Source organism: Rissa tridactyla, chromosome 1, assembly GCF_028500815.1.
Source record: "Rissa tridactyla isolate bRisTri1 chromosome 1, bRisTri1.patW.cur.20221130, whole genome shotgun sequence".
Classification (NCBI taxonomy): domain Eukaryota; kingdom Metazoa; phylum Chordata; class Aves; order Charadriiformes; family Laridae; genus Rissa; species Rissa tridactyla.
In genome coordinates this window covers 34,401,102-34,462,049 of record NC_071466.1, presented here as the reverse complement: position 1 = coordinate 34,462,049, position 60,948 = coordinate 34,401,102, and the positions used below count along the sequence as shown (strand labels likewise).

Here is a 60,948-nt window from a genome sequence, read left to right as displayed (position 1 = left end):
CAGCAGTGTCTCAGAGTGGCACACACAGAAATGACCTAGGAAATAATTCTTCGCCCTTTCTGCAATCTATGGTTTCAATAACAATATGGAAGACACATCCTTAGCGAGCCTGCTGTTGTTTTTTTTTACAATCTGTCCCTATTTCAGCTGTATGACACACATATCCCCATTAGCACATGCATTACTAAAAACAAAGATAACACATTTGGCTTTATAGAGCATTTTATTTGGAGAGGCTTCTGACGTCACTGAATATTGGTTCTTTATTAAGGCAATTCTGAAGGGGATGGAGGGGAGGGAGGGGAAGAGGGAGGGAACTGACTGTGTCAACGGGATTGCATTAAGGCAAAATTCCCTCCTTCCACATTTCACCACAGTAAAATCCATGTAAAGGCCAAAACAGTAAATGACTCAAGCCAAGGAAGAGATTTGGTGCAAATATATCCCACTGACTATCTGCAGACAGGGCTACTAGGTCCTCAACTGAGGCAAAGTGACAGCGCCTTGTTAGCCGCAAAGCTATGCTGATTTAGCTCCATTGAGGATCCCAACCTGGGTTCAGGGAAGCATTTTAGTATGTGTTTCATATGCAAGCACACATTTAAATGCTCTCCTGAATGAGGGCCACAGCCCTTGGAGTGCAAGTTAACAGAGTTTAATTTTTATTCACTACATAAATATGTTATTCTGCGTCCCTTTGGTTCACTTCTTATCTTATTGCTGCTAACTGAGTGTGTCCCCTTAGTTTCTTTAACATGGTTTTCATTTCTATCATGCGTTGCAATCTGCTTATGGTTTAGGTGTATTGTGACATAAAAATGAATTATCCTTTGGAGAGCATTTCTTGGAAAGGTTCCAGAGTTCGGGTGTTCTTAGAGGACCGGGTTACGGCCTGTTTTTTAGAGTGAGTAGTAATGTACTCTGTGAGTAATGCCACTGACAGCAGAGGCATAACTTGCAGGGAAAAGTACTGCTCAGTTCATATACCAGCAACACATAGCAGATTCCAAACCCTTCTTTCCACAAGAATTTCCTAAGAGGATCCTACTGTTCCAAAAATATAGTCACTAATACTTGCATTGGCTTGGGGAAACCCCTTCTGTTATCCCAGGTGCAAACTGAAGGAAAGTATGGCAGAAATGCTACTAGAAGCATGAAGACATTTTCAGGCAGAAGCAGTATATAACATTTCATAATCCTAAAAGCTCTCTGTACCTCCCAAGACAAAGGTGTCTGGGACATTCTCTGACAGAAAACTCTGGTATCCGTTAATAGAAAGATATGTATAGGCCTCATTATTGAAAACTTACTCAGGAATATGAAATGGTTATATCTAGCAAAGTGGAAAATAAGGCGAAGAAATCAAGCACACATTACTGTTCAAAACAAAACATTTCCTGGATACACAACTTCTATATGATGTGGAACCGTGTATAACATTCATGCCTTAAAAACATGAGCACCCTGCATATTTCCTTGATACGGAGAAGAGCATCCAGTTTGAGGGAATCAAAAGGGTGAATACCAGGCATCAGTACAAGTCTTTTGTGCTTTAAACTTTCTTCATGCCTTTTCCCATAAGGCAAGCAAACACTGTCATGACCATTTTGGGTTTTACTTCAACCAGGTCTTCTGGAAGGGCATAGACTCTTGCTCCAATTTTTCTCGCCATAGAGATGGCATATCTGCATTGCAAGGGTGAAAAAAACAAAAACAAAAACAAAACAAAGAAATAAATTAGTGCAGTAGCATTGATTTTCCCTCTGTTAAGACGTTTTTTACATGATCGGTAACAGAGTGGGTTGGGAACTTTCTTATTCATTCAACAAAATTAAACTTTTCTATAGGAATGTATGAGACAGGTTCATAAAGAACTAATTTCTAGTGAAAGGTAGAGCGTATTCCCTGATGGTTAGAGCACTGATTACCTGCAGCACAGGAGACTGTGGGTCAAAATCTGGTATGAAACATTTAGTCTCCCACCCCCTGAAAGATTATCCTAAGAAGCAGCCATTCTGGTCTTGTTCCCCCTCAACCTCTGCTGCTCAGTCTTCGCACATAAACAAACTCATGAGGATGGAAAGCAGAAGGCTGGTGTTGGTGGAGATCTGTGTTGTTGGAAAATCAACATTCAGGGACTTCTCTTCTGCTTGTAGTCGTACCCAGAATCTGTGAGCTGACCTTCCCATCTCCCTCCTCAGAGTGCACTGTTGCACGGCTACTGGGTGTTCTCCAGTGGGTATGTCCCTTCTCTCTACTTTTTCATGAAAAAGCTAGAAAATCCCAGGTTCTTCCTACTGCAGAGCACACACATTTGTGAAATTATCCACAAAATGCAGAGCAACACGTTGAGTGGGATGGGGAAAGAAAGGGGCGGGGGGGGAAGAGGAAAACATCAGCTGAGAGATGACGAAATTAAGTATGGAGAGAAGCACATGCAGGATTGCAAGGAAAGAAAGAGAATGGATGGTAGGAAATGAAAGGGGAAGAAAACAGTGGGAAAAGCCTTTATAAAAATGTTGGCAGCTCTGGTTGCCTTACAGTCATCCTTTTTTCTTTTGTAGTTGCCACATAACAAAGGAGAAGCTAGACTGATGATCAGACCGGGACGTGATCTGTATAACTCTGAAAGGAAAGGGAGGTGCCCCCAGGATTCGCTCTCCGCTAGGAAATGGCTTGTGCTCAGGAAAAAAAAAATCAATATCCACATCCATAAAACCTGTTTTTCAGGCATGAATCCTGTCCTCCCCCTTCTCTCTTAAATATGCCCTTGTTCCCCCTGTATGTGACTAACGAGGTATCATGTCCTCTAATCGCTGGTTTCCACGGCTCAGTATTGCTGGCGTTGTTCCCTGATCTCTGAAAGAATTTTAAAATTAACAAGAGAAAATAGGAGCTTGTGAAGCCAAGTGATTTTGATACCTTCGAGGGAATTTTAAAGCAGGAATTATAACATTACACACTTCATTTCCATTGATAGTCTTTTTTACTGCCTAGCTCCTAGCCTTCATGCTTCGAACTCTGGAGGTATTTCACAGTTGAGGTTGTGCCAGATGAGAATGATAGCAGAGCAGTTTTCAAAGACAGAGTCGGGCAAGCCTGAGCAGGTAACGCGTGTTAAGCGTCGCTTGGCATGAACGTACTTAGCATTATTTAGTTTCTCCTCATCATTCAGGTCCTCTGTTTTCAAGAGGTCATATTTGATTGATCCTGGTTGAATGGCATCAATGAGATCCAGGACTGGCATGCTGGTGCTGATTTTGCTATCCTGCATAGATGAAAAATACAATTAAATGCAAGAACAGGATGACAGATCTCCCACAAAGCCAGAGTCTAGGCTCAAGAGCAATGGACAGCTCAGTCAAATACCATTTAGATCTTCACAAAGGGCTGCTTAGCATCATTTTTCACCTAAGGCAGACTAAGAACCCTTTCAAGGTTTATTGTTTTTTTTTCCCAATGGATGAGACATCATTAAATCAAACGATGGGTTGCCGGGCTAGTGAATTTGCTTCCTGTGGGGAGATGACATTGATACAGGTCTACTGATGGGAGGTGCGAGGGGGACCAGCTGTATGACTTCTGAGCTCATTATGTGAAGTCTGATGGATCTGTCCTCACCTGGTGCAAACCGCTGATTTACATCCACTGAATGTTCCCCAGCTTGGGAAGTGTCTCACATGTGTTAGCAAAATTGGAAGCTCTCTGGAATTGGACCGTCTCTGTGTTTATAAGGTGCCTTGCAAAACAGGGCACCAGCCCTCAATGGTACTACCATACTATTAAAGTATTGCTGTTGTTCTTTTTGTAATTGCTGTCATTTAATAATCAACAGCACAGCCATTCTTGCTTAATTCCAGTCATCATTCCTGGCTCCATACTTCAATTTGCTGTGTCAAACTGGCGTTCAGGGTGTTTCCTGTTACATTCATATCGTGTTTCTGTTACCTTTTCATAATAAAGCCCCTTGAATAAAATCTCTATATCTGAACATGCCTTTAAAAGGGAATGAAAAAATAACCAAGCTATATAGTTAATTATATCATATTGTGCGTGCATATATATATATATGCTTATCTATATCTATATATAGGCAATGTATATAACATACACACAAACACACTGAACAAGAGATTCCTAAGCAGAGACTTCCAACAAAAAACTGTACCTTGAAACTGGAGATGGTTGAATCCTTCCCGGCTGCAGTCAGTGTTTCATTGACCCAGCTGACAATGATCTCATCGTTGACCTTCTCTCCACCACCAATGTCTTCAAGGATATTCAGGGTGTACCTTCAGAGGGAAGCCAGGATACCTGCATTTGCTCAAAGTCTACCGTAACCTCAGAACCATCCTGTACGTGCTTAACTGGGATCACCCCAATAGTCCTCTTAGACCTGATATTCCCCTGCTTCCCACACGCTCACAGTACATATGAATTATATTATAACATGCTAATTCATCTATTGCGTCTAATTCACCCCCAGTTCCCTAATCACTGTTTTGGGAGTGTCAAAAGGTTTTGATATTCGAAACTCCCACAAGGTCCTTCTTATTGGATCTCAGTATAAATGACTCATTCTCACAGTGCTTAAAAAATAATCACTGAATTCAAGGCCAGAAGGGAATTGTTATGCTCACCTTCCGCATAAACACAAGCCTGGAATATTTTGCTTATATATCAGCGTACACCTTGGAAAGACCTCCCAAACTGACGGTGAGTAATCACCACATCCCTAGATTAACTACCTGCCTGATAAACCTATACCTTGCTTTATAGACTGAATTTAGTCTGTATTCAGTTCCTAACCACTGGGTCTCTTTACACCCAATTATGGAGCTTTTAAACACACACAAAAACACACACACACAGACAGAATTACATTGAAGTGGGGACAGCTACTGAGTTGCATCCGCTTCAAGTAGCAGATTACAAAACTTCTGCATCGGTTCCTTGTTTCCAGTACATTCTCCCCATTCCCTGACACAGAGACCTTTCAACTTCTTTTTCTCTCTTCCATGCAATGAACATTTATCCATGCTATACAGATAGTGACAGTAATAACCTTCTGCATGAGCTGACTGTAATGGCCTTGCCCACAAGACAACGTGCTTCCTGATCGCATCTCTAACTAGGAGTAAGCAAAAGGTTAATCTGTCTTTGCATATAAGTGCAAACAGAGGAGTGAGAAAGCTGTAGCCCGTAGAGGCTTCTCGGGGATAGCATCAGGAAACTATTACAATGCAAACTGAGTATACAGAAACACTCTGGAGTTTGTGTCTGGCTGCCATACCTTCTCATCAACTGCCAGATTAAGGCCAGCGTGAGCGTACGGTTTCCTTCGTTCAGATCTTGCCCAGCGATGCCAACAAGGGAAAATTTGGCTTGATTCTTTCCCAGCTCCACTGCATAGTTGCAGTTTTCAAGCTGTTAATGACAGGATGAATTAGTGTGGTTCAAAAATACAGAAAAAAAAGGAAGACAAGACACCATTACTTTAAACTCTTTGGATCGCTTCGCCCAGGTCCTCCTGGGCAAACAGGAGCTTTGGGGCTCTGTGATAATAACAGCAGCCAGTTCCATCCGAAAAATACCATGGTAAATAGTTAATATAGAAGGAAATGTTATACTTCATCATCAGAGCCTGAAAAACAGATTATGCTGGAATATACGAATCTATGGCTCGTGGCTACCGCCAGCATCACGGTGTTGGACTGAGACAAAGGATAAGTGTCCCAGTCAATATTTTAGGTCAGTTAATCACTCTGGCCTAACTGGATGGAATCACTCATCCAGATAGCTGGGAGAAAGCTTTGTATTTAGCAGCAACTCTGTGATCGGTTCTTGAGGCATCTGGTCAAGAACGCTTATCATCACTGTCTTCGTTTGATGTGGAGGGCAGTGATCCAGACAGTTGCAATTAAGCTGGTGCCATATGACTCACGGTGAAGATGCAATATAATTGGAGATGAAAACGGTAGCAAAAGTGGTCTGCAAATACAGTTTTTAAATATTGACACAAAAGGTGTCAAGTCTTTTTACTTCACAAATATTGTTCACCTGCCAACAGAGCCAGTGAGTCGAATGCATGTTTCTTTTTCAGGATGAAAAATTATTCACTGACTAGACAAAAAAATCATTTGATGTGCTGTACTTGGGACTTGAGAGCAACACGAGTGCCCACATTGCTGTTTGAAATGATATGGACATCCTTTGAGGATAAGGCATTGCTACTGGAGCTATTCCAGCTTTTTGTACCTTCTTCATGTTGCCACCCAATTTAGGATATGGTGGTTTGTTCACTCTGTTCCAGTCTACTGGCACTTTGATCTTTTCATAGAGCTGGAAGATAACCAAGGCATCTGACAGGTCACTGAAAACAATAAAAAAGATATATCATTGTCCAAAGAACAGAAGGAAGGAACCCAACTGAACTATTAGTAGAGGTAAACTTAGTTTCCTAAAAAAAACCAAAAAGAATCATATATTCCTGTAGTGTCCAAAAGTTTTTATGTTTTTGTAAACAATTTGCTGGCTGTATTTATCATCCAAAGGAAGTGTAATACCTCCTCTTACCTATATAAGTGATTTACACGTGGATTAACACCCAGGGAGTTCATCCAGTTCCTGAATGTCCTCTCTTCCCTTGTCTCACCTAAAACAACAGATACATCAATCAAGAGGCCTGTGAAACACAACACTCCAGTAAAATAAATGTCTTGTGATTAAACCATAACTCAGAATTTACAGTGCACTGACCCATAAATAGAAGGAGACACTGGTTGACATGCGAAATAAGAGAGCACAGTGCAGCATGTAATATTTCTTCATGGCCTATATATTATAGTATTTAGGCAGATTGGCCTTGAAATGCCTTCAAGAATTCAAGAACAGCCTGTGCCCTAGAATGAGCAGTTTTACTATAAGGCTGAGAAAGAAGGACCCGAAGCTCAGCAAATGATCCATACAAAGGTGGTCCTGACGCCAACCCAGAGCAAGCAGACAGCAGGTTTATGTAAGATCTGATTTTTAAATTATATTCTCAATTCAGGGGCTGCCAGAGCAACTCTAATTTCAACTAACAAGCACGCTCAATAGTCCATACGGGTTCAGACACATGCTATCTGCAGAACAGACACCCAAAATACCAGAAGCTACATGCATGTAACGAGCAGCCCCTCTTCCTCAAGGCTGCCCGTGCTAATGGTGCAGGACCTCTGAAGGACGTGAGGTTAGGTTCACGTATCATCAACTCGGAGCTGGGGATACTGTGGCACGGGTGACCAGAAACATCCTTTATTTGCATTTTCCTTACCTTCAATAGAGCTCCAGTCAATGTCCTGGTTCTCCGGCTTGTGGAGGGCAGGGTATTTGTTGAACAAGTTGGCGATGAAGGCCAAGTTTAACTTTGGATTCCCCCGGACAACGTCGGTGGCCGTGACAAACTGCCGGCAGCCCAGCCGCTCCGCCTGCTGCAGCATGCACTCCGCTCGCTGGACATCGTCCTTCTCCTGCGCCGGCACAAAACGGGGCCATCAGCCTCACCCCACCGCCCGGCACTGCACGCAAGACCCGCTCGGGGTCTCCACGTGTGGACCTTGGTGTGGGGCCATCAAAGCAGGTCCTTGTTGGATTTATAGCTATTTCCTTTCCCACTTTTACTATCATCAGGTCTGCGTTTTCAAATGGGCTTTACCTACAATCCAGCCATCTCACCGTATTGCTTATACAGTTATATTCCATATAAAAGGGAATGGTTTGATGACAGTCCCAAATAAATATATTTAAATATACTTGTTGCATGTCAGTAGTTCATCAGTGTGGTTCAATGGTTAAAGTTTCAGCGATAATATGTAACAAAAGGCAAAACACATCACTTAATTCTTTGAAAGCTTTGATTTCTGAAACACAAGATCATGTTGCAATGCTAAAAAGAGTTTACTTGCTCTGGCATCCTGGTGCAAGTCTTTGTTGGCCAGCAATGCAAGTAACAGACAGAAAATATTGGCATTTACTCTAAACTTATCTCATCTTACCCTTAATCCTGACATGTCAATAGTAATAGCCGGAATGCCTTCTTCATCTCCCTTGGGGGCAACTTGGTTCAGCAAATGGTAATAGGCTCTTGAGTCCTGTGACAGACAGAGAAATTACAGGGAGGAAAAATTACATCTAAAGCTCAGTTTTTGCATGCCAGTGCTCCCCTGAACAGTGTGCCTGCATGCTTCGTTTTTATTACATCAATCATTGGGCTACATAATTAAATTAATTAAGCTGGAAGCACTTAGCGATTCCTACTTTATGCTGTATTTGCCAGATCTATTTCTTCCCTAAGCCAATACATATATGCTGCAGAACGCTCAATGCACGAGACAAAACGCTATGTATTGCATTTAGAAAAAGGACAGCAACAACAAAGAGATATTAAAATTGACTTAATCCGAACATTAAATTAGAAATAAGAAAATGCATACCTTTATAATGCTGTAGAAGTCAGGCTGCTGAGCGTTTAATAAAAGAAAATGCAGAAGGAGAAAGCAGATGTTTAAAGCGGATTTCAAAGCAACGCTGGAACAGTTATGGAAGAGAAAGCATAGTTTTCAAGGACAAAAGTTAAAACTGACAACAGTATCAGCATTTTTCAGGCAAAAGGGCAGGAACAAGACAAGGATTTAACATGTTGTGTCTTTAATCTTTTCTGAAATGTAATGTTACTCAAAGAACTGAAAATCAAGCTATATGTTAGTGTCTAGGGACTTGATTAACTAACCCAGCTAATGCTCTTCAAAATATACAGCATATTACCTGAATTATTTTAAATCTTATACATCTGCATTACTACCCAACATATCTAGAAAGTGGTTATTTATAACAGAAGCGAGGTGAGGAGACACACTTAATTAGAGAATGGCTGTAAAGGCTGGAGTCTTGGTCTCTGAGACGTAAATGTGTGCCTTATTTTCCAACTGTAAATATGGTAAGTGCGATTTATCTTTCAATTGCAGATAGGATTTAATCAGTTGCATTACAGTCCTCTGGGCCAGCCTACATAAAGACGGGAAGGACTCCATTCCCTTCCCTTTCCATGGATATTCTCCAGTCACCTCCACCCAGTGAACCAAAAACTTGTTACAATAAAAATTGTGTTGTCCAATATGACTCTCAGACTCTCCTGTTGTCTTCCCTGGTGTTTTTTTTCTGTATGTCAAGCAAGTCATGGTAAATGACTTTTCATGCTTCAGTCCCTGGTGAAGCCTACAACCAGGCATCTCTGGAGCGGGGCTTTTCCCCATGCTATGCTGGGAGGGGGCAGGTTGGGTCGTGGCTGGTGAGGTTGGTGTGCCGGCCAGCCCCTGGGTTGCCTGGAAGACAGCTCAGACACCCTCCCTGGAATATCTGCTACAGCCCTGGGATGCTGGCTGGGCCTCACACTGTAGCTTTAGTGTCTGAAACTCATCAGTGTGCACCACTGAGGTTCAAATACATCCGTCTAGGAAGAATGAAGGTCCTACAGAGAAAGCTCTGCTGAAATCTGCACCCAGAAGTCCATGAAGTCCCAAGTACGTGAAATATGCTTTACGGACTAGAGACCCATCCTTGCAAGTGCTTCCCCATCTAGCTGTATTACTTTGAATAGTCCCACTGAATTAAAACTTGCAGGTGGGTGCTTTCGGGATTATAGCAAAGGTTGGGACAGAGGAGCACATAACCCAGGTGTTGTACTGGAGGAAAGATCAAGTGGGGGAGTTGGAAGAGCCCCATCCTCTTCCCCTACACCTAGTTACGTGTCTGGGTAAGGTCTACCCTTTTCCAAACCACAGCCAGGCCAAGAGGCATTTAAGGACATTTAGGAAGCAGGAGAGCAATAGAAGCAGGGAACTGAAAATACAGTGGTAGAATCCATAATGCCCCGTCCAGAATCAGCAGCCATTCTCTTCCCAGGCATTTGGTGTGCTGGGGCTGGCAGTGATGACTGGGAGGTCAGGAGGAGGAGGAATACTACTGAGCAGGAAGGTAAACCCCACTAAAATGATTTTTTTGTACACAGCCCCACGTGTTCAGCAGAGCAGTCTCAGCTGCTTGGGTTGTCTCAGTGCACAATCCCTGTTTGGAGGATAGGAATTCGGGTGTGGAGCTGCTGTTTGGCTGTTGTTGATCAGTGTTTCTCATACCTTGATGTCTGAGCTGAAGTTGTTGACTTTGTTGCATCCCGCGTTCTCCAGGTGATAGTTTGCCCACCTCAGCAGCAGTTCCTCTGGAGACAACTTCATCAGATCCTCCAGGCTCTCTCCTTCTCTCAGAAGAGCGATCAAGGCTAAGCAGGGAAAAAAAGAAAAAAATAATGATGTTGTGAATACTTGTAGAGGAGAATGTGTAACTATTTTCTCTCTTACACATTTTGCTACCCTAATTTCTAAAAGTGAGTGACCGAAGTGTTGCCAAAATTCAAGCTGGTTTAGCATGACAGAGGACATAAACAGAAAAAGGGTCTCATCAATAAAATGAGGACAAGGCTTTTAGTTGTGGACCTAGTAGTGGATCATATAGAAATGCAAGACAATTTCAGTGTGGTCTAAGAACTACCCGATTTCCTTGCCTCAGATCTTAACAAAAAGATGATGACGATGAACAAAGGGGCAAGATGGGAATCAGAAAAATGGACACCGTCTTTCTGCAGCTTAGGTGAAAGAAATCTCAGTGACCTTCGCACTGAAACTGGATCCACACAGGTATTCTGAAGAACTTGCACATGACTTCATGAGCTCATGGGCCAGCAGGGTTAACTCATCTGTCAACTGAAGATATCCTATTTATATAGAAAAATTAACATAATAGTTCTGTTCATAAAAGGAGGAAGAGGCAGGAGGGAAGGATCGACCCTTGCAACTGCAGGATGTTCAGCTGATCTCTGGAGCATGAAAGGCTTTAGAACAAGTTTTGACAAGAACGATTAATAACATGGAAATAACACTGTCAATGAGATAAAAAGGGAGAGTGTATCACACTACCCTGATCTCCTTCCAATATCTTTTGTCATTCCTTGAAAGAAATATGGATTTGCTACGTAAAGGAAACAGCGGAGACTTACTACATCTGGAGTTCCATGGACAACTCGATATAGGGTGCTATGAGGTTAAACAGAACCAGAAGGAGATAACAGAAGCATTTGAAAGTAGACAGCGGATTTTATGAAGAGAACAATGTTAGCACTGAGAGAAGTAGGCTGGAAGAAAGATTCTTGTGGAGCTGATCATGGACTGATTTTTGGATTAATGATTTCATTTTTTTGGCATCAATTATCTTGGCACAAATACTAGCAACGTGCTAAGAATTTGATGACGATGATATTCACTAGGTGGCATAGTCAATACAGAGGATGATCAGGAAATCAGACAGAAAGAACCAGATGACAGTAATAAAAATGGAATGTAATTTAATAGTACTATGTTCAAAGATATTCACTAGGTAATTAATATGAATAACTGCTATTAGCTAAAAGCTTATACAAACAGAGGATGAGAACAACTCGAGTGTATTAGATGTCTTCTGAGCTACTCTGAGCCACCATATGATATGACCAGGGGAAAACCAAACATGATATTAGTGCATCTCAGGCATTTCCCATAGGGGTTGGGATGTATTCCTGCCTTGATACCATGTGCTCATGAGAGCTCATTGTAAACAGCGTCCCATATTCAAGAAAGGGGAATTTCAGCTGAAACAGCTGCAGAGAAGGGCTATCAGGGAAAGAGAGAACCTGAAAAGAAATCAAAATGATCTTGACTGGCCTATCCTGACAAACTGAAGTCTGAGATGGGAAGTGAAGGAGAAAATACCAGTAATGGAAAAATAGCTATTAAGCAAGGTAAGGCTGCCAGCAAAGGAATGGGAACTGGGGACTCTGGAAACTGGTGGCTCTGGCAATGAAAGACAGAAATATGCAAGGCGTGAAGCAATGAAAGTAATACCCACGTGGTAAGTGGAGGCAAGAAGTTGGATGAGTGGACTATCCATAGATGCACGGAACAAAGCAGCAAGATGAGGTGCCATGTGGACTGCATGTACGCACCCACAGCCTCATGCTGAAGCTATTTCATGGAGAATTTTGGCATTGGTGAGACACATCTGGAGTGCTGTATCCAGTTTGGGGCTCTCCAGTACAAGAGAGACATTGAACAAACTGCAGCGAGTTTAATGGAGGGAGACCAAGATGGTTGGGTTGAAGTATGCGATATATGAGAAGAGGGTGAGAAAACTGTTTTTTTCTAGCCTGGAAAGAGGTCTGAGAGGGAAACAAGTATTGTCTTCAACATTTACAGAGGGACCAGAGTTGTATTTTCTCTTGCAAAAATCCTTTTCACAGCAAAAGGATGAGAAGTTGTGACCAGCAGAAGTAGGGAGGTGATTGTCCCCCTGTACTCAGCACTGGTGAGGCCACACCTTGAGTATTGTGTCCAGTTCTGGGCACCTCAATACAAGAGAGATATCGAGGTGCTGGAGCGAGTGCAGAGGAGGGCAACGAAGCTGGTGAAGGGCCTGGAGAATAAATCTTATGAGGAGCGATTGAAGGAGCTGGGACTGTTTAGTTGGAGGAAGAGGAGGCTGAGGGGAGACCTCATCACGCTCTACAACTACTTGAAAGGACATTGTAGAGAGGTTGGTGCTGGTCTCTTCTCACAGGTAATTAGTGATAGAACAAGAAGGAATGGGTTCAAGCTGCAGCAGGGTAGGTTTAGGCTGGACATTAGGAAACAATTCTTCACAAAAAGAGTGGTCAGACACTGGAATAGGCTGCCCAGGGAGGTGGTGGAGCCACCATCTCTGAATGTGTTTAAGACTCGTTTAGATGTGGTGTTAAGGGATGTGGTGTAAGGGAGAACTTTGTAGAGTGGAGTTCATGGTTGGACTCGATGATCCCAAGGGTCTTTTCCAACCTAAATGATTCTGTGACTCTATTCTATGATTCTAAGTTACAGTCACAAGGTGCAGGAAGGGAAATTCCAACTAGATATAAGAAAAAAAAAGATCACAGCAGGAGTGGTTGGGCTCTGGAACAGGCTGCCCGGAGAGCACTGGACAAGGCCCTGAGCAACCTCATCTAATCTTGAGACTGGTACAGCTGTAAGCATGTAGTTGGATGGCTGAACCAAAGGACCTCCAGGGTGGACTTCCAGAGGTTCCTTCCAGCCTAAATTATTCTGGGATTCTATAATTCTGATTTCACAAAGAAAGAGGAGATATTTGGCAATCAAGGGCAAGAAAAGAGTAAAGCTTCCTGAATACAGTGTAGCATTTCCTTATCCCAGATTTAGTGACAAAATAGCTGGGTGCAGACCATCGTTCCAGGGCCAGGGAGCATGAAATTGGCTCTGCACATACAAGCCTACACACAGCCTTGGACTTTGGAGTGCTGGAACTTGTGAAGAGCAAGGGAAATTAGAGCAGCTAAGAAGAAAGGCAACAAATATTTGCAGAAAAAATTAAATACTTTTTTTTAAATAGCTTTAGCCTAAAGACTGTTCAGTGATAACAGCAGAGCACTGAAATGAAGAGCCAGACATACCTTCGTTCCTGCTGATCTCTATGTCGGCAAAGAGTCCAATTTTGATGACTTGCCATAAAAGACCCAAAACCAGGTAAGGTTTCCCTTCTTTTAAGTCTTCAGCTCCAATGTTAACAACATGGCACCCAATGGCTGAAGCAGAGTTCAGGGCCAGGTTCAGATTTTCCTAGGGAAAGAAGAGAACTTCCAAATCACGCAGTAACTGGAGAGCTGAGGATACAGGAAGGGGGCACAGCCAAAGCTAGGGAAATCTGTGAGCAACTTCACTGGGAATGCATTTACATACATGTCTGATCACAGAGGAACGCAGAATCTCCTGGGATTACAGGCAAATTCTGGGTCCCAGCATGAAGATGGAAAGGACCTCTTTGGCAAAGGTGAAAGACACCATGTCAAAAGGCATCGGAGCTCAGAGCATACGTCTGCATTCACAGTGACATTCTGGCTCAATCCTGGTTATCAAAGCCAGGATCTCTCTATAGCTAACGCACAAGCACATGTTCAAGTGCAGACATAGCCTCAGCGTGGGGCAAGCTCTCCTCCACTCAGTCTTGCACACATGGAGGAACGAGGAAGATGATAGAATCCAGTCAATGAGCAGATATTCCAGGCTCAGCTCTCCCTAAGCACTATGCAAAAGCCCTACCACCTAAGATACAAATAAGTTGCTAGCTGACAATGTATACAAAAAGCACAGGGTCATAGGAATCAGCATGAATAAACCTGCTGAGTTTTTAACTTTGTAGTTCAGTCAAGGTCATAACTTGTTATTTTCTTTTTGAACTTTGGAGTACGGAGTCCCGGTTTGGGAGCGTTCGGTGGAAGCAGAGGGATTCTGTGATTCACAGTGAGGGGCAGAAAGAAAGTGATGTTTCAGGGACGTTATGTTCCTTCACCACTTCATTCCCATTTAAAACAAAGGGTATAAGAAAATCTGACCCACAGGTCTGCCCTGTTCAGAAAGGTGGCTTGGTAAACAGAGGACAAGTAAAGCAGGCAAAGAAGCCTGGAAAATACAATTTATCACACAGATTCGCAATTTTTCACATTAATTTCATCACTGCTGGCATGACAGAGAGATTTGATTACATACAAAATGCAGAGAGAGACATAGTGTAAATTCTCATAAGCTAGAAAAACTGGAGCATTTCAAATTAATTACCTTTTCTCCACCAGACAGCTGTAAAAGGGTTAAGTTAAAGTGGAAGCTATATTGATCAAATCATGTCTATGTGTGACAGGGATTGATCTGAGCTGCATCACTAAGCTATGCTGCTGACCAAAACGATTAGAACTGAAAAATTGCGGTATACAGCATAAAAATCCAATTTGATGGCTTCTGAGCTTATTTGAGCCTGGCTAATGTTCCATCAAATCAGAGTAGCTGGAGGCTAAACTGGGTTAGGTTCATATCTATTCCATATATCTACTTATATTCTGTACCCAGATGCATAGATGCTGTTCATAGAAAAATATCTCTCTACATACTGCTATGTGAGAAACACAATAAACCTTAAATAGGTGAAAATTTGCCTTTTTTGTCCAATTTTTAAATCACACACGTGTGCACATAATAGAAATAAAGAAGGGATTCAGTATTCGAGGTGTAAAAGTAGAGATTGTAACAGGCAGGCAAAGGCCACGGTCCCATCTCAGGCACATTGCATACCACGGTATTTCCTGGATCACAGCGAATACTTTGGTGAGGACATCAGACTGCAACACAGCAGTTGTGAATTCAAGTCCATGGCCATGCCTGCGTGACTTTGGAGAGGAAGTTCAGCCTTCTGAGAGCTACTCCAAATGGAATTGGACACCGTATTATCTAGTTGCTCTTGCATTCATGTGGCGTCAATCACAAAAGTATCTAAAGCTTTGAACTGATAAGCATTATACATTATGAGGAGCGGCTGAGGGAACTGGGGTTGTTCAGCCTGGAGAAAAGGAGGCTGAGGGGAGACCTTATCGCTCTCTACAACTACCTGAAAGGAGGTTGTAGAGAGGTGGAGGTCAGTCTCTTCTCCCAAGTAACAAGCGATAGGACAAGAGGAAATGGCCTCAAGTTGCACCAGGGGAGGTTTAGATTGGATATCGGGAAAAATTTCTTCACTGAAAGGCTTATCAAACATTGGAACAGGCTGCCCAGGGAAGCAGCAGAATCACCATCCCTGGAGGTATTTAAAAGATGGGTAGACATGGTTTAGTGGTGGACTCGACAGTGCTAGGTTGATGGTTGGACTCGATGATCTTAAAGGTCCCTTCCAACCTAAACAATTCTATGATTCTATGATTCTGTTAAGTGCAAATAAAAACACTGTTTAGTCAGATTGCTCATATGTTTGGAAAGAAACATAAATATAAGTCTTTATGTTTTTATGACATAGACCTGAGCATCTCATTTTGCCACAACTTTGCCTGATTGTGTTGGGCAGGACCATGGTATCCTCGGCCGTTGCTCTAAGTGATTATATCAAAGCATCCAAAGGGGAAAAGCAAAGAATCCTGTTACATTTTAGTACCTGTATTGTGAAGGGTGTGAGTTTCTTTTTGTTGATTGTTCTCTCATCAATGGTATCTGGCACTGAAAAGTTGATCATCTTACTGAAAATAAAAGAAAAAACAACAAGAAATGCTCTACTAGCTATGTGCACACAAAATACAGATATAGCTTTTGTAGGACAAGTGAAAGAGCTGGAGAGTTACTGAACACATATAGATAGTCAGCCTCTGTTTTCACATGTACCCACGCAGACACACATGCAATACTCGAGCAATTCTTTTGGGTCACATGCAGTTTGTACTATAGGTCTGAGGTCAAGAATGCCACAAGGTGAAGTTGTGTGGGAGGTTTATTGTGCAGAAATTCCTGTGAAAGTAATCACTATCTTGTGCTGCTTTGTGTGAACCCCCAAAAGCCCTTGGGCAAAAATAAAACTAACTCACTCCTCAAATTTCACTGACTTCATCTTATTGTAAGGGCTCAGAGGCAAAGAAAACCTCTCATTTAACAAGAAAGAAGCTTTATATTTTTAAAGATAAAAGGAGCAAAAAAACCATAGTATTATTAAGGCCCTGAATCTGCAAAGATTCATGAGCTTAATATAAAGTCAGCAGCTTCCATTTACTGCAAACTCACAGTTCCCATTTGTGAGAAAGATAGGTATTATTTACCAAAGCACTATGCCGTCACCGACCGCCTGGAAGAGGTCATCTGTTTCTGGATTCATTGGGACCACGTGTTTACAGTCGGGGTCCTTCTCAAGGGCTTTATTAATCCAGTTGACAAAGGCATACTTTTCTTCCTCTGTGGATGCAACATCAAATCCATCAGTTTGCTGTGCAATACCTCCACCATCATTTTACTTACAAAGGCAGAACTCCTGGGGGAGAAGACTCTCCCATCAGTGTGACTGATCAACGAAGGCTACAAGGGATGAAGGCTCTGAGGAGGCAGGCAAGTGAGCTGAAGACAGCAATGGGCTTGAGCTGCTTAATACGCCTTCCATAGTCCTTCCCACTGAATGGGGTTGCCCGGCGTCCTGAGGGCAGGCATATTATAGAGACTGGTAATGAAGTTCATGTGATTCAACTGTATGTTCCAGTTGCTATGCTCTATACTTGCACCATAATTTGAATGCGTTGTTGTATCACTGTGCGAAATCTAAATCTCACATAGCTTCCAATAAGTTCAAATAAGTGAATTCTGTATTGTACATTACACCCTCCACGTCTGGAATATCTACAAGAGCCTGGCCAGGGTGTATTGGACTCTGACAAGAAGCATTCAGAGGGTAATGGGCAAATGTTCCCTGTAGTCCAACAGGGCTGTAACGTAACTATCCTGTACCAGCAGCAGCTCACACCACCCCCAGTAACTCAGAGAAGGTGTCCTCTGTGCTCAGGTGGGTGGAGATCTTGGAAGCATCCTCTGCTCTCCCTTCTCCAGAGAGAGTTCCGCAGCCTTGCCTCTGCAGAAGACAGCCAAGGGTGGGACCTCCTCCCCATGGAGCTGCTTCAGAGTGGGCTATGCCCAGGAGGCAGCAGAAGCAACCATGGCTGCCCCAAACCTTCAGCTTGAAGAAACAGGCTGGGAGAAGGACTCTGATGGGGTCATGCCCTCTTTAGAAAAAGGTCAGGAACCATTTGGTTACAGGTGAGTTTACAGAAAGGCTACCAGAGAACTGTTAAAACATACAAGGAAATGGGTTAACAACAGCAGGGAATCCATGCTGGTGAGCACGGACAGCAACAGGCCAGTCTTTGTGCTGCTGCAGCCATGCCAGGAGGCTCTTCTCCAGCAGAGCTGCAATGCATTTATGCCAAGGGAAGCTAAGCTGGCTGGAGCTTCCTCCCATAGCCACAACTCTGTCCACCCCAGTGAACCAGCTCACGCTACTTTTGACAAAGACCCTGCTGCAGTGTTTTGTCACCTTACCAACTCTTTGCCTCGCACCAGCCTGGCCTGAACAGACACCAAAGCGCATCGAGGCCAGAGCACCTGGGTTTGCACCAAGATAACGTGCAGATGATCTCCAAGGGCTTGTTCCTAGTTGCTATCAGTATAGGACAGCTGCACCTACCTGAGTAAGAGTGTTGTGTGCCAGCACTGGACTGCTCTGACGTCCCACCGATAGCACAAATCCCCTCCTTTTTGTTGATTTGTTTTCGGAATGACTTAGCAACGTCATCACTCTTCAGGTTTTGGAAAATCTTTCAAGCACAAGAGACAATTTTAAAATTTCAGAGGATTAAACCAAGCTAAAACAGTGAGCTCTCGGACCAGGAGACATGTCCTCTCTGCTTCGTACGTAGGGAAGCACAGCTTGAGCATTATTCAGTGGGTTTCTGTGTAAAATCTGTGTATCTGCTGTGGTAGAACAGGATCACACACAGCTTTTGTGTTTTCAAAGCAGTGAACAAAGATCAGCTAAGTAAAAGAAATGTAGACGGTATGAAACCACAGAGCTAAAATGTGCAGGAGGAGGGCCTTTAACAGTTTTGGTTTGAAGAAAGGAGAAGTAAAACCGGTTCTCCATCCCAAGGGAAAATCCACTATTTTAGCATTTGTTTTCATCCCAGTTCAGAAAAAGAAGAAGCTTTTTTAATGGAAAAAATGCCCCATGAAGTTTTCGGTTTCGATCTGCTGAAAATTTTCATAACCATCTAGCCAGAACATAATATATTCACAGTTTATAACAGAAAAACTTCATCCCGCTGCATCAACCAAAATGAAAGATATTAAGTCTATTCAATACGCACCTGCATTTGTGTAATTTGTCCCAGTTAATTGCGGGATGTCTAGTTCGGTTACCTCCTGCTCTCATCTTGCCCAGCAAGGGAACTCCTTGGATTAACTAAGTGCCCATGAGACCCTGTGGTTTTGCCTCTGCTGTGCTCTGGGGACCACCTTGAGTATCCCGCCTGGAATCTTACTAAACAAAAAACATCTTACTTACTGAAATAAATTCATCAAAACTGATCCTCCCATCCCCTGTGGTTGTCAAATTCTGAATGAGTTCTCTGGCTTTATATCCTGGGAGAGGGAGATTGGCTGCCTTCAACACATTAGTTAAATCGTTGGCGTGGATGAAGCCGTTCCCGCTGATATCTGCAAAGATTAAAGCAAACATTCAGATTCTACACCAGCCTAATGAAATCTTATGCACACAAAGGCTGCTGTTTTTATTTTACCTAAGGAAGCGTACATTATATATAAAGATTTTTTTATCCCGAAATCCAATACTTTCAACAACTGCAGTGTCATTCACACCCAAAAAAAAATTACAATCACCATTTAACAAACAAAACCTCACAGTGATGAATTTGTATGTTTTAGACATACAGTAATATCTTAACAAAGGTAGGTTTAGATGGATATAATTGACTTTCCAAGGTTTACAGATAGACAAACATGCAAGTGATTTATAGAGGGAGCATCCCGTCTACAAAACAGCTAAAGAAAATGGAGTTGATTCAATATAGAGTTACACCTTACGCATTCCTAGATATAACTTGTGATTTTGGCCTGTTTTCTGCATCTAATATCATCAGAACTCATGAGTTTAGAGGCTTGGAACTGCATCTGGTCATGCTTAAAATAAAAACTTGGGTGTTTCTCTGTGATGGTGCTAACACAGATGGTCCTCCTGGGCCTGTTACAAGATCCAGGGCAAGATTTTATGAGAAGATTACCAATACAGGTTAAGTAGTCCTTTCTTTTGTACCAGTTTGTGAAAATCTCCACAAGTAAAAAAGGAAAGTGAATCTATTGTGTGAAGAGTTTCTGTTAAAACTCTACGGTTATATATAGTTATGTATATAGTTATATATGGTTATATCTTTATATTTGGGGTTTGTATATCTGTGTGTTTCTTGTTCTGCAGGCTCTTTTTCCCCAGCCCAGAGGCCGAGGTGATTTCGAAGAAGCGCATGGCAATTTCCTGCGTGGTGAGTTGCGATGTGCATCACTTGTGGCAAGCAGCAAAAAGGCGCTCGGCTCTCAGCATCAGCAGCGCAGGGTAAACGCAGCCTGCAAAGAGCCTCCTGCCCATTTTTGAAGTCATACAACAGAAGGATCTGGACTTGGAGAGGGAAATGTCTGGGAAGGGAATGAGAACTAACTTCCAGCATTCGCCTTGTCAGTGCATCGGGTGCACTGGGCACACACAGAGCCCAGATGTTCAAGATCACCAGCCTGGACTACTGTCTGCTCAGAAATCAAACAGCCCATCACCCGAAGCAGTGAGGAGAACTGATTAACACGTAACCCAGCGAGGCTGACAGATCTGCTAATAAAAGTTAAGTGAGCTGCTGAGAAGCATAAGGACCTTTTCTTAGAATTTGAGTAGACAGTGATGGGTCTGCATGACTTTAAAGGAGGCAAATCAGGTGAGACTTTTAAAGGCTTGGAAAGGAAACACACACTTTAAAAAATTAAAAGGTCGTAGTAAAGGGATTACAAATTCTGTAGCCATTTGCACATTTGACCTCTCCAGACTCTTCTTCCCCAGAGGGAGTACTCAATTTACATTAAAATAAAACTTTTTGCCTCCCAAATAACTTGCCAGGAATAAACAATACTCCTAGGAAAACACTTGAGAGCATTTCCAACATGGTTTTCTGTACAGCTTTTGAGGTTATTTCATAAACCCTCCTGCTCACTGCCCTGCCATCTCTCCCCAGTCAGAGGCCATTGCTCTGCAGCATGCTGATGTGGTTTCATCTAGGAGGCCTGCAGTGGCAGGAAAAGGACTTTCTGTGGTTTTTGTGACACAGCAGATCAGCGCTGGAGTAGGCTCCCTCTCCTCACGGCTGGCCAGTACATGAGAAAAGCACTTGACACTTCTGCTGTACTCACCGACTTTGCCAAAAGCCTCTCGCAGCTCTGCCATCTCCTCCTCCGAGAAGTGCACTGTCGACGCCATTTCTTATTTCTCCGAGCGGCAGGTCTGCAAGAAGAAAGCACTTGTTTTTATTTGGCGCCTTTGTGGGTTTGTAATCATGATGGAAAAGAGGGGTTTTCCCTTGGGATTGACAGAACGACTCAAAGTCTCGGAGCAGTTCTCCACTGCTGAAAACCTTCTCTACATCCCGAAATCAAGTGAAGCGGTAAAATCCTGCGTACGTGAGATACAGATCCATGTCCCTGCTGTTGTTTTGACAGGCCCTGCTCAAAATCCCAACAGTTTCATTTACCCTGTCTTAATTGGAATTAAATCCTACCTCTGCTAACTTCTGTTTCTCATGGAGAAAGAAAAGAAAATGGTGCTGGCTGTTGTTATTCCCCGTTCGGAAACACAATTCACCACGTGCTTCAGCAGCAGCACTGGCAGAGAAGTGGCAGCTCTGTCTGCTCCCGAGGCTCCAGAGCCCCCAGAGATATTTGTACCACTTCCCTTTGGGCACCTAATAAGGAGGCTGGTCACCCTTATGGGGTGGATGGATGGAAAGAAGCTCCTTCAGAAGGTGTTCAGAGCACCAGGTTGGGCTCCCAGAGGGCTACTTCTCTTCCTGGCTATGGGGAGAGTTTACGGACTTGCCCCCCAAGGTACCTAAGTCAGTGCCTGAGGTTGGGTGGCACTTCAGGAATGGGCAGCTGGAAGGAGTTTTCCTGCCTTTCCTCTCATCAGAGATATAAAGCAGGAGGCAGGATTAGACTTCCCCCTTCTAGGCACCTTTCTTAATAATGAGAAAAGGAAAGTTTACTTCTGTTTGTCACATCATTTAATACACGGCCAAAGGATGCACATTGTACCCCTCTGGTTTTTCATGCACGTACTGTCCCTTGCATCTATTCATGAGGAAAGTGTTCAGGAGACAGACTATCTATTATTCTATATTTGTGAGAATGACTCTAGTGTCCTATGTCTCTTTAAGTATTAATTAACCGAGCAACTATTTAAATAGAATAGAATGGAAACCTGAGTTGATCCTGGAAAGTGGTTGCTGCCACTGCAGTATTCACAGGGCAGAAAAAAAATCAGAAATGCCTCATTCCCAGAATAAAACCAACATTGCATCCCAGAGGCTTGGATTCCAAACTTCATATAAAGATATACGGGGATAATTTTAAAAATTACAGATTTGCTATAGCCCTCTACACAAAGACACAGAGTTGTGTACAGCCTAGCTGGGCTTCAGATTTAGTGCTCTCCTGAACTCATGCATTGATTGCTTGTATCAGCGAGAACCACTATGGACGCGGCTTTGAAATAGGCCAAAGGCAGTTTCGTGTGGTTGGCTTCCTGTCTGCCGTCTCCCTGTCGTATCGTGCACCCTTTATCTGCCTCGTGACTGTGATGTTAGGGTGAGGACAGCTTCCGGAGAAAAATCTGTTCCTTCACCCCAACCTTCATAAGCAGAGAAATGCAGGATAATCCATAACGCACTCGCACAAGAACCCAACTGCAGTTTTCAGCACAACGGAGTTTGTCATTGCTACTGAAATACTAATATAATATTAAAAGTGGTTCTAAGCAACACACTTTCAAGGATTATCTGTAAAAATCTCTGTGATCCACTAGCAATGTGGGTTATGTATACTAGGGTAAAATTAGATCCATAGTCTTCCTCCTTCATCCTGGCATCTTTCCTGCCTCTGATTCCTCACTACCAATCTTTTCCTGTTGCATGCCTTGTGTTTTTGCAACATGTGGATTACCTAAAATGCACCCGAACACATGAAAATCTTACACTATAAGCGAGAAAATCTATATTCCACTGCAAGATCATCCTTTCCAGTCCAGTCAATTGATCAAGCAATATAATTTGCGACACAACTTTTAATAGCATTAAGAGTGTTCTAGAGTTTAACAGATAAGAAACACCACAGGTTGTTGCCTATAGCATTACTTTCGCAAAGAGTTTTATAACCTTGAGAAAAAATTAGCACCAACATAAAATGGACTTTTCTCGATTGCATGAGAACTTGTGGCTTCTGGTCAGTAACTAACTGGTCTGTTAAATACAGAGAATCCTATTAGTAGTACACAAGTTTACATGTGCAGGCATTTATACTAATAGTACATAATAGGATGAAGCACTTTGCTGTAATGAACCCTTCTGACATCCTTTTTAGGTCAATATTACCCACTCTGTTGTAAAGGTGGCTACACCTAGCTGAGAAATCAGATGAATCTCTGCACTGAGCAGCGGAACTGGTCCTCGATCACCCGAGCAGTAGTTGTACTCGGGCAATGGAGGTATTGTCACCGCCCGCTCCAACACACAACTGAGTTTCTTCTGCATTTTCATCCCCTTAGTGTATCCTGATCTCAGCCTGTCAGCTCCACCATCTACCATCATCTGGTTTTGCTGACTAAAATCCCCCTCTCGGTTTATGCAGCGGTGAGATTCGGATGGGCACTCTCTGTCAGCCAGCCCTATGCTGCCACCTGCAAAGTTCTTTTGGCAGGTCAAGTGCACCGTAACCTGAAGTTACGATGGATCACCTCTCTAAGGGTTTGACACTGGTGCCCATCGCAGTACATCTGCCACTTAAGATCCATACCAGCAAGAAACCCCCTTTATAGCCATCACCTCTACATGGTTTCAGGGTTAACTCTAGTCACAGTTTTGGCAAGGGACCGCAATAAAGGCAGGGAAAGAGTTGAAAGTCTTCGCTGCGGGTCTTATGGGTTCATCTGCAGGCAGAAGACCTCTGTGAAGTGCATGAAAGCCCTCAAATTTACACTCAACTAATCAAAACCAGTATTTTAAGGTTGAAGGCTTCAGAGTTATTCCCAATTAAAAATTGCTGACATTTTTAAAATTGTTCAAGTCATAAAAACAACACACAGGGAAATCAAGAGGGAAAAGTCCAACACTTTGGCAACGCACAGCAAAAAGGAGCAAATCCACCTTCCAAAAGTTACTTTTCAGTATATAAACTGCTTATTTTGCATAGATCATTAAAAGTAATAGGCACACAGAAATGTAAAATGCTTCTGGATAATGGTGGGGGAGGTCAGGCCCAATATTTTCCTTCTGTTTTATCAGCCAAGAGCAGAGTCATTTGCTTCTAGGGGCCAAACACTTCCAACACTTCACCTTCCTCGGTGCAAATTGAAAATACTTTGTGCGTCCCATCAAGAGGGCATCCAACAACCCGGTCCAATTACTGATAATCCACAAGGCATTGTAAGCATATGGTGTACTGTTCTGCTCCAAAAACTTTTGCAAATTCAGTATGACAAGACAGATGCAGAGAAAAAAATGAAGAGGATGGCATAACAGCAAAGAATACGTGGAGATGACAGGCAATACGAACAAGTTGAAAGAGCTTCTTTGAAGGGAATAGACGTTAAGCAGCTGAGGGAGGTGCAAAGGGAAAATCAGGTGATGAGAACCAGGTGATGGCTTTGAGCACAGAGATGTACAGCAAGAAGCAAAGAGAAAAGCTGGGCAGGGGGGAGGCATGGCAGGAGGGAGGGGAGTTTGAGGAAGAATGAATGCAAACAGCTTAGCTATTATCAGCACAAATGAGATTTTGAAGGTCAGCAGCAGCTGGGAGAAAGGCTCTTGAACTTGGCGTGATCGAAGATCAGTGAAGGAATCGCTGTTCCTCAGAGAGAACAAGATGAAAGTCAGCACGTGTTCAGATGTGGAGGCAGGATGCCGAGGAGGGGAAGAGAGTTCCACGGGTTGGAACAAGACAGACAGTGGAACTGCCAACAAGAAAGAAATGGAAGGTAATAAAAATTCAGAAGGAAAATTAAAGACTCCTTGAGACAGACCGAGCTTCAGATGGCATTAGGACATCCAGATTACACATTGCCTGGAAGTGACACTTGGTTCTTGTTTGGCAAACAGCATAAATCCGCTATTGCAAAAGCAAAAATGAAGTTGTGCAAATACACTCCTTCCTCCCCAGAAGACCGATGATCTACAGGTTAATGTCAAAAAGGGAAAACGGCCTCACCTAAGCTGCTGAGAATCATAACAAACTGATATCAAAAGAGCCTCTACGAAGCACTCCATTTCTTGCCTTCATTTCCAAACCATGCCGTAAAGCCTCCTTTCACTTGACCTTATCCTCAGAAGAACCTACTACCAGACTGATGTTTTAAGACATCCAATAACAAACTATTTTCAGTCTGGAACATAAAGGAAGAACTAAAATAATCTCAAACCTGAACGTTACTGCTAAATTGAAACACAGGCTTATTGATGTTCTTTCATCTCTTTCGATTTTGAAGCCGTAGTCTGAGAAGCCGCCTGGTTATGTATTACTTGGCAAAGTGTGTACCCACCATGCAGTATAAATAATAAATGGCAAAGCCATTAAAACCTAAAGGTTTCCAAGACTTGTATTAAATGGTTACCTTGTTTCATATTTTCCTCCACTTCCCTGGTGTTTAAACTTTACTGCAAGCAAGGCAATGAAAGCCTTGAAGATGTGAAACTGCGCTTTACAGCTAGACATAAAGTTGTACCTTTCCCCAAAGCAAGAAAGACAATTTCATGGGGCAACATTACATTTCACAAACACACATTTAAGTTTTCAGGAACGACTTAACTGTGAATTCACTGCCGAGAAAGTTGAATAAATTACTAATATTAATTAACTTTCTACCATTCAAGCTTTATTTTGTTAAAGTACTAGTACTTTGCCAATAATACGATAACCCCTCTAGCTGTTGGAGAGTGATCAGATAAAGGACCTCATGTTTGTTCCCTGTCATCTATAAATTTCCCTATTCCTTCTGCTGTCTTCTCTTCAAACTTGTTTATTTTTTCTGAAAGTGATGAAACAACAGGCACTCTCTGTTGCAAAACATAGCTCTAAGAGTTGCATGAGGCAGCAGAAGACTGTGTCCCCCTCCACATACAAAACTCTGCCTTTTACTTTATCAGAGCTCACAGCTCCAGTTCCTTTTCTTTCCCCTGTCTTGTCTCATCCACAAATTCAATTTCCGAATGTCCAGCTTCCATAAGGGCTGGGGAATCCTTCCCCAGCTCTCTTCTGCATTAGCCTTTCCTCTCTAGCTGGTATCAAAGAGGCACCACCAGCAATGCTCCCCCAGTGCACAGCCCGCCCTGGGCAACGCTGCCAGCAGGCAGGAATAACAGAAGTGGCCTCAGAATTGTGCAGAAACTCTTGTGATAGATCCAAAGTGTCTCGCAGGCCAGAAAAATACATGGGAAAAAGGAGTATCTTGAGCATATTCAATCTTTGCCCCATACTTCTTGCACATTTGGGGCCCTCCTCATTGGCAGTCACTCATCAGAACATCCCTGGCAGGATATTCCTCCCCAGAAATATTTCCCTTGGCCTTTCTCTCACAAGGTCCCACATGTAAGTCCATATATCTCTATGCATTTCTGTTGAAATTATGGGCCTTAGTCAGCTGATTTTCTACAGTATGGAAGTGCTGAGGAGGAGACAAGAAAAGAGAAGATTTATGAGTTATGCTCTGATAAATATTTTCCTTTTGGAGACAAGTTTTTGTCATTTTCGTTCTCGCTAAAGGGTGAGAAAAAGAGAAATTATTCGGTGGATCTCATGTTGAAAGAAGAATCAATGCTATAACCACAACAGTGCAGGCTGGAAGATCCTCAATTTTAAAGTTTCATCTTGTGTGCGTTGGCAAAAAAACTTCAACTAAAATGCAACTAAAAGGCAAAGCCATCTTATTGGCAGTCAGCCACATATTCTTTTGCGTGATCCAGAATAGTTTATCTCCCCCAATTAAACTTCATATTTTCAGCATACATGCTATTATCATGTTTCTCTCTCATAGATTTATCGTTATCTGTTGTTTTTCTTGCAGTTCTGATCAAAATAATGTGCTTGTATTCCTGCTCTAGCAAGGTGATCCATTGACTACCCACAGCAAAGTAGGATAGTAGCATTAATGCTAAATTTGCCCACCCTTACTGCCAGTTTGGAGCAGTGATAATTTGCAGCGATGGCTCTAGGGTATCCATCCTAGACTAAAAAACAACGCCATCCATGTCCCTTATTCTTATTTGGCGTCACAGTTTCCAAGCTGATTACGTGGACATCTTTTGGTGATAGGGTATTTTTTTCTGCTAATGATGCAAGATAAATCTAGAATCCATATTTCAACTCCTTGCTGGTGAGTTATTCAGCTAGCCAGCTACTCACCAAGACTGACGGCATCAGCAAATACCACCAGGTTTTGAACCACATGTCAATTAGGTGCATTTCTTGCACAACAACTTTGAAAATCACTGAAGAAGCATGAAGAATTGCAGCATCTTTGAACAGGTGAGGAGGTTCATAAAGAAAAGTTCACTTTTCAAGCCGTGCACTTAGTGGTATGACTACTTCCCCATTTAAATAGGTATAGATACACACATGGATTAGAGCTTTTTCTCATTTCCTCAATGATGCTGAGTTAAATTTTAAATCCTAAAGTAGACACAAACATACTTGGCTCTATTAGCGATGTGAACTTGGATGTTACAGTACCTTCAATCTGGGTGGGATCTTGCTGTTTAAATCAGCATACAAAATACAGAGAGGAGTCTTTCTGAAGTTATGGCAAATAGTTCCTCCCTGGTACGTGATAAAGATTCACCGTTTAGCCCATAATAAATTACACTCTCTGCCTCAACGGCATTTTAAAAGACTGGTGCCTGCAACAGCAAAATCTCACCGTGTACACAGGCACTGGAATTGTTAAGCTGTTGCACTTCACATATTTTATTTTGTATACAATTTGAAGAAACACAGAGAAAAGACATTTATTGCTGTTCAGAAAGCAACATGGTGATGACCGTGAGTTATTTCCTTAATGTTCCGTTTTATAAAGGACGTTATTTGTCAATGTGATGCCCAAGTCCTAAATCAAATATGAGTCAACCAGGGCTCAGGAAGGGAAAATCCACAGAGCTTGCAGAGAAATGGAGATCTCTTTCCAATATACCACTCAGTGGCAGGGAGTGCTAATCCTTCAAGGAAATTAAGACATTGAAGAAGCAGAGCTGTGAACCCATAAATAACTCTCTTTATGTGCCTTTTATGTGTCAGATAACATCCTATCAGGGAGACACTATATATGCGCATATTATTTTTCAACCAAAGTCTGTAGATTATTTTTTTTTAAGAAAAGATGGATTCAGTACACTACATTTTTGTTGTGTCACTTAGGTTTTCTATCCCTTAACCAACACAAGCTAGCTAGCTTTTAAATTAAAACATTTTTGCATAGAAAAAGGAACATTTTGATTCTCAAATGCTTTCCAGTGATTTTTTCTCTCTCTCTTTCCCCTCCCCCCCGCCCCCCCGAAGCTGGTTTTCAAACAAAGCCAAACTGACAAACAACTTCATTCATCCAGCAGATGTCCGATTTGGCAAGGAAAGCCCTGCCCCACCCAGTTCCACCTTCGCTAACTAGTGTGGGGGAATGGGGGAAGACGAGAGCATCTACAGGGGCTGCTTTGGATACAGGTACAAGGAGTTACCCAGCCTCTGCCCCATCATCACCGGGGTGGCGGATGGGGCACAAAACCCTGGGGCAGACAGAGAAAAGCCTTTCTTCTTATTCCTGTGAGGTAGTCATCGTACTGCAGCCCAATGGCAGAAGGTCAGGTCACAAAGTATTGACTCAGTCCCAAATGCCCTGTGGAAGCCTGGTATCTGATACAAGAAAAGGAGAACGTGGACTCCGTTTCCAGCTTGTTAGCCGGAAAACAGTTCCTCTGTGCATGGAAAATATTAAAAACATGTTCCAGCTGTAAAAAGGAGATGGATATATTATTTTTAGATACAAATGTATATTTTCATTTGACTGATTCCACCTGGTTTTATGAATCTGTTGCTGTTGCTCCCATTCTGGGAGTTGTGTCCAGTGCTCCGTTCTGCAGGACTCCTCCCTCAGCTCAGCAGGGATTCACAGGGGCTTAGCAAGACCCTGAGTGATCAGTCCCTTCCACCCACCAAATCAGACCAGAAAACAGAGAACGCATCTCAACATAGATCTCCTTACGGGCTGTCCTGCTGCTTGGGACGCCCTCCTGCAGTGGTGCCACTCTGGGAGCCGAGTATGTAATGGGGAACCAAAGCAGGGACTGGAGCAGCAGGAGGAACAGTCCTCTCATGCTCCTTTCCTCTGAAGAATAATTTGGCCTTACAGTGTGGTCCCTGAGTCCCCACTGCCAGGTATCCTTCTCCGCTGGTGCTGGCTCCATGTCTGGGACACCCGCTGGTCTCACCTTTGTGGGGGGGGGATGGACCGACTTATTTCCCACCCTACAGCTTTCCCCTTTGATAACTGCAAAGATGCACAGAGCGACCGATGCAGAGCCCCCTACTCCATCTTGCAGCACAGCTGGTTGCAGTATCCTAAATGCTGTTTCAGGTTTTTTTCATAAATATTTTTCATTTTGATAAATATTTTACGTTTTGTATCAGCATTTCACTGGAGTCTGCTGCTTTGCATGAAAGGGCTAAAAGTATGAAAATCAGCTATGTTTCTGAATGCATTGTACTCTCCCAATCTCCCCCATCTCCTTCCTTCCCCTTTATTCAACCTCTTTCTAAAGTTCTTTCATACTTTAGAAAGAACATATGGTGATGACTTTCACTGTAGGATCTCTATCAAGATAGCTCTGCTCCGTGCTACACAGCTGCATTTTAGGCTGCTCATGACTGAAATCAGAAGGAAACAGGATCAAAAAAAAACCCTGATAGCATAATACAGCACGATGGAGTGCATGGTACACTAGACCACTGGACTCATTTAAGTACAGTGAGTTTCATATAGGTTCTCAAACATTTTAAACCATAACAGTATTTAGTCCCAACCCTTACTTGATTTCAATTGAGGAAGCAGACTCAAAATCAGCAGCATAATACCTATTTTTTGACCTATTGAGTGAGCGCTGTCTTCAGCTTCGGAGCTAAGTAAATTTGGACCTCGTGGTCAGGATTGAAGCAGAAATCCCCACTCTCTCTACCAGCAGGCAGGCAGGTACTTCCCAGTCCCTCCTGGCTCTAGCATCCCTCCTCGATGGAGTTTCCCACCACAAAGGGGGGTTTCCACGTCTCCTGTCCTCTCAGGAGAGTTTGCCCAGCCCCATCCCTGACCCCCTGCAGACCCTCTGGCCCCATCTCGGAAGGGCAAACTGCTCCGGCATGATGAGCAAGAAGGGAGGAAGGTGATACATGCTGGAGTTTTTCTCCATGAGAGGTTTCAGGGCGTGATCTACTTTTATCAAGGTAATCAAACAGCCATCTGCTGAGCACCCATCTGCACTTCTGATGGCACAGTCTCGCCTGCCATTTGCTAGAGATCATCCTCACTTGATATCAGCAGCAGTGAGGGGTAAGCTTGCCAATGTTGTCTGTGACTTCAGCTAAACTAACAAAGACCTAACAAAGGTCCCATTTGCTTGAAAAGTCAAGCTGCTCACAGGCTTAAGGGTCAGTTGTACAGACAAGTGTTCAAACCAAATGCACATGCTGAGGAAACCACTGTCTGACAAAACCAGCAAGTCTACTGCTCTTACAGAGCAAAAAGCTAAGTCCAAAGGCTCCTGTTCACAATTCTACCACCTAAAATGTCTGTAGACCTTTAGAAGTCACAGTTCATCTACAGCCTGAGCTGAAATCCTAAAGAAGACAAGGGACAAGCCTGACCAGCTTCAGCAGTCAAGATCTTAAAAGGCAAATACAATGCTAGGACCACCACATACCACCATTTTTAAAGCAGAAGTCCCTACTACAATCAGGCTCCATCAGTTTGATTTATTCTCTGGAGAGTAAAATTACATTTATAAAAGCCTAGTGTGAACGTCCTAACAGGCAGCAGAGTGTATTGTAAACAATACGGGACAAAACACATTAGCTTTATGAATCCGTGTTTTTCATCACTGGAATAAGGACTACCCTCTTCCAGGGCTTCACTCTGCAATATAAATAAGGGCTTCTTACTTTATCACACCCTGCCAAACTAATGAAATGCCAGCAAATGCAAATTCAAAGACTACCACTCCACTCAAAGGCCACCGCTCTACTCAGCCAAAGACCACGACTCCACTTAGTCAAAGACCACTCTGCCCAATTACATCCCTCAAACACTTTCCTGAAGGTCGGTAGAAAAGCCGTGCACAAGACAATTGGAAAATGCTTCAGGCTAATGCAGAACCTGCACTGCTTTTTCACGGTGACCACAATTTCCTGTGCAGTTAAACTGCTCGTACGCGCGACGAGGGCGGCTTGCTAAAAAAAAAACCAGCAGGTGCTGTGATCTTACCTCCTGGGCTCAAGCTGGGGGTCCAAACGGCCGGAGCAACTGCTTGACAGCTGCAAATCCAATGGAAAGGGGAGAACTTCTTTTAAAAAGAAAAATAAAACTTTTTGGAGGTTGGGAAACGGCGCAGTAGTATGTCGAAAGAGGTTGCTGCGTGACTAGGAAAATCTTCCTTTTCTGCAGAGCCGCTAGTCAAGCCCAAGACTGCAAGCCCAAGACTGAGCCCAGAGAGGGAAGTGACTGGTGACAAAACGTCATTGTGAAATAGATTTTGTCTTTATAAGGACATTACCCTTCTCTGGTCTCGCTCTTCACCACGTTACTCCTACAACAGGGCCACTGGCGTGTACCACTTCCTCTCAGCTTTACCCTTCTTTAGTTCTGTTCTCTCTCACTGAGAACATGCGGTGCACACACACACACACGCATGCACAAAACACCTTCTCTCTTTGGCAATTAAAAGCAGCCACATTTTAGACTTGCAGAACAGCAAGGTCTGCAGTCCTACCCCGCGCTCAACACACAGGGCTGGCTGCAAACTAAGGCTGCGGCACCTGGGGTGGTGTGTCCAGGGATGGAGACTCCTCAGCACGTCTGGGCAACCTCTGCCAACGTTTGATGTCCTCCCTGTGAAAACTTTTTTCCCTTGCGTGTGGTTGGAATTTCCCTTGATGCAACTTCTGCTCTTTTTATTCTCGGTGCGCGCCTCTGACAAAAGGCTGGCTCCACCTTCTCTATAAGCTCCAATTAGGTAGGTGTAGACACCAAGAAGATCCCTCTCAGCCCTCTCCTCTCCAGCCTGAACAAGTCCAGCCCTCTCTGCCTCTTCTAGGACCTCGTGTGCTCCAGCTTATGACCACCCTGGTGGCTCTCTATAGTTTGTCAAAGCCTTTCTTGTACAGGAGAGCCTCAAACAGGACACAGTGCTCCTCACATCACCTCACAACTAATACCAATTTCAAGGACACGTTTCCCAGCTACATGGAGAGTCAAGTATAAAAGTGCTTGACGGATGCAAATATTAGCTGTCTTTCAACCTGGATGACGCAGTGTAACAGAACCGAAAACACAACATCTATAGATAAAAGTGATTCATCAACCCCATGGGGATTTCAAGAAATGTCCTGCCTTAACAGCAAAATTCCCGTCACTTTCCACAGGCTGAAGAATCATCCTTCAGCTTTTTTAACAACTTCCATGCTTTTACCTCTGAAAACGGGCAGCTGAAAAAAAATAACCAAAACTGGATGGCTTTAATGAAAAAGGTTTCATTCACGATTCATCAGACCAGCTGGATTATCAGCTACATGCTGATGTAGAGAGCTTCAGGAAAACCTTCTTCTGAACAAATCCCCATAGTTAAGATCCATCCTTGAAGCGCACATACATTGCTGTATTCAGAATTACACTGAAACATGTTCCAGGCATTTTTGATGACGTCCTTCTATCAGAAAAATACCTCCCCTGTGGTATTTCATTATTTGATAGACTGTGCCAGGGCTCCTCTTCTTGGTTTTCTAGGATATTTAACACCGGCCTGATGGTTTGCCCCAACTTTTTTCTTACAGACCTTTTTCAAATCCTTAATTATTTCTATTGCTCTCCACAACATCTCTTGAACGCTGCAATACCTTTTCTGAGATAGGGAAGAGGTCACCAAATGGATGCATGCCTTAAATCTAACATCTTACTTGCACAGGAAAACTAAGGGTGGGTGTTTCCTTACCAGAAATGTTTGCTAAGCACTCTTAATGTCCTCTCTTGAGTTATTATAGCTTTTGCAGAAGGTAGGTGAGGCACTTAGATTTTCCACCCTAGCGTATGATATTTTATATTCATCTCACTTAGAATGAGCTCAATACTGTGTCATTTGTACACAGCAGTGATTCATACCAGTACATACTAATAGGCACCAGCCTAAACCACTGCTTGAACACGCTTAGAAATACAAGGACAGCAGCGATGAGATTTAAAGTATGACGGATTTGTAAGGCAAGTATAAACAAAAGATTTTGATATATTTGCCCCATGAACCATGAATCCCTTTTCCTTTTTCTGCCTTATTTCATGACCTACTGGAATGCCACTGTGTATACCTAATGATGCTGTCTCACCAAACATTATTAAACTTAAGTAGTCTTTACACATACCCCCGGCCGAAGTCCTGTCACGACAACGCACTATTTAAATTCTACACTGTGAATCCTTGAAGCATCACACAAATAACAATTTTATTGGGCAGCACTGAAATACGTTTAACTGGTATGGTGCAATAGGTAACTCCTACCTGTACCTGGTGGGATGTTCGTTTGCGGTATTGCTGACAATGCATGATTATATGACGATGATCTCTCTAATGTAATTTCTTACATGGGACAATCATTATAGTACTGATTTCCTAGAATTGTGTTGAATCGTAACTCTTCAATACAAATAGCTTGTATTTTGCAATAAAGTATGCTTATGGTTAGCTGGGGTTACAATAGGATGTATTGTGATATTAAGTGTCCATGACTGTCCCGCATTAGAATAATCATTGAATCATAGAATGGTTTGGGTTGGAAGGGACCTTAAAGATCATCTAGTTCCAACCCCCCTGCCATGGGCAGGGACACCTCCCACTAGACCAGGCTGCTCAAAGCCCCATCCAGCCTGGCCTTGAACACTTCCAGGGATGGGGCAGCCACAACTTCACTGGGCAACCTGTTCCAGTGCCTCACCACCCTCACAGTAAAGAATTTCTTCCTAATACCCAATATGAATCTACCCTCTTTCAGCTTGAAACTGTTACCCCTTGTCCTATCATTACACTCCCTGATAAAGAGTCCCTCCCCATCTCTCCTGTAGGCCCCCTTTAGGTACTGGAAGGCTGCTATAAGGTCTCCCTGGAGCCTTCTCTTCTCCAGGCTGAACATAATATACTAATATACTATACGATACTATACAATACTATACTATACTATACTATAACATAACATAACATAACATAACATAACATAACATAACATAACATAACATAACATAATAATATATATATAATAATACACTTGACTTACAGCTCCAGTCTTAGGGCCAAAATCCAAACACAGATACTTTGAGATTTACTTGCATGAAAGGTAGAAGAGTTAGGGAGGGGTGTTCCTCCAGTTACAGGCAAAGACTAGGAAACAGCCAAGATGATTGTCTACAAATTAAGTACCATAAATTAACAGTCACTGTGTCTAAACACTCACAGAGGGAGGACTATAATTATAAACAGACCATGCCCCTGAGCCGCAGCTGAACAGGTCAGAAACAATCCTTTCCCCTCTCCTGTCACCACTTCAAAAGCTTTACCCCTTATCCTTTCCGTGCCTGAAGGACCTGTCTTTCCACGCACCTTTTGCATCACTGACACTCTCATCCTGCTGCCCGTGCCACGCAGCCACACTTCACTGCAGGTCCGCCAGACTGTATCACTGCAGGGCTTCAACGCCTTCCTTGGCTTTTCCCTTCTTCTGCCTTGGCCTCAGCCCCGCAGCTCCGAGCGCCCCGCAGCTCTGAGCGCAGCGCGGGCTCAATCCCTCCTCCTGGCCTGCTCTCACCTTCCTCCCCTTCACCCCCGGGGGCCTTGGGGAGCCTTAGGAAGGGCGGCGACTGCCCGCTTTCTCCCGTCATCAAGCTCGGGTATTTCTTAGCAAGGTAAGCGGCAACCCAAAAAGCCTGCAGGAACCATTCATCCCGTTTCCGTCAATGAATGAACTGGGACATCTGCCTAAGAAGAGGTACAGCAGCTTCACTTTACTTGGCAGCCCAGAGGGGGTTTACAGGGATCCCCAAACAAGGAGGGAGTTGGGGTCTGCTATAAGTGAACAATTTCTTTGTGGGAACTAGGGAAGGGTATTCCCTCGGTGGCCTTTTCAGGCACAACCATCTCTTGGCACTTGTGTTTGTAACCTCCCACAGCCACCTCCCGAGATTTTCGCCTTCCTGCAGGCTGCTTCTGCTTCGGGCAATGAGTTTCTCCAAAAGGCACTATTGTGCAAAATCACATTCGTATCATGCAATGCCTTCCTTGCCACTGCTGATACAGTCACGGGTTGTGGACATGTCCTCCATCCAAGAACATACACAGGATGGGACGGGCGTGGTGGGGAGCAGAGCAGGGACACCAGCACATAGCGTCCAAGCTGAGAGCGGAAGCTTCCTGCGGACCTTGCAAAGTACCTTTGTTTTAAAGACAGCACAATTTTAAACCAACCTTTTGAGGGGAACCTCCTGGTCCACAAAAAACTAGGGCAAATCAAAATTAATGGAAATTATTTAAAAGTGATCTCATTTAAACAAATAATATCTTGCTCTTACGTAAGTACAGAGGACCCGATCTAATTCCCGCTACAGTTTGACGCGGTCTGAATCACACCTTTATTCCGTGTGACCCTGTTCTTGTTCCTATTAAAGTCAGTGACACTTCCCGCAGCCACTAGTGATTTAGGCACTGAAATGCCTGCCTCGTTTCTGAAAATGGACCCTGAGAACTTAAATGCTGTTGAAAGGTAAATGAGTCCTTGTGAAGCGGGGGTCATTACTCCGATGGCATGTGCTGAGGTGGGGGGAGGTAATTTGACCCACTGCTGGGACTGCCTACGTTAGCGATGTATCCTGAAATGCCACGTGTGATCTCTGCAGGGGAGAGGATGATAAAGACTGAGGGCTTGGCAGAATGCATGTGAAAATAATACCTTTTACGCTGTATTCTTCCTGCATTACATCTGCCAGAAAAAGCCTCCAGAATGCAAAGCAATGGTGGGTGATCGCACCGAACTTGTCACGACACGGATACCAGGGTCCTTTGGGGGTGGAATCATACTATCAGGAATATCTGTTGGTGCAACAAGACCACCTCGCTCCATGTCTCAATCCATTCATGCAGGAAGGATGGGGCAGACCTACCCCCGCAGGGCTTCACCTCCAGCTGGAGTCTACCACCGTGCTCTCCCTCACTCAGGTACAGGATCTCTGACCACCATGCAACCACCGTCCTCCACACCAGGACCCACCGACCCCCATGGACCTCTTGTATTGGCATTCCCAGCAGCGCCCTGCAGAGCTGCTGCATGGAGCCAGAGGGGGAGGGAGAAGACAGCGTGGAGGGTAATGGCCCACGCCTACACAGGTGTGAAGAAAATGAAGGGAAACCTCTGCTACACAGCAGATCTGGCAACCTTCAGCACAAACCCGCAAAAAGGCATTGATACTTGGGCAGGGAGGGACATCTAGGCTTGTATAGTGACACATCTGGAGATAGAGGCATGTAAAAAGAAATTCTCTCATACTGAAAAGCGTGGTTTTGGTGGGGTCATTCTGAGAAGCAGTGGCTCTCCAAACCTCACCTTTTTCCCTGGAGCTGGGCACAGGAACAGCCAGAAGGATACAATAGGATGAGGGGCAATGGTTTTAAACTAGAGCAGGGTAGGTTTAGATTAGACATTAGGGAGAAGTTCTTTACAATGAGGGTGGTGAGGCACTGGCACAGGTTGCCCAGAGAGGTGGTGGAGGCCCCATCCCTGGAGACATTCAAGGCCAGGCTTGATGAGGCTCTGAGCAACTTGATCTAGTTGGAGATGTCCCTGCTTACTGCAGGGGGGTTGGACTAGATGACCTTTAAAGGTCCCTTCCAACCCAACACATTCTATGATTCTATGATAATGTCCTGTTAAACCTAGGCTGGGATACTGGTGCATGATTTTACATACTTGTGCAGCTTTTGGTTTCCAAACCCTTAACTCTGAAAACCTGTCTTTGAGTCTTCTAAAGAAATCTTTCTTTCAGTTTCGCTGACAGGCTGTCTTATTTAGGAATCAAGATGAGCCACAAAGATCAAACAATCTATGAGTAGACAGCTTCCACAAAGCAAAGCAAAAGACCACTCCTAAGCAGGGGTTACAACCTACGATCAGCCTAGAAAGATTTATAGTCCCCAAAACATACATGCAGGGCCCTAGGAGAGATCAGTGCCTGCTGGCAGAGCAGGAGATGGGGCAGTGACCAATTGCTGGGCATGGAGCAGGTTGGTCCCTCAGCAGAATGAGCCAAACACCCCTGTTGAACAAAAACCAGATAGCTCTGAGGCCACGGATGGACTTCAGGCTGTCAGACTTGGTACCAACGTCCCCCAGTTGTCACTTGCTTCAAAGAGATCTCCTGCGCTGAAGTGACAGAGTGTGTCTGAACATCTTCCTTACGGCCCAGGCCCAGGCCGTTGCCGTAAGAGCTTAGCTTTATTTAAAAGGCACAAGGAACAAGATTAATTTCCTGCAAGCAGTCTGAACTTTGAAGGAGAGGCATTTAAGCAAGTGAAAAATGAAATAGCGGGGCGGGGGGGGGGACGACCTTTAAAATGAAAGCAATAATAAATAAATAACATGAAAGTGTACACCCCACTACAAATTTAATAGGCTACGCCCAGCCATGAATTATTGAGCAGAACCATCCATTTGCTGCAACGGGGAGTACTAGTGAAATATTAATAACGGTGCCTGAGCTAACCTCAGGTTTTACTTGGTGGGGGGAGCGAAGAAAAGGTTGGGAAAGCCTGGCCACTGCGACCGAGTGGCCATGATCCCGTGGCCTGCCCCCGGGGCCGACTGCCACCAGAGGAGGGCACATGCCCCTGGCTCTCCCAGCACAGTCCCCGACTCCTGCCTCTTGAACAGGGACCAGCCCACCTGATAAACCCATTTCCAGAAGGATATGAGTCTGGAAGTGTCATTTGCAGGAGCTGTTACAACAATATTGGTTCCCACGCGTGGTGTTTTGGTTTTTTTTTGCACTCCTATGAAAACCGGAGTCTTCGTTAGACCCTGAACTTGGCCCAAAATCTGTTTTCTAGCTGTTCTGTTTTTCTTTCAGGAAATATTTAACCTTGGGGGTGGAGGGGGAGGAAAGTATGAAAACGTGACTTCGGTGGCTCAGCTGGCCCGGGGCTTAATGCAGTAAAAACTGTGGAGAAACACATGGAAAAAAATGTTTTATTTTTAATTATAATAAATATGACTTTTTTTTTTTTATTTTTCACAAAGCTGGGGGGAAACAAAGTTGTGATTTTTGAGAACCTGGATCTGGCAAAAGCTGTCCCATAGTTAACCAACCTTCTCATTCATCTGCTCCACTTACAACTTCAATCTGACTCAATTTTTGATGGGTGAAACGTAGGTGGCTTTGGCACGGTAGCAAAACGGGCTCCCCCTGGCCCCCTCCCTTCCCTCCCCAGTACGTGCGCGCAGGGCTCTGCCCTGTGCCCGAGGTGCCTGTCACAGCAAAGATAAACCAATTCCGCCGGGAACCCAGGCACCACCATCATTTCAAGTACCCGTCTTCTGCTGCAAACTGGGGCAAAGACCGGGGGGGGGGGGCAGCAGAAAAAACGAACCGCAACAAGATACAAACCAATGATTACAAATGAAGCTGCTCTCCTGAACAAACTCTCCACACCTGGCTTTTTGCCAAGAAAAGAATAATCCAATTTGCTTTGCATCCAGACAGAAATCTGCGCACAAACACCTGCGGGACTGAACAAAGCGTCGTGTGCAGGCAGGCACACTTGCGTACATACCTCCTTGTATAATCTACCACTATGTTTTGATTTTGTTATGTTTTTAAATGTTGGGAATTTTAACCTCCTTAGTCTGTTTGCTTTGTTTTTAACTTCTTTTTCTTTTTTTTTTTTTTCACTCAGCGTCTTTAAAAGCTGTATTCCTGTATCTCTTCCTCTTTTTTTTTGGCATGTTTCCCTTTATTCTCTCATTTTCCCTTGGCGCATTTTCTATATTTTTTCCCTTTCTCCTTCTACCTCTTGCCATTTCCCCACTCCCTGACTCCTGCCCTAGAGATGCTCTTCTGCCAGCCTTCTTCATAATATTTCTAAGGTTATTCAGCTCAGAAACCCCACTTCTTTTTGCAGCCTCTTGGCTGCATTTTCCAAGCCTGAGCGTCAACGGCTTGAAATGCTGCTCAGAAACCCGTACAAGCAGTTATTAGTTCCCTGTTGGGAAGGGAAGTTTGCTTCTCCTAGGAGGAACTTGCTGTCTTTCTACAGCACATTAAAAATAAATAAAAATCAGTGTTAGGCTGACTGTGTGCTACACTGGGTGACGGCCTTTCACTCAGAAGGAACATGTCCTGCATCGACTGAAGCTGCAGGAAGACAAAAAAAGATTTTTTGGGGGGGTTTCTTGGTGGGGGCATTAGTATGGAAATTAAACACGGGAGGTATCTGAGGTCAGGCTTTCCGCAAAGGTCCTGAACCCAACAAACTCTTACCAGGTGCATCTTTATTTTTGGAAAAGGAACGCCTACAAGGCCACCCTCCTTCCCGACTAATCTAGATGTTTTTACATGGTAATTAAGAAAACCTCTGAGTCAGAGCTTGCATTTGGGATTAATCCCTTCCATGACATACATAAACTAACAAATATGAGGGGAAAAAGCTTGGAAAGGGTGAGACATTTTTGCCCCCCTCTGCCTGAGCAATCATGAACACCAATTACAGCTGGTCGTAGCCGTAATTCTGCTTCAGCCCAAGCCCCATAAAAACACAGTTATGATTCCTTCCATGTTTTCAGTATCAGCTTTGCTTATCTCAAATAAGCAAAACAGAGCTTTTCCTTGCATTTTTTTTTTTTCCATCCTGCTGGTCAGACCTTTCTATCCTAGTGGTTGGCACTGATACGTCTTGGAAGCTCATTCGAGAGAAGGTTGGAAGCTCAGCTGAGATAAGGTTGAAGAGGTGTGATTATGCTCTGCAAGAGAGTTGAAGGGTATTCATCCAAAGAGATGTTCCTATTCTGGAAGTCTATATAGAGCAGTATCAGGACTTTGGCACTAACAGTGGCCGAAATTGCAAGGTTTTGCACATCTGAACAAAAGTTTGAGGCAGCCTGGACAAGTTTTAGCACTTTATTTAGCACCTGACTAAAATATGGTCAGGAAGACTCTCTATATTAGGATACTTAAGTTAGGAATCATACAGGAGGCACACATTGTAAAAAAGAAAACAAGACTTTAACTTTGCTGACTGCTTAAAGCGAAAGACCTTTGAGAGAACACAGAGAGATGGAAGATCCACCACTAGAAAGCAAGTACCAAGAGTGAAGTGTCAGATGTGTATCAGGTGGTGTGAGGTTGCTCACACAGATGCTGCTTGTGTTGCCACCAGTGGGTACCATACAGGAGCTGCCTGCACTGCCGGAAAATGGGCAGAGCACATCCCCAGACAAGCAGAGGAGCTTCTCGTCTCCTCATCCTCACTTAGCTGCTCCGTTTTCTCTGCTGCTGTGGCCAATGCATACCAAAAGCTAATGAGGCAAAGTCATCAGGTGTGTTTTCAAATGTCAGAAGAGTCAAAAGAGCCCCTAAACAACTATTCTTGGAAACGAACATGAAACATTAGCTCTTGAGTGTTAGATAAACTTGAAACAAACTTTAATTGCTCTTTTGACACAGCATTCAAGAGGCACAGGGGAAACTGAAACGTTAAACAATTCAATAGCAAATGAAAACTCCGAAACTGTCTTGATCTTGTGTGTGTGTGTTGGTTAGTGGTGTCAGGAATTTATAAACCAGGGCCTTCTGCAGGGCAGAGTCAGGAGACAAGCCCCATGCTATCGGAGTGATGTTCACCGGTAATACCGGCAAGCGCCCTCTAAGCTGGTGGCAAATATGTGGCTGGCAAGCGCTGCCACGGGCAATATGTACAGACTGGCCATGGAGTTGACTCCAAAACTCGGGACCAGGTACCACGTTACTGCCCAGGGATGAAACTGGCCTCAGTCACTGTGAATGCTGGCCAGAAACCAACCTCAAGTTTGCACAGAGGAATGGGTAACGCAGATGGGAATCTTTCTTCCAGAACGCTCCTGGGTGCTCAGCTATTCTTCCCTTCGCATCTTTGTGTCTTCTTTGTTCCTAGGGCTGGTTTCTACCAGAGCTCCTGGAGCCCAGGCACTGTGGTTCCAGGAATGAAGACAGACAAAGGATAAGAAAGAAAGCTTCCTCAAAGGGCTCGCACTCTCCCGGACAAAACAGAGAGGGAGGTAAGAAAAAACAGATATACGAGACAGACAGAAGGTTGGTTTGCTCTACCACCATCATTCAGATAGCTGCAAAGGGTAGGGGGAGAAGAAAGCAGGAGCATCTTCAGTTTTTATTTCAATCCCCTTTCCTAGCCAGGGCTGAAGGACAGGCACACAGGTGAGGTGCAATGAGACTGAGGTAAAAGATTAGCACAAACCACCAAATAGCTCAAGGGAAAGAGGGTTCAGTGTCAAGAGTGGCAGGAGCAGTCTGTCCGCTGGTTAAACTTGCTTTGGCTGGTTTAACACTCCTTCAGGCATTTCTTTGCCTTTTCCCACCTGGTGAGTTATGAGCTTCACGTGAGCAGCAAAGAGTTTCCTACATGACAGTAACTCTAAATCCTTTTCTAAGCATTAGTGTGGAAAGTGTTTACGTTTTAGGTATAAGAAAATATGTTCTTCAGCTCTTCACAGCGTTAACATATTACATGACTGAGTAGTGTGTAATGAAATATCCGTTTTAGCTGTCAGAAACACCGGACAGCCAAACTATAGCAGAGCCAGACAAAGATCTCACACTGAAGAAAATCCCACCAATTTGCCTGGTCCCTCTTGCTCGTCTGCACATAAGCTGTTCCTCCCACTGCAAGAGGAAGAAAAACTGGGGTGGTTGCCTCTGGTGGCCTGCAACTACCCCCTACCAACCAATCTTCTCCTGACTCATTTCACAGAGAAGACAGACCCACCGTGCTCCCGTGCAGCACGCTGACACTGTAAGTGCGTCCTTGACTGCAGGCTCCAACTTGCAAATCGCATTTGAACAAGAGGGTTCTCACGTGCCTTTGCAAAGACTAGATTTAGTTCAGCCTGTTTACATCTCCTCGGTAGTTTCAGCTGTATGTTGTAATCTCAGTTTCCTCCATGGCTGAAGAGCTGTTACCTTTGATTTTAAAAACCAGTGTATTTCCAGGCCCCGGGCAGATTTCAGTACTGTGGGCTTGTTCTACTTAAAGCTCAGGGACGCCTGCATTGCTGGCCATGGCCGCATGAATGAGGCACCGTGAGGACAGCTGGCATGTGAACTACGATGCTCCAGCTACTCTACGCCCAAGGGTATGTTCCAGCAACGGATGCAATAGATGTTGACTCATGAATGAGAGAAATTACCATGCATTTAGTAAAATCCTGTCTACCAGCTGCTCTGCAGCCTCCCCACAAAGCTTTGTGGTCTCCCTTTCTTCCCAGCACACAGGTATCTGCAGCCACAAACCACAGCTTTTACTACCTGCCCTTGCAAAATAAGTGAACGTTTAAGGAAAGGCTGTGTGCTTCTGTCCAAAATTTCTGGGACACGCCACTGCATGGGTTCTGTGCACCTGGGCCAATGCAGGAGAGTCCTCAAATCCCATCCTAAGAAAGCCTCTGAGAGGAAGGATGATAGGATAAATACATGACAGATACATGGTGGTCATAGCCTAAAGGGATACCTCTCTTGCAGCTACTAGGTGTTCTGGTTACCATTGGTTGCATTTAACTAAGGGCATGTAGGCACTGAAGGTAGAATAGTGCAGAAATACCTGGGTTTTCTTAAAGAAGCTAGCTCAAATGCTGGTAGCAACCATGCTGACGCCGACTAATGTATTCTACTTCTCTTATTTAAAGAAAGACATATTTTTAATACACATATCTGAGAGAGCTCTCCCACGGTTTGAAATAGTGGTCTAACCATTGGACAGTCCTTCCTCTTCCGACTTTCTGCTGGTCTAATGTGAGGCAGATAATTGTGAAAGTTGATGTTGATGAAGCCTGGACACCGGGATGCAAAGGAGAACCGCACACAAAGTTGAATGCTTGGGCACTCCCAGCTTTGCAGCAAGGGCAGCCAGCAGGGGTTATCTGAAAATCAGCGTAAAATGCCAATCCTCACCTGAGGGCTGATTTTGAATTGGCTTGAAAATCTGTCTTCTCATCTATGTGTGTGGCATCCACACAAAAATACCAGGGCTCACTGGTATATCACGGCATTAAGACTGCACTGCTTTTTTAACTGAATGAACACCCAAAATGAAAAGAAGGCAGGGGAAGGATGGTATTTCTTTAAAAAAAATGCAATTAATATTAACAAATATTTTGATTTTGATTCCTTCTGGTACTAGAAATCAGATGTAAAATGCGTCATCCTGTTGAAAGCAGGTCTAAAGGATCTTTAGTAAGGATGTTTTCCTTCTCTGATTGACTACACATCCCCTTCTCATTTTCTTGGAAGTCTCTCTCCTTTGGTATCTCTTTTTAGATCTATCAGTCTCTCTGAGGCAAACAGACAATGTAACAACTGCGTTTGCAGAAACAGATTACTGCCTCATCCTGTACAGCATTTACCATCGTCAAGAAGCACAATGTGCAAAACATTATTTTCTCTTTGCAGGAATTTTTTTTTAATTCTTTGTCCCATATGCCCTGTGCGTACTGACACCCCCAGTACTACCTAAAACCCAACAACTTCTGCAAATATCAGGCTTCCTACCGACATGCGTATTCGAAGACAGTTTCTTTTCAAAGAGTTTATGGTTGGTGTCAGTTCTGAGAAACACGCTCCCATGAGCATGGGAGACCTTCAGCAGCCGACGACCCCACCTCGTTGGGAAGGGAGTAGCACAGTGTTACTTCCTCTGCCCCAGTGTCCCCTTGCAACCATCTATCCGTGCGATGTCTATGTTATTACTGCACCATTTCACAGGCAGCAGATGCTCCCACAGGTCTCTCCCACCAGGTTCAGGGGAGCCTGTTCCCACACCCAGAGATGGTTTCTGCTACGGGGGCAACCCCACCAGCCAGCTGGACAAGGCGTTTGGCTTTGGGTACCTGGTGAGGAGGATGCTTTCCTCTGATTCTTGGTCTTTTTAGCAAGGGGAGCTCGTCCAAGCGAGGAGTTACTCTGCCTAGCCTTACTGCAGAGCAGTCGGTGAGGACCCCGCCGATGAGCAGGGTCCAAGCCGATGGGAAAGCACGCTAATGGAGAAATGGCAAGGTGGATATTTTAAAACAGAGCTGTTAGGTGAAACTAAGTTTGTTTTTTAAATAATGCATAAACTACTTCATTTTAATTCACCATAGGCAAAAATAAACGTTCTGACATTGTGAGCTCATTGCGTGTCCCTGCTTGCATCTCCTGTGCTAATCACAGTTCTGATTAACTTCACTCATTACAGCTAAGCTGATCAAGTCACTAACATGCAAATGACCTCACTGTGCCTGCAAAATGTAATTCAAGCTACTTCCACTTACGTTGTGTGGTCTTTGCTGTTTTCTCTAAGCCCGAGTGGAACTGGGTGAACTCTGAGATACAGAACCTGAGGACTTCCACGAACTTCTAGTCTGCAGGTCTTCCAGAAAGCCTGGGTACATACTCTTCCCTGGGACCTTAAGGAGTACAGTACAGCTTTCTGAGGGGAGCTGCTCAGCACTTTCCAGAGACTGCTCTATTTTTTTTCATGTGTTAAACTAGGTAATCTGAAATCCAAGTTTTATTTTGAAAACTCTGGCCTGGATACACGGGTGAAAAAACTGAGGAGCAATGTCATGGCACCTGCCTGTACATAAAGACAGCAAACATATAGGGAGGGGAAGAAGAGAAAAATAGTCTGCCAAAGCTAATAGGAGCCAGTTACATTTCAAGAGTTTATAACCAATATTTCATGATAATATTAATATTTGATGTGATAGAGGAAAAAGGACTTGGGGGTACTCATGGATGAAAAGCTGGACATGAGCCAACAATGCGTGCTTGCAGCCCAGAAGGCCAATCGCATCCTGGGCTGCATCAAAAGAACCGTGGCCAGCAGATCCAGAGAGGTGATTCTCCCCCTCTACTCTGCTCTTGTGGGACCCCACCTGGAGTACTGTGTCCAGCTCTGGAGCCCTCAGCACAAAAAGGACATGGACCTGTTGGAGCTGGTCCAGACGAGGGCCACGAAGATGATCAGAGGGCTGGAGCACCTCTCCTATGAGGACAGGCTGACAGAGTTGGGGTTGTTCAGCCTGGAGAAGAGAAGGCTCCGGGGAGACCTTATAGTGGCCTTCCAGTACCTGAAGGGGGCCTATAAGAAAGCTGGGGAGGGGCTGTTTGCAAGGGCATGTAGCGATAGGACGAGGGGCAATGGTTTTAAACTAGAGCAGGGCAGGTTTAGATTAGACATTAGGGAGAAGTTCTTTACAATGAGGGTGGTGAGACACTGGAACCGGTTGCCCAGAGAGGTGGTGGAGGCCCCATCCCTGGAGACATTCAAGGCCAGGCTTGATGAGGCTCTGAGCAACCTGATCTAGTTGAAGATGTCCCTGCTTACTGCAGGGGGGTTGGACTAGGTGATCTTTAAGGTCCCTTCCAACCCAACACATTCTATGATTCTATGACTCTATAAAAATCTCACAAACTGAATTTCATATTTCTCTTCACAGAATGTCAGGCAAGCAAGGACTGGATACAGGGCATAAATGCTAGAAAAGTTTGCTGACACTTAGGAGTACAGATGCTTTCGAATTAAAAAGTAGGGTAAAAGTTGTACAGTTTGTAAAGAGATTTTTATATATAGCATAATTTATTTAATTAATTATTTATTTTCTTGTAAATGCAAAGAAGTTTTGTCTGCAAGATACACTGAAATTGAGTTCTTCCCATAAGCAATAGAATAAAAATTATATCGACAACTTCCTAGGGTCAATCACTCAGAAACTTTTTTATATAAAAATTAGACAATGTTCTTTACATAATGACAAAACAAAGAAGTTTTTTCTAAAGATGCTATTTTTAGGTATGTCTTCAGTGAATCAACTTGAGACTTCTGCTTAAGAGCAGACACTGGGGTTTGCATTTTTCCTTGTTATTTAACATGATGACCATATAACTATTATTAAAAAAAAAAGAAGCAGTAACTCTGGCTTTTTTTTGATTTTTTTTCACTCAATTCCACTCTTACCCAGCACACTGTCTCCCTTTTACACACAAGAAAATGATACGTCTGTTGTTATTTTTTCCTGCCCTGAGAGAGAAAGGCAATTCAATCCCAACATGGCAACAAACATTTGTAGGAAGTTAACAAAACTGCTTTTATTTCAGGGTTAGGCAACATATTAGCATGGTGACTGGAACTGTAATGAGGAAAGAAATTCCACTTTGATAAGAAATACGGCTATTTCTGCTTACAGGAACAAAAACGTTTTGTAAAATACATGGGTCTCTGAAACAAATATCTCTTCACTGTAGTTTTACAGTGCCTTATCTTTGGGGAAATCAGTTCCAGAAATGATGCTGACCTCCTTTTCCAAAAACTTTTGGACTCGCTGATTTAAGTGTGACGTGAAAGGCACGGGCTGCCTCTCTGCTGTCCCAGATACTTCGACATTAGAGTTTTACACCACGCTTTTGCATCCTGTGGTACCCAGTTTTAAACAGGCTGAGAAGAAAGGAGCACGGATATGTTGGCTGGAAGGGACCTCTGGAGTTCATCTACCCAAATCTCATGCTCAGAGGGTTACATTAAAATGCAATGCTACGAGGAAGGAAACTTTTCTGATGTAAAACCATACATGCTTATTTAACTCATACGTACGGGTGTTCCCACCTAAAATGGTCCGCTTTCTGCAGGATAAGGGCTTGCAAGAACAAAATGGAATGTGTTGACTGAGATTTGAGATTTTCTTTTAAGAAAAACCCTACAAAACAACTTCAGTGGCTTCCTGAAACAGTAGTAGTCAAGGCCATACCTTCACAATCTAATAAAGGTCTACCAGTGCTAAAATATCACAACAGGAAAGGAAGAGTAAATATTGAAGGTTCAATAATGAAAGAACAAAGATAAATATATTTTAAACTAGGGAAATGTTAACTAGGGAAATACATTAAATATTGATTCAGAATGAAACCCTAAAAAAAGTATAAGGATGATCACAATAGAAACAGATTAAATATAACTAAAGCAGATTAAAACATAAATTAGGTTTATTCAAAATGCCGATTAAGTGGACTAGCTATTTTCCTATAAGAGAGAAGGAAACTGGACTAGCTGTGTTCCCATAAGTGAGAAGGAAATGAATGCACTGTAACTATTAAAGGTCACCAGGTCACTAGGTAATGTAGGAAGGAAAAGAGGAAGCCCACAGACTGCAGATGTTTGCATGGGGAGCATTCCCTTCCCTAACACCGAGCATCCGACTCAGGCTCCCAAGCATGCACGCAGTGGGACAAACTTCAGGGCTCCCGAGCGCTGTCTGGGATGGGGGCTCTGCTCGGGCATTCTCCAGAGGGTCTCTGCCCACTGGCAGCACAGGGAGAGCCTGAAAAAAAGCAAAATACTGAGATAAAAGAAGCGGATGTTTTCTTTGCAGAGTCCACCATCAATTTAGAAAACCATCGCTCAAGTCCACCTTGTAATGCTATTACCAAAGTCCACCTTGTAATGCTATTACCAATTTGTGTGTTTTCCAGTTGTGTGCTCCCTATGACGCCAGTACTAAAAAGGTCAGTAGGAGGACTAGCAGCATGGTCCTAGCTTCTTCTTGGCGAAAATGATTCCACTTTGCCAACCCACACTGTTACGATTGGTACTTATTTCATCCAGCCCTCAAAACGGAAATGTGGGTTCTCCAATAACAAGGAAGAGACTATAATTTCTGATGAAGTATTGTATTTTCATGAGAAAAACCTGCAGGTTATCTATAAAATAGATAAATATGTAAGTCTGGTTATTTAGCAATAGTACAGGTTACAGATGTGAATGCAGAGGAGCATAAGACGTTTATCTCCGAGTTCCTCATCATGATCTCCCGGCACGTGCTCCCAACACAACCCTGGCTATGGTTCCTCGCTGTTCCTTTCTCTAACCTTGCACGGATGATCGGAAGTGTGTGAGTTTTCTGAGGACTTATTTTTTTAGCAAGGGCTACCTGAGGTGTGCGTTGCACGTGAGAAAATTCAGGAATTGCAGGTCTGTCATAGAGATGGTGATGGGATGCAAGAGAGAAAGCGTCAACGGTGAGGAAGCACCGCGTGATGTGGTGGTGTGGGAAAGGCAGGTTCATCTTGTTTTCTAACTCAGGAATAACATGTATAGCATACTCTGTTACTGGACTGCCACTGTTGCTGACCTCACTCACAATTAGTACGTCTTAACGATTATTAAAGGAATAGAAGGGATAATTTTGGAAGCAGCTGATGGAAGCACCGTCCAACCAGTCACCCAAGACAGATCACCAATGGAAACCAGTGCCAGACACTGCTGGGGATCTGGGCCACAGGCCCTCCCAAGTGTCTTGTCACAGTAGAGACCCACTCAGATGGCTGTGCCACCACCCAGTTGCTGTCACGGCCCCTGCCATTGCCGTGGGAAGGTTCTGGAACAGAAAATGGAAAAAGGCTATTTGCCCACCAGGGAAAACTCACACAAGCCTTTGAGTGAGATGGTGTTTTAAGCACAGCTCTTGTAACTGTCTTTTATGTTGAAACAGAAAAAGGTAGGCCTTGATCTTGCAAACACAAAGGCCACCTTATTCCTCTCATCTGAAAGCAGGAAAAACCCACTCCCACTCCTGGAGAAATTTTTCCAGGAGCCCCTACAAGAGCAGAATTTCATGTCGCTTGCAGAACACACGATGCGAAACGTCCTTGAGAGAGGAAGCCTAAATCACACTCTGGTATTTGAAAAGTTGGATTTTCAGTCTGGGGTCCACATACTACCTAGCACTGGCCCATACAGACACCGTTGCAGAGCCATGAGACGGCACTTCAGGAAAGGCTTCCCTTGCAGGTACCTGGCAGAAAGGACCTGGCCAAACCCAAGTGCAGCACCATCATCTGCTGTACCTGGGCTGACCCGATGTCCCATCTGCCAAACACTTGGCTTCTTACATGTTGGTGAGACTACTAACCCTGAGGAAGTCAGTGCTCCAGCAAAGAAAAATTAAAAATTTTGGCAAGGGTTTGTTGGATTATCCCTATTGCCAGTCATAAAATTACACATTTACCTCTAAGGGAAGACTGCAACCCAGTATTTCACTGTCAATAGCACAAACACATACAAAATGTTTCAGTAGGAGGATTCTGGTATCCTTCAGGTATCCTTCTAGCCTTCATCAGGGTGCCATCTTCATTGTGCACGCCTACATCTGACCAGGGGACTCGGGAGTGTGTCTGGGCTCCCAGATGTGGATGCTCACCCTGGTCATACCCAAAGGCAGGCATGAACACTCCAATTCTGCCTCAGAAAGGGGTGTGGGGGTGGGAAGTGAGGTGTCCCACCAGTCCTGAGCATCACGCAGCGGGTGGCTGCACCATGGTGGAGACACAACCATCACTATTGCGCAAAGATGGTGACACCAGAGGTCCTGCCCAAACGAGCTTACAGCCTAATGGAGGAGAGCTCACAATGTTGCATGGTGCGCACGTAACGGGTATTTCTTTGTTGTGACGTTTTGCTTTGAATCTCACACCGGTAAGCACAAAAGCCAATGATAAAATAAATCACTCGGGCACAATATTGATTCTTGAATGACCATTACATAAAAAAATGTAAATGCTTTGGTGCCCCTCTGGCATCTATTACGCATGTTGCAGCCATACCTTAATTGCATTAACGCAGTTTCTTTTGAGGAAAGACATCCAAATTTTTCCCTCAGCCTATTCCACTCACTTTACCCAGTGGAGGATGTGCAAAGGCAGAGCAGAAGCAGAGGCAAGAGAGGGAATTGATTGCTGCCAGCCTGGTAGGGAAACATTAACCTTGCAGGCAGGGGACAAACAGCAGAGTCATCTGCAACATGCAAACCAGCTTCTTCATTTCCATAGTGAGGCAAAGGAAATGCCCTGCAGAAATTCTCAAAACTATTACCACTATAAAGAAGTTGTCTTTAGCGGGACCCTGTGGACAAAAAGGAATTTAAAAAATAAATACTAGGATTAGATGTATCAGCTAAGCAGTTTTTGGCACAGAAAACGATGCTGGGTGGTCAGTGTTATCGTAACGCAGATGCAGACTCCTCGTCCGTCCCTAAATGCAACCTAATGAGATCATTTTCAGCTAAGAGAGATGCTAAAACTGCCTCCACTTCGGTGTCCCACCCCTCCCTGTCCTGTCCAGTCCCCTTCCCTGCCCTATTCCGCATTTCAGAGTCGCTCACAACACACTTTATACCCAGGCGAGATTTCCATCACGCTCGATCAAATGGGCTTTGCGGAAATCAGGACTGCAGCGCCGGGTCTCTTTCCGAAATTAATGATCTTTCCGACACTAATTGCCAGAGGTTTGGCTCAGCTCGACCCACTTTGCGGTACGGAGCGCCGCATTTACACCTGCTATCCCGGCCCACTCGGGCGGAGCGTGACACCAACAGCAGCCGATGCCGGTTTCTAGCCCCTCCGAGGATGCACCGTACCGGTCCGCGGTCCCGCACGCCCGGTCGCCCGCCGGACCCCCTTCCTGAACCCCGCCGCCGGGGCTCCCGCAGCCTCACCGCCCGCCCCCCCTAAAGGAAGGGAAATAATAATAATAATAATTAACAGCAGAGAATAATTACCGGCGAGGAGCGGCGCTGCAACAGGCGCTGCCGGGCGGGCGGGCTGCCGCGGCCCCCTCCGCCTGCTCCCGCCGCCGCCGGGCGGCACCGGCCGGGCCACGCCCACCAGTGTGACCACGCCCCCCCGCCAGCCCGCCGCGCGGCCACGCCCACTCCGCCCGGCCACGCCCCGCCAGGCCACGCCTCCTTGGGCGCTGCTGTCAGGCGTCGCCTGCAACGGCTGCCGCTGAGGCGAGGAGCCGCGGAGAGGCGGGGGGTGAGAGGGAAGCGGCACCCCTCGGCTGCCCCAGAGCCTCCCTGGGGGCTGCGGTGCCCTTACAGCAGGGTGGGGGACGCCAGGGGCCTGTGGCTGAAGGGGGACCTGTGGAAGGAGGAAGCTGGATTTTCCTGGGGGTCTGGGCCCAGAGAAGGCCTCAGCTCCCAGCCTGAGGGCCGGAGCGGCCTGTCAGGGATAGGTAGACATGGATGAATTAAAGCTGTAAAGCTGGATGGCAGAAAAGGTCCTGGGGGTATTGGTAGACAGCTGGCTGAATGTGAGCCAGCAGTGTGCCCAGGTGGCCAAGGCATTTGGCCTGTATCAGGAATAGCGTGGCCAGCAGGACTAGGGAAGTGATTGTTCTCTACTTGGCACTGGTGAGGCCCCACCTCGAGTGCTGTGTTCAGTTTTGGGCCTCTCACCACAAAAAAGGCATTGAGATTCTGGAGCGTGTTCAGAAAAGGGCAATGAAGCTGGTGAGGGGTGTGGAGCACAAGTCTTACGAGAAGTGGCTGAGGGAACTGGGGTTGTTCAGCCTGGAGAAAAGGAGGCTGAGGGGAGACCTTATCGCTCTCTACAGCTACCTGAAAGGAGGTTGTAGAGAGGTGGAGGTCAGTCTCTTCTCGCAAGTAACAGGCGATAGGACAAGACAAAACGGCCTCAAGTTGCACCAGGGGAGGTCTACGATGGATATTAGGAAAAATTTCTTCCTTGAAAGGGTTGTCAAGTGTTGGAACAGGCTGCCCAGGGAAGTGGTTGTGAATCAGCATCCCTGGAGGTATTTAAAAGATGGGTAGACATAATGCTTAGAGATATGGTTTAGTGGTGGTTTTGTCAGTGTTAGGTTAATGGTTGGACTCGATGATCTTAAAGGTCCCTTCCAACCTAGGCAATGCTATGATTCTATGAAAGCAAGAAGTCCTGAGCATCTGTACAGTGTTTGTATGGTGAGGCTGAGCTGCCCATTCCGAGAACAAGCAAGAGCTAAATCTGGTCAAAGGTTGGTCTGTTCTGCTTGTGTCAGACAGTGCTGCGCAAGGCACCTTTTAAACAAAGATGTGAAAACGGTGGTAAGAAGAAGGCAAAATTTCAGCTTAAAGGTGGGAAATATTCAGGGTGAAGAACAAAACCAAGCACAATGTTGTATCTTATTGTGTTACTATATTGTTCAAGAAAGTACATTTTTAAAAGGGCACCTCTGTAAAGAGTTTTGCTCTAAGCTGATACATAGAACAGATGCTTTTTCCTGATCAACATTAGCCTGGGTTTGGTACCGTGCAGCAGACAGTTCCTGGTATTTGGCCATGGTTAGAGCAGAATACAACTGTATCAAGGTTTCTTTTGATCCACATCTGAAGTCACTCTGCGCCACTCTCCCGCTTCGTGATATGTTTGTGGTAATTGTTTCCCTCCCCCGCTTTTGCCCCTGACTTTGCTCTTCTCCCATCGCAAGGTCTTTGCCTGGCAGGGTTCATCACAGACACCTCCTTGCTTTGCTCCTGTATCCTTCACTCTGCTTCTGCCTATTCACCAGGCTGAATTTCCCCACTACTGACTTTTTTTGTCCCTTCTTCAGCATTGATGAGTCTTGTTGGTTCAACTGTCTGGTGTCTTGAACTAAATTACACCTACAGTAGTGACCACAGCTATGTTTTTGTGACCACAGCCTTTATACTTATCAGTTCTGCTTTCATCCTGATTTTTACTGAGAATTTCACCAACTATCATGGTCAATTTTATCTCACGAGAAAATCATGTTCCCTCTCCCGTTGGCTTGCTTTTATCCTTCCTGTCTTTATCAGCTTGAACAACTCAATCTTTCTTCCCTGACAGAAACACTAGGGTTTCTTTTTGGCACTGCATTTGCTCTACTGCCCCCACCCTGTCTCCTGCTTTCCTTCTTATCCACCCTGCTTATCTCCATAACTTGTTTCCTCTGGTGCTTTCACCTCCTTCCCTGACTGTGCCAATTGCATGTGCGTGTACACTCACTCTCAGGAGTTCTTTCACTCCACTTTCATCCTAGGCCTTTATTTCTTTCCAGTCTGTTCTGTTCCTGGGTAATTTGCAGGCAGTGCTCCTCACGGCACTTGGCCAAATCTGTGAACGTTTCTCACCATCCTTGATCTGTCAGCCAGTTTCAGCACAGGTTACCTATAAATGAGAGAAAACAAGAACATTTATCTGTCATTAGATGTGTGCCCTAACCACGTGTGCACTCTATGTCTTGATTTTTATCAGTGTTGGAAGGAGGCACGGAGGTTGCCCACAGAGGTTGTGGCGTCTCCATCCTTGGGTAAAGCTCTGAGTAATCTGCTCAGACTTCATAGTTAACCCTGGTGTGAGCAGGAGGTTGGACTAGAGACCTCCTGAGGTATCTTCCAAGATGAATTATTCCCTGCGCTATGATCCATGTGGCGGGTGCTAGAACCCTTATCCTGAAGAGTGAAAGACTGGAATGATAAGATGCAGTGTATCACCAGGGAAGTCCAGGTATAGCTATAGAGTGTTTTGTTCCCATTCTTGGAACTCAACTTCTTTGGCTTTTTGAGAAGTCCTGCATTGTTGTTGGGTTGTTTGGTTGCTTTTTTTAATATTATATTCTTCCTCCCATGCCTCCAGTTTATTGCAAGGATGCTGCCCCCAGCCTCTGGTTAACGTCATGAACCATGCCGGATTCCAGTTATTTTTGGGTAGCGGTAGCTCATCATCTTGCAATGTTTGACCATTTATTCAAACTCAGCATGGCTATAATTGAACTGCAGGCTTCCTTTTCAAACTTCCCCTGCTTCTTCCTTTCTCCATCCCCTTGTTTAACTGTCATTCAAGTCTGTTAGCTAAGTGCCAAATCTGAACTCAGTCCTGCTTATGTGCTTCAGGACTGTGTTTGTTCTGTTCATCACAGGTTTATATAATGCTGCACTTCATTTGAATTAATCTTGTCCACATGCAAAATTGCACTGAAGTCTTAAGTTTATCTACCTTCAAATTAAATTATTGAAATATTTTTTGCCCAGAGATGTCCTTGCTTCTAGCTGTATGTGACAATTTTCTTAATCTTTGTAAATTTTCCCGTGAGCCATTAGTTTCCTGATGGCACTTCCAGTTTTTCTGCAAAGTCACCTTCATCAGTACTTCAGTACTTTCCCTTCTGTGTTTTCCTTCTGATTTCCAGTTCTTTAGGACCAAGTCTTTATACTGCGTGATGTCTTAGATGTTTTTAGCCCTACACCAAAACAAAAGCCCAAACTCTGCAATTTACAATGTAGATAATCTTGAAAATTACTGTGCATCAGAGGTTTGCTAAACTTGGCAACTAATAACAGGATTTCTGAAACCGAATCAAGGGTTCTTTGCTTGAAATCAGTATCATTGTATGCATTCATAAACTAATAGGAAGCCAGAAAGAAGCATAAAATTGCTACTTGCAGACTCGTCCTTTTACTGGGGTTAACTGTTGCTTTTATTAAATCTGTTTATCCAGCAGAAAACTGTTTCTGGAAGCTTTCAGAATGCTTGACGTAGGGCGTTTCTCTATTTTACTCTTCCTCCTTCGACTCAGAGGTTAAGTACTCCAATTGCCCCACCTTTTGTGACAGAGGTGCTGAAAAACATTCTTTAATGCAAGCATTCAAAAGTTAATAGAATAGCTCATACTTTTTTTTAATAATATCGCTGCTTTATTTCCTGAAACACTAATGATGACTAGAAAAACTGTTGAATCAGTCACTAAGAGGACAAATGCCCTTTTTGGACACTTCTCCTGTTTTATGATTCTTCTATTACCTAGTTAATCTGAGCTGACATTTATAGTTCAGCACCTTAAACTAGAGATGACTATTTCTTTTGGTTTGGCTTGTCAGATTTTTCTGAATTTTTGGAAAATTTTGGTCACCCAGCAGGAACAAAGGCAAAGCAGAAAATGGTTGAGCAGCCAAAACTGCTTCGTAGACCTCTGCCTCCTAAGCTGCCGTCTAAACTGTCTACACCAAGGGAGAATGTTGGTAAAGGTAAATTGTACGAAGACAGTTCCTGTAGTGCATAGTTTCAAATTCCGTGTATTCTCTAAAGTTCATATAGAAGAAGATAGATTGGAAGTGAAGCTACTAGTGCAAAGCAGCGTGAATAAGACGGCAGTCTTACCTCTATGATCTGCATCTCTTTGGGAGGCTCTTGATGTAAATAGTGGAAGAATCATTGGGGCAGGTCCTGGAACTTGGGTCTTCCACCTGTCAGATTTGAACACTACCCACCAGATAATAGAGGCCTTCCCCCTAGTTCATCTAAAAAGATGAGAGATAGCGTGAAAAACTGCTGGCGTGAAGAAAAATTAAGTTAGATCACATGGAGTCAGACCATAGGGGAAGTGAGATACAAAACTTTGTTTCAGGCAAAATGGAAATATGAGTGTTTGAGGGTCAGTCCTGCTCTTTTCAGAATATACATCCATGTAAAAAGACATATCTTGGTTTATAGTATTTTAAAGGCATAAGGGATTTCTAATTAAAACAAAGGACTTGCAGTGCAGTATGGTTCAGAAATAACTTGACATTTTGTGTGCCTGTATAAGTGAATGAAAAGCTCTTTCCAGTTTATATAAATTAGCTACTAATTAAATGTTTAAGGATTACCCTTTAAAAATAAAAGTGAAAAACAATAACAAATGCCCTTTTTTCTAATCAAAAACATTTTTAACCTAAGTAATAAAAAAAATAAGCTGGAAACTAGGCACCAATCCTGAAAACAGATCTGTAGAGAAGGGCCCTGGCATCTGAACAGGTTCACTGGCTTCTGTCAAAAATGTCAGGCCACAGGATCTGCTGTAGAAGTATAGCACACAGAAATTTTACAATGTTTTGGTTGGGTTTTTTTTTTCACACATCAGCACAGTAGAATAAAGTGATTGCATGAAAAAAACAATGCTGTCCCTACAAACCGGGTTAAAGAGACGAAAGCAAGATTTTTATTTTTTTCCATCTAGCTTCCATAATTCTGCAGGAGTATCTAAGTAGCTAAAACTCCTCAATTTTCACATAGTCAATAAAGCTGGCAAACAGAAAGAAAATAAATCAAAATAATTTTTATGATGCTTGAAATAAATGGTAAGTAATCTGACTTTTGTTTTGTTAGAATACTGTCATACTATATTTGGTATTATCATTATGTAATATTAATTTAAAAGAAACAACAGTAATATATTAAAAATAATACCTTTATAACAGTATTAAAAATGGTAAAGAAAATTCAGTTAGAGAAGTAAGGTTGAAAAGTCAGATGATATAATTACTGGCCCCTTCATATTATTAAGCTCTTCTGAATATTGTTTTGAAAGGCTGGTGAAATCTATTTCTGTACAATACATTTCCAGTCTGGCGCTATCCAAACAGATGTAAATACTTCTGGCTGACTACCGGAGCTGTGCTTCAATGATTTAAACCATTTTAAAAGTGATAGATGAACCTTTTATCGTGAAACAAAGTTCTGTTGTGATGGCTCTCCTTGTAGTAGTACACAGTAGTGATGGATGCTATTTATAGATTATGTATTTATATAGTAAACCTGACAAGAATCTAAGAGCTGCGCAGTAAAGTCTGTTCAAGGATCATTTCTCCAAATGTAACCATTACACCTGAAAGATATTTATATAGTGGCATGCCCATTGATCAGCGAGCAACTCTTCAGCAATGGTAATTCGATCATCTTGGTGTATGGAATCATTTTGTGCTTCACGAAGTGTGAGACTGAGACCTGAGAGCGGGAGCCCTGGGCTAGGAAGAAAAGGTAGTGTGGTGTGGCATAGGTGTCTTTTCCCCTGCAGGGGAGTATAGAAAGTGAGGATGTAACACAAGGAATCAGTTGGCTGAAAAGGCAGCAGATATGTGATGGCGGGGGGAACTGTGGCCAGCAGAGGGCTGGAAGCTGTCAGCTGTGGTGGAGGGCAAGAAAGCCAGGGAGATAAGCCAATGGTCCCAGCTTTCTTTGAGAGCTGAGTTGTAGCAGAAAGCTATAAAGAGTAACTTCTCCCTCAGCACGTCCCTGGAAATGAGTCTTCCTAGCAAAGGGAACAGAGCATCAAGCTTGTGGAAATACACACAGAATCACAGAATGGTAGGGGTTGGAAGGGACCTTTGGAGATCGTCTAGTCCAAATCCCCTGCCAAAGCAGGGTCACCTAGAGCAGGCTTGACAGGAATGCATCCAGGCAGGTTTTGAATATCTCCAGAGAAGGAGACTCCAACACCTCTCTGGGCAGCCTGTTCCAGTGCTCTGCCACCCTCAAAGTAAACAATTTTTTCCCCACGTTGAGATGGAACTTCCTGTATTCCAGCTTGTGTCCATTGCCCCTTGTCCTGTCACCAGGCACCACTGAAAAGAGTTTGACCCCGTCCTCTTCACGCCTGCCCTATAGATATTTATTATATACATAGGCTGAATGAATTTACTAAGTATTTATTTCTTGATAAAAAAAATCAGGACTAAATGTCCACTGGTTGCAGTACTATTTGGAAATTGGGGACTAGCTGGGGAACCAGTGGACCTCCAGAATGAGATCTTTGGGGATAGTCCTGGCATCAAAGTCCATCTATTGCATGAGGTGCATGAAATGAACCTCTGCCTCAGTAGTGTGGGACACTAGGGCTCAGTGCCAGCCCTGTAGTGTAAGTGGTCCTGGCTATTCCTTTTTTCCTTCAAGGCAAGTGCCCTTCAGTCAAATTCATGAGCTCTCAGGCACACAGACACCACTGAATCATACTTTACCCTTTTTTTTTTTTCACTTAGGTATGTAAATGTGTGTTTTTAGAAATGTGACCCAGCAGATAGGACTGTGTTCTGTATTTCAATTTTGATAGGAACTTCTGTTTATTAAAAAAACTAATAAAATGTCAAAAGTTTAAACATAGAATATAAGGTTGAGATACTACTTAATTTTTGGTAATGTTCCATAAAAAGTGTATCCATACAGATAAAATAATGATGGTCCTTTACCAAAAAAAACCCAACCAACAAACAAACCCCAAAAAACTCCTTGTTCTCTTGCCCCCTTGTTAGATCATTGTGTATCTTTTTTCCCTCTTTGTAAGAAATTAGAACAGGCTGAGACTAGTCTTTTGGCCACACCAGTACCCTAAGATGATTCCCAGACTGCAGATCAGTAGTATTTGCTCTATAGAGTAATGTGGCTCTTCAGTAGCAGAATCATACTTTTGCTTACAACTTTTGCAAGAGGAAAATAAAGAAAAAGCATGTACTATACATTACTTAAAGCTACCTGAACCTGAAAGAGAAGAAGGACCCTTTACAGGTAGGATCAAGAAGTATATGCCACTTTTGAGAGAGAAACCAGTTGACTGTCATGGGTTGACGGTCATAAAATGCCATTATGGGAAACAAGATTCTCAGGAACGCAGCATGCCACTTGTAGACTCTGGAGGACTACAACTGCTCCATCCTGTTACATTAGCGAAATAGTGTAATTACAAGCTAATAACAAATTAATCTGCAGTCTTGGTTTGGCATTGAAATGACAGTCAGGTTGAAGGTACAAGACCTAAAGCACTCAGGATGCCACTTCTGAACTGTTTCGGGTTGTGTACGCGCCAGCACAATGAGAAGCCTGTAGTGTCTGTAACTGGGAATGGTAGCTGTGGAGGAAGGCAAACTCCTGCTATTACTGTAGGCCATAATCCGGTTCTGCTTGCAGGCCCCGTTTTTTCTGTACATGAAGACTTAACTCTTCTCCCATCAAAGGAAAGAGAAAGGACGTGTTTGTAAAGAACCTGCAATCTTTATATCTTTGTGCATGTATTCATGAGTTAATTGATTACTGTGTGAGAGCTTTGTCTAAGTATGGCAACAGAGGATCTCAAGGATTAGATGTAGGAGGTCTGGAAAATACTTCTCATTCTGTCTTTATTTTCTAATGTTTGCTTTCCCCCAAGAAGTTCTGTAATACCTGACATCCTTTTTATATATCACAGACTCTAATGGTGCCTCTGATGGCAATAGTGTAGAGGATGTTTGGGAAGCTAATTTCCATTTTATAGCAAGCAAGCAAGATGAAGAGGAAAAACCGATGTCTAGGTCCCAAGTGGAAGTATTATGTTGCTTTGTGTACCAGAAGATTGCTCTTAGCCTTCAGGTGTATCCCTTAAAGACGCGTTACTCATTTTGCTGTGTTTAATAGTCAACAGCAGCTTTCATTCTAAGCATCTTTTGGCTTTGTAACCTTATCCACAGAAAAATGATCTTAATTTTCTTACTGTACCACTGCATGAAAAAGAAGTGCATAGAATGATTTAAAACTCTTTTGTTACCATTAGAGTAGCTGTAGCTATAACTGATTTGCAGGCTTTTCTTCTATAGTTCCATTCTCCATTGTTTATTTCTTCTTTTCTTTTGTCTCACCTTCTTTTGCCATTTCCTCTGTACTTTTCCTGTGTCTCATTTTCTTTCTGATGCATCCTGCATAATTTTCATGGCACTTGCTCAGCACTGTACCTATTGCCAAAGTGTAATTCAACCCAAGTTATGTCAGCACCATACAAAGTAGTTGTCAGATGCGGAAAATGAGAGAAGGTGCCTCTTGCTTTTGGTAAGGAACTGGAGATTTAGTATTTCATGGTTTCTGGGAATTTGCCTGCTGATCTAAACTTTGTCCCTTGGTGGGCCTGAACCAGCAGTTTAGTCTCCTGGCTGAACAAGCCGGGAGAGGCTTCACCCAAACTCCTATGTGGGGTCCTCTGACAGGATTTATGTTTCTGCCTTCATGGAGAACAAATCCCTGGCAGCTGGCATGAGGAAACGGTTTTCTAAGCTGCATTTTTATAAATGGTTTGTAGGCTTCACCCAACTGCCTGCTGCAGGCTTCCATTGGAGAGGTGCTATCTGGATAAGCAAGCTCCTCCTTGGAGATAGATAGTAGATTTCAGGTATGGACTTTAACATCTCAGAATAAATATATTTAGCGAGAGGGTGGACCAGGAATAATTGATTAGAGATTTGGGAGTAATTCTAGCTAGATACATTCTGCTTTAAATGAACCTTAATCTTAAGCAAATGCTCTGTGTAAATCAACTAAATATTCCATTCCTTTTTCCATGACCTTGAAAGAATTGGTATTATTGTTCCCTTTCCTGTTCTGTCATCTAGAAAACCTGTTGAATGTCAGTATTCACAGTGAACTTGCTTGGTACCTGAAAATGTTATGCTGTGATGTGGCTGCTTTTAGAAGATGTGATAAGAAGTATCCCATGTTGTTGTAGCAATGCGGTACAAATTTTGTCTGATACTTTTTTACATTTTGAGGTTCTTTGTTACCATATGTGGAAGAAGTTTAATTATCAAATCAAACAGATTATGTCACTTAATTATCCATTGCTGCAAGTGTGACCAAGATAGAAACTGTCAATGACAGAGATGGAAATACCGGAACCATCATCACAAGCAAACAGTGCTGGGAGTTCTCTTTCTTGGTACTATAAAAAAAACAATTACTGATTTTTCATGTTCTTGCCAGCAATACCGTTATGTAGGTGTAGAGAAAAGTATTTATAGATTATTTTTTTTCTTTTAGCTGAAAAGTTTACAGTATGTAAATTCCTCAGCTATATAAATCATCTCCAAAGCATCCAAATCAATGGAGCTACTCCCCACTTTACCAGCTGAGAGTGAGATCCTCAAATGACACCACACGCCCCCCCCTTGTTGTAGTCAACTTATCTACACTTTGCCTGGGGCTTATTAAGAGAACTATTTGCTAACATTGTTCTGATTTTGCTGACTTCTTGAGAGG

The 60,948-nt window shown here is 43.7% G+C and overlaps 1 protein-coding gene across 2 annotated transcripts; it reads right to left on the bottom strand.

Annotated features, from left to right (window-relative positions):
• Positions 1–204: 204 nt before the first annotated feature.
• LCP1 (lymphocyte cytosolic protein 1) lies at positions 205–51,001 on the bottom strand. 2 transcript variants are annotated; one of them, XM_054212844.1, is made up of 16 exons: positions 50,901–51,001; positions 20,922–21,012; positions 19,021–19,172; positions 18,145–18,274; positions 16,736–16,868; positions 16,084–16,165; positions 13,565–13,730; positions 10,173–10,315; positions 8,037–8,132; positions 7,316–7,511; positions 6,577–6,655; positions 6,259–6,373; positions 5,294–5,427; positions 4,169–4,292; positions 3,144–3,268; positions 205–1,685 (listed from the first exon to the last, which is right to left on the bottom strand). In XM_054212844.1, the coding sequence occupies exons 2-16, from the start codon at positions 20,986–20,988 to the stop codon at positions 1,553–1,555; spliced, it is 1,875 nt and encodes a 624-aa protein (XP_054068819.1). In that variant the 5' UTR covers positions 20,989–21,012; positions 50,901–51,001; the 3' UTR covers positions 205–1,552. The 2 variants fall into 2 exon arrangements, with proteins under 2 accessions (XP_054068819.1, XP_054068812.1); XM_054212837.1 differs by lacking the exon at positions 50,901–51,001 and adding an exon at positions 31,288–31,517.
• Positions 51,002–60,948: the final 9,947 nt, after the last annotated feature.

Coding starts and splice junctions, on each gene's coding strand:
- LCP1 (XM_054212844.1), bottom strand. CDS start 20,988: ATGGCGTCGACAGTGCACTTCTCGGAGGAGGAGATGGCAGAGCTGCGA. Junction 13,731..16,083: donor TCACACCCTTCACAATACAG/GTACTAAAATGT, acceptor TTCTTTCCCTAG/GAAAATCTGAACCTGGCCCT. Junction 10,316..13,564: donor AGAGATCAGCAGGAACGAAG/GTATGTCTGGCT, acceptor TTCCCTGCTTAG/CCTTGATCGCTCTTCTGAGA.